General features: G+C 39.7%; 1 protein-coding gene across 1 annotated transcript; it reads left to right on the top strand.

The window, feature by feature from the left end:
• The first annotated feature begins 21,721 nt into the window (after nucleotides 1–21,721).
• On the top strand, nucleotides 21,722–66,072 carry UPP2 (uridine phosphorylase 2). The gene is made up of 7 exons (XM_060151488.1): nucleotides 21,722–21,789; nucleotides 26,672–26,789; nucleotides 40,899–41,057; nucleotides 47,954–48,068; nucleotides 51,237–51,446; nucleotides 53,792–53,938; nucleotides 65,921–66,072. Exons 1-7 carry the CDS (start codon nucleotides 21,728–21,730, stop codon nucleotides 66,070–66,072), a joined length of 963 nt encoding a protein of 320 aa, XP_060007471.1. The 5' UTR covers nucleotides 21,722–21,727.
• Nucleotides 66,073–72,089: the final 6,017 nt, after the last annotated feature.

Genomic DNA, 72,089 nt, shown 5'->3' with positions numbered 1-72,089 from the left:
TCTCTAGTTGTGGTGAGCAGGAGCTACTCTTTGTTGTCGTGAGTGTGCTTCTCATTGTGGTGGCTTCTCTTGTTGTGGCACACGGGCCCTAGAGCAAGCAGGCTTTGGTAGTTGTGGTGCGTGGGCTCAGTAGTTGTGGCGCACGGGCTTAGTTGCTCCACGGCATGTGGGATCTTCCCGGACCAGGGATTGAACCCGTGTCCCCTGCATTGGCAGGTGGATTCTTAACCGCTGCACCATCAGGGAAGTCCCTACCCCCTCGTTCTTTGCCTAGTCAATACACATTCTTCAATTCTCAGCTCAGATTTTACACCCTCAAAGCTGTCTTCCTTGACTTCTGTGACTAAGTGATATCCCTCTAAAAATGCTCTAATAAACTATGAATTTCTCTTTTATAGAACCTACAAAAGCTGTGATTTTAAGTTAAAATGGGTATTTAATGACCATATATCTATTAAGTCAAAGGAGATCCATGAGTTCAGGCATAACCAACTCCTGAGGGTCTAATAATGTCCCGGGACCTCTCCTCTGCTGTCCCCTATGTTGGTTTCTTTCTCTGGCAAGCTCCCTGCCCATGTCAAAGTTTACATTGTCCTCACAGTTAATGATCCCAGTTTAAAAGCTCACAGGGCAATGTGACGTTTATTTGTGTGATTATGTTTGTGGTATCTGTCTTCTTCCCTGGATGGCAAGGGCACCCTATGTTCCTGGCACATGTCCTGGCACAGAATGAAGGGGTGGATGGATAACTAGACCTCAAATGGGGATGGGGAGAGAAGAAGAAGGAGATAAGACTAACTCAGGAGCATGATGCCTTTTTTTTTTTTTTGTGGTACGCGGGCCTTTCACTGTTGCGGCCTCTCCTGTTGCAGAGCATAGGCCCCGGACGCGCAGGCTCAGCAGCCATGGCTCACGGGCCCAGCCACTCCGCGGCATGTGGGATCTTCCCAGACCGGGGCACGAACCTGCATCCCCTGCATCAGCAGGCGGACTCCCAACCACTACGCCACCAGGGAAGCCCCATGATGCCTTTAAGATAGCTTTCTGTGGGGCCATCTCTGATTCTTTAAAATTAGAAAGCAGTTGATACAAACAACATAGAAGCAGATGATTTCAAAACCAAAGCTTGGAGGAATTAAGAGGACTTATTTCAACAATTGCTGAAATATGAAAAGGATTTTTTAAAGTTATACTTTATTTTTAGAGTTTTACACTGCCATTATATGACATTATTCAACATTTTCCATTGTTGAATAATTGAGAAGATAGTACAGAGAATCCATAAATCCACAATCAGTTTCTCCTTCTTATGACAGTATGGTATATTTGTTAGAATTAATGAACCAATATCAATACATTAACTAATAATTAACAGTTTATTCAGACTTAGTTTTTAACCTACTGTCCTTTTTTTTTTTCTGTTCCAGGATACTGTATTAGTTCCACAAGGCTGCCATGAGAAAATTCCACAAACTGGGTGGCTTGAAATAGCAGAAATTTATTGTCTCACAGTTCTGGAGGCTAGAAGTCTGAAATCAAGATGTCAGCAGGGCCATGCTCCCTCTAAAACCTGAAGAGGAATTCTTCCCTGCCTCTTCCTAGCTTCTAGTGGTTTTCTGGCAATTTTGATGTTCCTTGACTTGCAGCTGCATACTCCAACCCTTGCCTTTGTCATCAAGTAGCTTTCTCCTGTGTCTCTCTCTTCATATGGCCGTCTTCTTATATGGATGCCAGTAGTATTGGATTAGGGACATACCCTACTCCAGTATGTGCTCATCTTAACTAATTACATTGCAATGACCCTATTTCCAAATATAGTCACATTCTAAGATACTGGGGATTAGGACTTCAACATATCTTTTCTGGGGGGGGGGACACAATTCAACCTATAACAGATTTCATCCAAGATACCACATTATGTTTAGTCATTGAGTCTCCTTAGGCTCCTCTTGGCCGTGACAGTTTCTTCAACTTTCCTTGGTTTCAATGACCTTGAGAGTTTTGATGAATACTGGTCAGGCATTTTGTAAGATGCCTCACTGTTGAAATGTGTCTGATGTTTTTTTTTTTTTTTTTTTTTTTTCGGTACTTGGGCCTCTCACTGTTGTGGCCTCTCCCGTTGTGGAGCACAGGCTCCGGACGCGCAGGCATAGCGGCCATGGCTCACGGGCCCAGCCGCTCCGCGGCATGTGGGATCTTCCCGGACCAGGGCACGAACCCGTGTCCCCTGCATCGGCAGGCGGACTCTCAACCACTGCGCCACCAGGGAAGCCCACTGCGCCACCAGGGAAGCCCGTGTCTGATGTTTTGCTCATGATAAGACCAGAATAATGTGTTACTCATAGTAGAAAATCCACAGAGGTAAAGAGATACTGTCATCGCGTAATATCCAGGGTGCATACTATCAGCACGATTTATCACTGTTGACGTTCACCTTGATCACCTGGCTGAGGTCGTGTTTAGCATGTTTCCCCACTGGAAAGTTGCTCTTTCTTCCCCTTTCCATACTGTACATTTTGGAAGGAAGTCACTAAGCACAGCCGCTAAGGAGTGGGGAGTTATGCTCCTGCTCCTTTAGTGTGGAGTATATACATAAATTATTTGAAGTTTATCTGCATGGGAGATTTGTCTCTTCTTGCCATTTATTAATTTATTCAATCATTTATTTATATCAGTATTAACTCATGGATATTTATTTTCTAATTTGTATCATAATTCAATACTACTTTATTTTGTTTCTCAAATTGCTTCAGCTTTGCCATTGGGAACTCTTTTAGTTGACTCCTGTGTCCCTTTGACATAATCCAATCAAAAATTTTTAAGCACTCCCTTATTTTCTGGCACTACAAGATAAGATGTGCCAGGCTCATTTTGTATATTTCTCCCCCAGGATCAGTCAATTCTCCAAGGAGCTCTGGTTCCTTTTATTGGAGAATGGTATTAGAAACCAATATTTGGGCAACGAAAAGGGTTTTGGATAAGGGGAGTGAATGAAAGCTGAGAGGGAGAAGAGAGTTGTAGGCACAAAACCCATGAAAAGGGGAGGAAGGGAATTGCCCAGGCTAAGCAAAGAGTTCCTGATTAGAGTTTAGAATGGTTAAGGAGGAGAGAGATGAGTAGAGGGACATAAGTGAAGAGGACAAGGACTGAGGGTCCCAAAGTCAACCAAGAGGCATCACAGTAAATGACCTTGTTATTAGCTGAGCTGCTGATTATCAGTCATGGAGGAGATCTTCCATAATTGATTAAAGATAGCAATGTTCCATTCCTGTCCCACCCCAAAAAACAACTATCCACCTGGTTGTAAATTCAGGGTCTTGTAAGATCTTAGACCCCTTCAAAAAGCCAAGCAAGATGGGAAAACACATGGTAAGGAATCTCTGCACTTACAGACTTTGTTTCCTACCTCTAGCCATTTAGTGAACTTGACCATCAGCAAGTCCAGCTGGTACTCTCAGCCACCTTCATATTGGACATGAATGCCTACCAGCCTTTTGCTTATGAGGCTATTTGAAATGATGGTTAGGATAACTGGCTATTTATCCATTGTCACTGAACTGGACCACTGAACTTTTTGAGCCTCTCCTGAGTGTTGCCCCATGTGAAGTCACATTTTAACATAAGCCATATATCGCATCTGGATGGCAAGGCAAGACCAACCTTCAGCATTTTGATGGCACAAAGACAGGTTTTAGTGGCTGATGTTGGCTATGTTGGGCCAAAGGGCAGAAGTAAATGAACCATGTCCTAGGAAGGCTGTACACAGAGAACAGATTTTTTTAGTTCAAAGTTTGTCTATTTACCAGGTATGTAACTTTAGGTGTGTTTTTAATATCCCCAGGATTCAACAGCTACAAAATGGAAGTAGTAAAATCTACTTCCAAAGATTATTGTGGGGATAAATTAGAGAATACATTTGTAATGTCCTGAGAACAGTGTCTGGCACACAGAACTCTGGAGAGTGAGCACCCAGCTTTCTATACTCTCCTCCTCATTATGGTCTCCTTTTTCTCTCCCACCCTTTTCCTCTCTTCAAGCACTTAAGTCTTTGTCTCATACCCTAGTAGTTCATGGCTCCTAAATTCAGCCTTCTTTCCAGGCCTCTCATCCCTCAATTGCCCCAAACCATAATAGCTTCTTTCTCTTCACCACTCATCAAAACTCCCATATCCTGAAATTCTGATCTTAGCCAGATGTTAAGAAAAAGCATTTTGCTGAGTTGACTAAAGTCCATCATAAAGTATAAATAGCTTATAGGCATTAATATGTTAATTTGTTCAAGCACATCTGTGGGGGGTGTGTGTGTGTGTATGTGGACTCTCCCCATAATCTGTGTCCAGCCTGAGGCTGTAGAGCACGGTGATTAGGAGGACAGGCTCTGGAACTCGTCTGTGGGGTTTCATATCCAGACTCAGTCTCATATTAGCTATGGGACCTTATTTAAGTTCCTTAGGCTTTCCACATATTAGTGTCTTCATCTCTACGTAGGTCTAATAAGGTTGCTGTAGGGTGAAATGAGATGGTTCATATAATACACTTTGAAGAGTGCTTCGTGGAAATAAGCTACCCAGTAAATATTAGCTATCACGATAGCTGATAACCAAGGCAGTCATTTCCATATCCTACCTCTGCTTTGAACCTCAGAAAAGGTGAGACTCAATTTGATACTTCTTCCTCAAAAGTTTCCTACTGATGAGAAGAGCATCTCCTTTGGTTTTGTACATAACCAGAGAGCAAAATTCCAAGAACTCAGCATCCAAGCATAAAGTAATTTCAAGGTTTGTGCTATGGAGTGAATTGAGTCCCTCTGCCAAGTTCATATGTTGAAGCTATAATCTCCAGTGTGATGGTGTTTGGACATGGAGCCTTTGGAGGTAATTAGGTTTAGATGAGGTTATAAGCATGGGCCCTCATGATGTAAGTGCCCTTATAAGGGGAGACACCAGAGAGCTCTCTTTCTCTCTGTGTATTTCTCTCTGCCATGTGAGGACACAGCAAGAAGGTGGCCATCTGCAACCAGGAAGAGGGTCCTCATCAGGAACTGACCATGCTGGTACCCTGATCTCAGACTTCTAGCCTCCAGAACTGTGAGGAAATAAATATCTGTTGTTTAAGCCACCTGGCGTTTGGTATTTTGTTATGGCCACTCAAGCAGACTAATACAGTTTGAATGATAAGAAGATCCCACAACCAACCAAATATAAAATATCACAACTTTTCAGTGAACTGAAAACTTACTAATAAAGCTAAGACTTTACTCATTAACACGTGATCTTGTTCACCATGTTAATTATAATCACAGGCTACAACCCCAGCCAAATGTCTTTTAGATGAATCATAAATTGTTATCTGAGCTGGATAAGAACTTAGGAATCATTTGATTCACATTCCTGTGTGGCAGATGAGGTCACTGAGGCCTAGAATGGTTAAGAGGTTCAGCAGAAGCTGCACAGCTGGAGCCCAGGTTCTCTCTCTCCGAGGCCCGTGTTCTCTTCACACAATGCCTCAGTGCAGATCATCAGTCACAGAGAGGCCCTGGAGGGGCTGTAGAGGTGAATTAGCTCAAACCAGAGCTCCTAGAAAGAGTGCAAAGATTTTCTTTCCTAAGTTTCATGTGCGTGTGAGAAAATATTGTGTAGCAGTATTAACCTTTTATTTACTCTAACTCAGAGATGCAAAGAAATTATGGCTTATTTGTTTTCTAGAATTGATCTAAAGTTCCTCCTGAGTTTCACCCTATTCCTTCAGTGTAGACTGAGGTGGTGGGTTTGGGACAGTGGGTGATGACATTTACATTTGCCAACAAATGGCATCACTGTCTGTTCCACTTAAACAGTCTCTTTTACATCATTTGGCTTATTTGAGGTTGGTCTTGTGGGTTTCTTCCCTCTTTCCCTGCTCCTTCTCAAGATGGCCTTGACTCTGTGTGTGCAAGTTTGTGTGCTGTTCTTCAATGCTAAGTCTGGTCCTTGGTAGGTTGGGTCTGCTAATTTGCACCTGGACCTGCATTGTTTTGGGTGCAAAATCAGGTAATTTGGTCCTATCCTGGGACTCCACTAGTCCAAATCTTTCAGTGGCTCCTGTCCCTACACTGAAGCATGTGGGAACTTTCAGACCTTCTAGGCCAGAAGATCCAGCCCTTAGGCAAAAGTCTGTTTTTTGTAAATAAAGTTTTATTGGAACATGGCCATGCCTGCTTATTTACACATGGACTATGGCTGCTTTCATGCTACAAATACAGTACTGAGTAGTTGTGAAGGGAACTGGTCCTCAACTCCAAAAATATTTACTATCTGGCTCTTTAGAGAAAAAGTTTGTTGCTCACTGCTCCAGACCACTGCTGTCCAATAGAACTTTCTGCTATGATGGAAGTGTTTCTTATTTGCCTTTCAATACAGTAGCCATCAGTCACATACTGTTATTGAGCACTGGAAATGTGGCTAATGTGACTAAGGAACCAAATTTAAATTTCATTTAATGTGAATAACTTTAAAATTTATTACACATTTATAACAACAACATCATACTCAACAGTAAAAAGCTGAAAGCATTCCCTCTAAGATCAGGAAAAAGACAAGAATACCCACTCTCACCAATTTTATTCAGCATAGTTTTGGAAGTCCTAGCGATAGCAATCAGAGAAGAAAAACAAATAAAAGCAATCCAAATAGGAAAGGAAGAAGTAAAACTCTCATTGTTTGTAGATGACATGATACTCTACATAGAAAATCCCAAAGACACCACCAGAAAACTATTAGAGCTCATCAATGAATTTGGTAAAGTTGTAGTATAAAAAATTAATATGGAGAAATGTGTTGCATTACTGTACACTAACAGTGAAATAGCAGAAAGAGAAATCAGGGAAACAATCTCATTTACCATTGCATCAAAAAGAATAAAATACCTAGGAATAAACCTACTTAAGGAGGCAAAAGTCCTATACTCCAAAAACTATAAGATGCTGATGAAAGTAATTGAAGATGACACAAACAGATGGAAAGATATACTGTGTTCTTGGATTGGAAGAATAAATATTGTTAAAATGGCCATACTACCCAGGGCAATCTACAGATTCAATTCAACCTCTATCAAATTACCAATAGCATTTTTCACAGGACGGGAAAAAATGTTTTTAAATGTGTATGGAAACACAAAGGCCCCAAATAGCCAAAACAATCTTGAGAATGAAGAACAGAGCTGGAAAAATCATTCTCCCTGACTTCAGACTATACTACAAAGCTACAGTAATCAAAACAGTATAGTACCTGCACAAAAAACAGACACATAGACCAATGGAACAGGATAGAAAGCCCAGAAATAAACCCACATACTTATGGTCAATTAATCTGTGACAAAGGAGGAAAGAATATACAGTGGAGAAAAGCAATTTCTTCACTAAGTGGTGCTGGGAAAACTAGACAACAATATGTGAAAGAATGAAATTAGAACATTCTCTAACACCATGCACAAAAATAAACTCCAAATGGATTAAAGACCTAAATGTAAGACCAGATACTGTAAAACTCCTAGAGGAAAACTTAGGCAGAACACTCTTTGACATAAATCGCAGGAAATTTTTTTTGGATCTCTCTCCCAGAGTAATGGAAACATAAGCAAAATTAAACAAGTGGGACCTAATTAAACTTAAAAGCCTTTGCACAGCAAGGGAAACAATAAACAAAATGAAAAGACAACCTACAGAATGGAGAAAATATTTGCAAACTATGGGCAGAAGGGACTTCCCTGGTTGCACAGTGGTTAAGGATCCGCCTGCCAATGCAGGGGACATGGGTTCTAGCCCTGGTCCGGGAAGATCCCACATGCTGCAGAGCAACTAAGCCTGTGTGCCACAACTACTGAGCCTGAGTTCTAGAGCCCATGAGCCACAGCTGAAGCCCATGTACTCTAGGGCCCATGCTCCACAATAAGAGAAGCCACCGCAATGAGAAGCCCGCGCACTGCAACAAAGAGTAACTCCTGCTCGCCGCAACTAGAGAAAGCCTGCGTGCAGCAATGAAGACCCAACACAGCCAAAAATAAATAAGTAAATAAATTTATAAAAAAAAATTGGGCAGAAGATCTAAATAGACACTTCTCCAATGAAGACATAGATGGCCAAAAAGCACATGAAAAGATGCTCAACATTGCTAATTATTAGAGAAATGCAAATCAAAACTACAATGAGGTATCACCTCACACCAGTCAAAATGGCCATCATCAAAATGTCTACAAATAATAAATGCTGGAGTGGGTGTGGAGAAAAAGGAACCCTCCTGCACTGTTGGTAGGAATGCAAACTGGTGCAGCGACTGTGGTAAAAAGTATAGAGATTCCTTGAAAAACTAAAAATAGAGCTACCATATGATCCAGCAATCCCATTCCTGGGTACATATCCAGAAACAATTAAAACTCTAATTTGAAAAGATACATGCACCCTAGTTTCATAGCAGCATTATTTACAATAGCCAAGACATGGAAACAACCCAAGTGCCTATCAACAAACAATTTGCTTAAAAAGATGTGGTATACACACACACACACACACACACACACACACACACACACACACAATGGAACATTACTCAGCCATAAAAAAGAATGAAATAATGCCATTTGCAGGTACATGGATGGACCTAGAAATTATCCTACTGAGTAAAGTAAGTCAGACAGAGAAAGACAAATATCATATGATATGACTTATATGTGGAATCCAAAAAATGATACAAATGAACTTATTTACAAAACAGTAGTAGACTCAGACATAGAAAACAAATTTATGGTTACCAAGGGGGAAGGAGGGGAAAGGATAAATTGGAAATTTGGGATTAACAGATATACAGATATACACTCATATATATAAAATATACTTGTCCCCCACTCCCTTCCTTCACCCTAAGAAAGGAGAAAGATCAGGCTCTGCCTAAAAGAGAGGGGAGATGCCCAGTAACCCAGGTTATTTGTTAGAAAACCACACATTATGGCATTTAAAAAGTATTCATTTAAAGGCATTTAAAATTTTTTTTCAAATAAAATTTACTATTAAAAATGTGGTGTGCCATGCCTCTGTCCTATTCTAAAGGTTGATTTGCTGTGTTGTTACAACTCAAATGAGTTAGAGAATAGGAATCAAGTGTTACTAGGAAAAAAAAGGAATAGACATATTCTCATAAAGCAAATCACAGAATATAACAGAGTTATGAGAGATGCTTGGAAAAACATTATCATAAGTCCAAAACCTGCTTATGTCAATTCTTTAGTACTTAAAAGAGATAGAGGCTATTTTGAGTGCTTAACAAAAATAAAGCCTATTTTTTAAAAAAAACCAAAAAACAACTTTTGTCCTGAGCCATATTCTGTGGGGTTTTTTTGAATATTTGAATTTTCTTTATTTTTTTATACAGCAGGTTCTTATTAGTTACCTATTTTATACAAATTAGTGTATATATGTCAATCCCAATCTCCCAGTGCATCACACTGCCGCCCCGCCCCCCACTTGCCCCCCTCGGTGTCCGTATGTTTGCTCTCTACATCTGTGTCTCTATTTCTGCCCTGCAAACCAGTTCATCTGTACCATTTTTCTAGGTTCCACATATATGCATTAATATACGATATTTATTTTTCTCTTTCTGACTTACTTCATTCTGTATGACAGTCTCTAGATCCAGCCACGTCTCTACAAATGACCCAATTTCATTCCTTTTTATGGCTGAGTAATATTCCATTGTATATACCTGCCACATCTTCTTTACCCATTCATCCGATGATGGACACTTAGGTTGCTTCCATGACCTGGCTATTGTAAAGAGTGCTGCAATGAACATCTTGGTACATGACTCTTTTTGAATTATGATTTTCTCAGGGTATATGCCCAGTAGTGGGATTGCTGGGTCGTATGGTAGTTCCATTTTTAGTTTTTTAAGGAACCTCCATACTGTTCTCCATAGTGGCTGTATCAATTTACATTCCCACCAACAGTGCAAGAGGGTTCCCTTTTCTCCACACCCTCTCCAGCATTTATTGTTTGCAGATTTTCTGATGATGGCCATTCTGACCAGTGTGAGGTGATACCTCAATGTAGTTTTGATTTGCATTTCTCTGATGATTAGTGATGTTGAGCATCCTTTCATGTGTTTGTTGGCAATCTGTATATCTTCTTTGGAGAAATGTCTATTTAGGTCTTCTGCCCATTTTTGGATTGGGTTGTTTGTTTTTTTGTTATTGAGCTGCATGAGCTGCTTATAAATCTTGGAGATTAATCCTTTGTCAGTTGCTTCATTTGCAAATATTTTCTCCCATTCTGAGGGTTGTCTTTTCGTCTTGTTTATGGTTTCCTTTGCTGTGCAAAAGCTTTGAAGTTTCATTAGGTCCCATTTGTTTATTTTTATTTCCATTTCTCTAGGAGGTGGGTCAAAAAGGATCTTGCTGCGATTTATGTCATAAAGTGTTCTGGCTATGTTTTCCTCTAAGAGTTTGAAAGTGTCTGGCCTTACATTTAGGTCTTTAATCCATTTTGAGTTTATTTTTGTGTATGGTGTTAGGGAGTGTTCTAATTTCATACTTTTACATGTAGCTGTCCAGTTTTCCCAGCACCACTTATTGAAGAGACTGTCTTTTCTCCACTGTATATCCTTGCCTCCTTTGTCATAGATTAGTTGACCACAGGTGCGTGGGTTTATCTCTGGGCTTTCTATCCTGTTCCATTGATCTATGTTTCTGTTTTTGTGCCAGTACCATATTGTCTTGATTACTGAAGCTTTGTAGTATAGTCTGAAGTCAGGGAGTCTGACTCCTCCAGCTCCATTTTTTTCCCTCAGGACTGCCTTGGCTATTCGGGGTGTTTTGTGCCTTCATACAAATTTTAAGATTTTTTGTTCTAGTTCCGTAAAAAGTGCCACTGGTAGTTTGATAGGGATTGCATTGAATCTCTAGGCTGCTTTGGGTAGTACAGCCATTTTCACAATATTGATTCTTCCGATCCAAGAACATGGTATAGCTCTCCATCTGTTTGTATCGTCTTTAATTTCTTTCATCACTGTCTTATAGTTTTCTTCATACAGGTCTTTTGTTTCCCTAGGTAGGTTTATTCCTAGGTATTCTATTCGTTTGGTTTCCATGGTAAATGGGAGTGTTTCCTTAATTTCTCTTTCAGATTTTTCATCATTAGTGTATAGGAATGCAAGAGGTTTTTGTGCATTAATTTTGTATCCTGCAACTTTACCACATTCATTGATTAGCTCTAGTAGTTTTCTAGTGGCATCTTTAGGACTCTCTATGTATAGTATCATGGCATCTGCAAACAGTGACAGTTTTACTTCTTCTTTTACAATTTGTATTCCTTTTATTTCTTTTTCTTCTCTGATAGCCCTGGCTAGGACTTCCAAACCTATGTTGAATAATAGTGGTGAGTGTGGACATCCTTGTCTTCTTCCTGATCTTAGAGTAAATGCTTTCAGTTTTTCACCATTGAGAATGATGTTTGCTGTGGGTTTGTCGTACATGGCCTTTATTATGTTGATGTAGGTTCCCTCTATGCCCACTTTCTGGAGAGTTTTTATCATAAATGGGTGTTGAATTTTGTCAAAAACTTTTTCTGCATCTATTGAGATGATCATATGGTTTTTAATTCTTCAATTTGTTAACTGAGCCATATTCTTTGTTATGAACCATGTTTTTCTTTTGCCTGAGGACTGGGTCAGTTCAAAAATATTCTCTGTCTAATTTTTACAAGCAATTGTCTGTGCTTACTAAACAAAGCATGTGCAAGCAACATGGAAAACTGAGCAACATGGACATTTCTCCTAAAGTAAATAAAAAGGAATACTGTGTAAAAGTCAATATTGGGTGAACTTTAAGGAACAAAGCTAATCCTGAATTTCAGAAATGAAGAGTGTCAGCTCACAAGCTGATGTCATCGTGGCCCAGTGAAGATCTACCTTGGAGTAGACCCTCATGCCAAGGTGCTGGGGTTTTATGGGACACACACACATATGGTCCTGACCCATAGGAGGTGGAATTTGGACCTGAAACTCTTGCATTAGGCTGGGACCTTGGCAATTCTGTACCTTCAGTGAAAGAGGATTAAAGGTTCAGATGACCAGTCTTGAAATGTAAAGGAAGTTTGTCTCTGTCAGCAGATATGAATAGAAAAAGTTTCCAGTGAGAAACTGAAACAAAGTATGATGTGTGGTCATAGAATAACAATTTATGCTAGCCACCTGGTGCTGAAATCCTCAGGACATGAAATTAATGTAAATCTGGTCCTGGACTGGGGATACCCTTGGAGCTCCCAGCAGAAGCAAATACAAGACCACTGCCTTGGAACACTTTCCTAAATCTATCTATACTGAACACACATAGAAAAAACAAATATGGGCTCAAAAGTTAAAATTATACATAAAATGAGGAAACAATCTCTTATGAGAGAAGTCAGTGGACACAACAAACAGAAAGATGAGCACCCCAAGAACTTGAGATAATTTAACAGTCTGAAAGAAGTTATAAAATGGTTATGTTTAAAATGATTAAGTAGACAAAAGACAGAATAGAAACATATAGAAACAATAGGAATTACAAAGAATAGGCAAATTTGAAAAAGTAACAATTAGAATATCTACAAGTGAAAAACATTCATTGAAAAGAACCCCAGCGGGTGGTGTATCAGTTGTCTATTGCCAGAGTAATGCTATTGCCCTGGACTTGAGAGCTGTGCAACAACAGGCATTTGTTCCTTACATTCCTAGCACCAGCTGGGGCTAGGTGACTCTGCTGCCCTTGGCTGGGCTTGCTCACTTATGGGGGCGTGGTCAGCTGGCTATTGGCTGATCCAAGCTGTCTTCAGTTGGGGTGACAGGGGTGACCGGGCTCCGTTTTACATGTTTCTCATCCTCCAGCAGACTAGTGAGCATGTTCTTATGACAATGATAGGGCGAGGGCACAAACAACTGACATGCTGTCACTTCTGCCTCGTTTTCTTGATCAAAACAGTGAAATGATTAAGCCCCGAGTCAAGAGTGGGGCTCTTCATGGTGAGAGGACATTGCATTGCATAGGTACGTGGAATAGGGTATGGATACAGGGAGATGTGAAAAATTTAAGATGTTACTGCAACAGATTGCAGATGAATGAAACAGCAGGTTAAACACACCTAAAAAGAGAATGAGTGAAGAAGAAAAGCTTGAGAAAATTTCTCAGTTTGTAGCAGAGAAGCAAAGAAATAGGATAATATGAAAAAGTTAAGACATTAGGAGGACGGACTGACATGGCCTGGCATATATCTAACCGGAGTGCCAGAGAAGACAATATATCCAAGGAAGAAATAGTGGGAATTTTCCTGAGTTTATAACAGACCTATTTTCTCATAATTTGGAAGCACGACGAGCCCTGAGAAGAATTTTATTTTTTTAAAACTCACACCTAAATGCAAACTTGAGAATATGAAGAGAAAATTTCAAAGCCACAAGGAAGAACAGAGAGATTACTTACTCTAATAAATAAGTAAATGAAAGCAAACTCTTCATCAGCAACAACAGGTACCATAAGACAATGAACTAATATCCTGTGGGGACTGAGGGAAAATAACCATCAATCTGGAATTCTATACCATACTAAAAAATCACTGCAAAATGAGGGCAAAATAAAGGCATTTTTCAGACAAAAGCCCATGCTGAAGAACTATTACATAATGTGCTTTAGAAAGAAAGAAATTAAACACAGAAGGAAGGAGTAAGATATGAGAAGCAACAATGATCAAAGACATTGGCGGATGTGGATAATGGAAATTATTATTAACTGAAAATACCACAATAGCCATAATAATGACTAATGGGGGTGGGGGGACCTGAAAACAGGGTAGATTAAGCTGCTTCACATGGAAAACATGAAGTAATAGCTAGAGTTAAAGAATTCCAAGTTTCTTGTGTTATTCGGGAGAAGAGTCAAGGCATTAATTAACCAAAAATTTTGTTAAGTCAAGCATGCTTGTTAAAATGTAAGGGTAACTATTAGAAGAACAGAAATAGTATATATAACTTCAAAATCAACAGAGGGACATGGAGTCTACAGAGAACCTAATCATTCTATAGAAGGCAGGAAAGAAGTGAAAAGAAGTGCTCTCTATATCTCTCTATATAATTAGAAACACAAAATAAGATAGAAGAAATGAATAAAAATACATCAGTAGTCAAAATATTTGTAAATGTATTTAACTCAAAAAATGCTTGACCTTCCTAATAATCAGGGAAATGTAAAATGAAGCAAAGAGATACCATTTTATGACCATCACGTTGTCAAAAGAATTAAACAGCTAATAACACCAGATTTATTGCCAAGGATATGGGAAAATAAGGCATATTATACACTGTTAGCATACGTATAACTTGGTACCTTGTAAGGCAGTGTAATAATACCTAGTAAAATTGAATACGTGCAAATATATGTCCAGACGTTAGAGAAACTCTCATTGCATACACAAGGAGATATATATATATAAGGATGCTCACTGGGAAAAACTGGAAGCAACCTAAAAATGTAAGGTATAAGGCAACCTATAAAAAGGAAACTGCAAAGAATATGTATGGTATTCTCCTGTCTCTCTCTCTCTCGCCATATATATATATATATATATATATATATATATATGTATATATATACCTTAAAGTATGTATTTATAAGTACATTATAACTACATGAGTAGCTTTTATGTATATACCTTAAATCTGCCCGTGCTGTGCATGTATAGCATATATATATATATATATATATATATATACACACACATATATACATATATACACTTACAAGTAGAAGTTACGAAACATGCCCTAGGAAGATATCCATCAATCTCAGAGTAGTGGTTACCTCTGGGGAGAAAGCAAAAGTAATCCAAGGAGAAAGAAGGTGGAGAGGGTTTTAATGAATTCATTAAAAAAAATTTTTTTTTTGTATTAAATATGGCAAAATGTTAGAAATTGTAAAATGTGTGTGGCAACTTCACAGTCATTTGTTACAACTGCACATTTTTATATGTTTGAAATATTTCATAATTTAAAATGTAAAGATACTAACATAAAATATTCAGAGAAGCACCAACAATCATCACAGCAGAGAATGAAATGCAAAGCTAAGGTGAAGTGTTCAAAGGAATCACACTTTTGGAAAGTCATGACATTCCTAAGGTGAGGCATTAACAGAAATTTAACTGTAATCATGATTATGTACTCAAGACTTCCTACTTCTTCAGCAAAATAATTAATGTTTAACTCAATGTATTGCACCTAGTAGTGTTAGCAGAGCACCATAAAACATGCCGTTCTCTGTGCCTCAGCTAAACCCAAATTAGAATCAGGCAGCTTTGACATTTCATGACTTTCTGGGCCTAGAATTCACCACCTCCATGAAGTATTAGCATTATTTTCCCATCTGAGCCCTTTTGAACTGCAGCAGTAATAACCTTGGTTTTTTGTGAGAGGTTAGAACTGAACCTTCCTTTTGTTCCAAGGAAAATAGCCCCCCTCTCATGTTGTGAGGTTTGTCAAACTCACAGAGCTTCCTTCCAAGTGCGAGTCTGATTTAAAATATTCTTCACCTTCCACTTGGGGCACTTTCATATCTGGTGCTGAGAAACAAACATGGGTTTTAATCTCCAAGGTCCAAAGTCATCGGAATGATTAGGAGTCTCTCAGCTCTGTGCCTTTTAATTCCCTTTTCAGGGACAGCTCAGGAGCAAGACAGAACTTGCTGCAGGCAGGGTGTTGAACTGGACTCAGCTTTGGGGGTAAAACCATGGGAAGTAGTAAGCCTGAGATGAGCTAAACTGTAAGTTAAGGTGTGTTTGAGGCACATTTTAAAGGTCAACTTAAATTTTGGCAGTGAGATGATTTTTAAAATCTGCGTTAGGACTGGGCTACCATTTTACTGGGGCCATTTCACTTCAGCGTTTTCCACAGAGCTCACACCAGCTATGGCTTAGCTATGCCTTCCTTTCCCGGAAATGCATGAAATCAACAACCCTTCAGACCAGCACGTTAAGGTATTGCAGAGATGCTCTTCACATCCCAGTCCTACACCACCTTTAAGATGCACATCAAATTCCCTTCTCTTGTTGATGCCATACTCCTTGGACGCTTGTCTTCTTTAAAGGACACCAAAATTTAAAAACAGTGGTGAAATAGAAAGAGTTCTCACACCTCTGTAGTTGGGCAGACGTAGGTGTGAATTCCAGTCTCAGGTTACTTATTGTAGGATCTTAGGCACCTCATTTAACCTCTTTGGGCTTCAACTGCCTCATCTGAAAATTGGGAAAATAATAAGACCCATTTCAGAGGCTTGTTGTGAGGACTGAAAGAGATAGTCCAGAATCTGGCCTGGCATAATGCTTAATTAATCACTATTGTTACAGACATTCTGCTTCTTATTCTTTGCATTATTTTTCCTTGTCCTCAGATTTCCATTCTGAGTCAAGAGTGATTATTTTGAACTTAGAGAAAGCATTTTAATTTTATTCCTGTCTGCTATTGATTCAAACTATCATGCTTCATTTCCAATAAAAGAGCTTTTCTAGAATTTTCTTTGGTATTCTGTCTCACGTTTCCTTTTCTCTAACATCATTAAGAACAGAAACATTCTAAAAATTGAAGTCAAGTATATTCAGAAGTCAAGTGGTTTCAGTCTTAAGCGCCTCTGTTGATCAAGCCACTCGGGGTGTACTGCTGACCTTTGCTGGCTTCTCAGAGTGGCTATTAAATCACTGAGGCACTGGCGTTGGTTTTAAGATCAGCCATTGGGGAACAGGAAATGTAAGCTTTCATCACACTGTGGGAGTTGTATTCCCAGTAAGAAAGGCCACCAAAGCAGGCAGGGCAGTTGTAAGTTAAGTCCTTTCCATTTGAAGGACTTGCCTGCCGATGCAGGGGACACGGGTTCGTGCTCCGGTCCGGGAAGATCCCACATGCTGCGGAGCGGCTAGGCCCGTGAGCCATGGCCGCTGAGCCTGCGCGTCCGGAGCCTGTGCTCCGCGACGGGAGAGGCCACAACAGTGAGAGGCCCGCGTACCGAAAAAAAAAAAAAGAAAGTAAACACTTAAGGAAAGAGCCAAAGATTCAGTAAGTTTTAGTTATTAGGTCTAAAGAATAGAATGATGCAGATACACTTAATACATGTGTTACAGACTATAGAAAGGTAGTATGAGATGGGTGATAACCTGCATCTCCTCTATTCATGGAGTGTCAATCTGTTTGTGGAAGAAATCACAGAAGCCAGAACTATCCTACTCACGCCGTTATCACCAGCACTTCCTAGACTTCTTGGAGCATAGTGTATACTCAGTAAATATTTGCTGAATGAATAAAAGAAAAAAAAACTGCTTAGCATCTGAATGGATAACAAGTCATTTTTGAGCTCTTTCAAGCCATCGATGGTGCTATATGGGTCAAATGGTGGAGCTGGGGGTCTGCTGTGGCAGAGGTAGGGACTCTTTGTTACCCCATCCCCACCCTGAGAGACCTGCACAGAAAGAGGGAAAAAAGAAGGGAGTGCATGTGGGGACTTTGCTGTGCATTCTCACCCCTATCTCCACCAGGCTGTGAGGTTGGTGCTGGGGTGTGTGTGTGTGTGTGTGTGTGTGTGTGTGTGTGTGTGTGAGATTGTTTCTTGGGCGAGGGTGCTTGCTTCAGCCTCAGATGGATGGATGTGACCTTCAATGGGTACCTCATGGAGAGTCTCCCTAAGAGCAGAGATTCTGGGCCACGGCAGAAGGGATCGTCTGGGAGGAAGGAACAGGGCACCACAGCATGGCCTCTGGGAGGCAGGCCCAGCCCCGTGGGTCCAGGGGGGCCTTCGGTCTAAAATTAGACTTTATATGCATATACCCATAATTCACTGATTACACTGAAAGAAAGGGAAGAACATAAGGTACTCTTAAACTGTGTTCCATTAAACTTATAGTGTGCGATGAATTAAGAAATGTTTTAATAGCCCTGCAATATCTTGTGAATAGCACAACTTGACTATCATTTATTAAAAGAGTTAAGATGCCAGTTCATTCAATGTCAACATTTAAAATATATTACAATTACTGTAAGTCTGTTTTGGCCTTTCTCTATTTTTCAAAATACCAGAATCTCAAAAACTGAAAGCCACCAAAGGCCCTGTCTGAGATGTTCTGGTGCAAATACACAGAAGTAAAGCCACATAGTGTTACTAATAGTTCTCTCAATGTGATGCTTTTTCTGTCACTTCTGTGCATTTTGCACACTGTTCCATGGGCAGGGAGCACAGGCTTCTCATATTCACCCCACCTCCACCTTCAGCAATATTTTTGGGGACCTCATCTTTCTTCAGAACTCAGCCTAGGCATCACATCCTCCTAGAAACGCCCCACCCCCCCTTCCTCCAGCCTGGATTCAGGACCTCTCCTTTGAGTTCTCAAAGCACCCATCATATTTACCACCCATCTCTCTTCCCCACTAGAGTGTAAATTCCTTTAGGGAAGACACCCATCCATTTCATCCTCTTTGTGTTCTCAGAATTTGGCTCAGTGGGGACTTCCCTGGTGGCACAGTGGTTAAGAATCTGCCTGCCAATGCAGGGGACATGGGTTAGAGCCCTGGTCTGGGAAGATCCCACATGCCGCGGAGCAACTAAGTCCCTGCACCACAACTACTGAGCCTGAGCTCTAGAGCCTGCGAGCCACAACTACTGAAGCCCACGCGCCTAGAGCCCGTGCTCCGCAACAAGAAGCCACCGCAATGAGAAGCCCACACCCTGCAACAAAGAGTAGCCCCCGCTCGCAGCAACAAAGACCTGACACAACCAAAAATAAATGAATGAATGAATAAATAAATAAATAAATAATCTATTAAAAAAAAGAAAAAAAGAATTTGGCTCAGTGTCTGATACTCGGTAGATACCCAGGCTTTACAGCAAGGTTCTAAGAGCCCCAAATTCCTAGTTATGTCCCTCCCCAGCGTGATAGGAGCACTGTTTTAGGGGGAGAGTATGGTCCTAAGTCTACATGAGTAAACAGCACAGATTCAGCAGAAAATGTGTCAACTGGGGAGAGAGCCAAATGCTACCCAGTTGCACGCCAGGACTCTGATTTCTTTTCTCCAACATTAGAGGTTCAGGGGCAAAATTAAAGCACAGAGAAAATTTTCATGAGAGCGAGAATAAGAAATTGCTGGCACAATGGAGGACGACAGTGGGAAGAGAAATGTTTTGCCCCAGGCCAGACACTGTGGAGCATGGATCTGGTGGAACTGATACAGCCTCTGCTAATCTCAAAGCTGTGCTGCTTAGTCATGGGCTCTTCCTGGCACGTGGCCTTTGTTCACAAAACGCCCAGTGATGGCGTGAGTTTGCCTTGTGCATGCTTTCTAAAAATGAAAACTTTTCCCATTCTGTTCAGGTGACTAGCCTTTTGCAATATGGATAATTAAAAAAAATTATCGAGGAACAATCTATCATAAGAGTAGGATTGAGTCTTAAAAAGACTGAAAACTAGGAAAAAGAAGACTACTCAGAAAACATGAATTAATACTCTGCTTTCATAGATTGTACAAGACTATTCTGCATTTCACCCAGATGATGACCACTTACATAATGTCCCGGGGAGCTGTTATATGGGGTCCATAAATCTTTGCTGGCATTACCTGGCACTGTCAGTGATGAAGATCATTGGCTGACAGACACAGAAAACAAACTTACGGTTATCCCAGCAGAAAGGGGGTGGGAAAGGATAAATTAGGAGTTTGGGATTAGCGGATACAAACTACTGTATATAAAATAGATAGACAACAAAGTCCTACTGTACAGCACAAGGAACCTTGTAATAAACCATAACCCAAGAGAATATGAGAAAGAATATAAATATATACATATATATGTGTAACTGAATCGCTTTACTGTACACCAGAAACTAACACAACATTGTAAATCAACTATACTTCAATTAAAAAAAAAAAGATCATTGGCTGACAGAATCTGTATTGGAAACCAACACGTTAATTAGTCTAATTAATTTGCTGGAGTAATTAATCATCTAGCACTTATCTAATTAGCTAATATTTTCACCTGTCAGAGCCAGAGGTAAATGCCAGACTGGAATTGGGTGGGGTTCGTCCTCATTATACCCAACAATAAATTGAGAGATAGAGCATGGAATACCAAATACAAGTGGGAAGGCCCCAGCAGTGGTAAGTGGGCATGCTGAGTCTGAAAACTCTCAGTGGGCGTTGGGAAAGAGCAGCAGGTACACCGCTCTGAGGTGGGTCATGAGGTCAGAGAAAATATGTATTATTATAAACTACAAACAGGAACTACCATCCCAAGTTACAAGCAACACACATGGGCAGGCTTATTTTGCCTCAAAGTTGTCATTACCTTCATCAAGATCAGTTTCCTTGGCGATTTTTGGATGCCTAGGGCAAAGTGACAAATGTCCATTTGGTGGTGGCAGTGGCAAGATTTAGGCTGCTACACTGGTTCCCTACTTATTCTCTTTCCTTCTCAATCTGTAAACTTTGCTAGCTGACCAAGATGGACCAAAGGAGGCCAGCATGGAATTCGAGGGGTCTGTCTACAACGACTATCACCAGGAAGAGGAGTATTTCTTAAGATGGAGCTCCCTAGTAAGATGTGGGCATTTGATTCTTCACTGTTACACACATTCTTACAGAGAAATCCATGCACGTTATGAAATGCCTTGTATCTGCTGCTGTTTGGGCATTTATGGACATTTTAAGCTCTGATGTGCTTGAAAGTCATGAGACTAATATTCCTAATGCTCTCACCATCATAGAACTTCAGCTGATTGCCATCAGAGCGGAGCCAAAGGGAAACAGGATAAAGTTCCTCTAAAGTCTTTTAGATTTTCTGTCCCCAGAAGTATAAAGTGAGAAGCAGCAGCAAATATAGTAAATTCATGGATTTCTTAACAGAGGTACCCTGTTTTCTGAAAATACTAGTCTGTATTTTGTTATTCTACCTGTGTTGACTTCGGACAGCTGCTTCATTGGATTTTACAGGCAACCTCAGGTTTAGCTAAATAAAGAGGTCCTGGGAAACAGGCTTTGTTTACTTATCAGAACTTCTGTGTGAATTTGAATGGGCAAAGTTCAGATGAAGGGGTGTTCTGAGGTCCTGACTTTGTGTGTTTTTCTCACTTGTGATCACAAAGAATGAAAACAAGTTGATGAGAGGTAGGATGAGGTGAGAAAATGAAATGTTTGGGAACTGAAAGTTCTCATGTGTACTGGACACATTCTGAGACAACCTGGTGGATTTGTTACGGAAATCAATGGAGGACTTGCAACCATATACAGTTGTCTAAAAGTAAATAAGTCTGTGTGTTACCCCAGACCCATGCTGGACCAAGGCCAGATGTAAGGGAAAGGTGTGTTGGTCAACAGTTAACAAGCTAACAAACCTAACCTATTAAAGAGGTAGGATGCCACACCTTCAAAGGGAACCTATCTTCTTGGGGAAGTGTTGCTCTGAGAGCTGGGCTGTAGTTTAAAAGGCCATGTCAGGGAGAATATTTTTGAATTAATGAGGGAGTTTAGAATGCTAAGTGAAAAGTTCCATTAGCAATTTCGGAAGAAAACAAGTTTTAAGGGAGAGTGGCATTCTAAATTGTCATTCTACCATAATTTGATCTATAATTTAATAGTAAATCACAATATTTTTCTTTCCTGATATCAACTTAAGAGTGATTATCCTCATAATACAAAGTATGACTTCGAGTTTTCCTGCTTCCAATACATCCAAGAGATCTGAGAGGAATACATATGTTGGGTGAGTAATTTTGATCTTTTATTGGTTTTGATGAGATGGGAGGTTCTTTGGATTTTATATTAAATATTCAGAAGATGGATTTCTACAGTTATGTAAGTTTCTTAAGTTTAGAGATCATATAGTTGGAACACAGTTCAGAATACATAACGAAATAAAAACAATGCCAATTTTCTTCTCAATGGCATTTTCATTTCTCAGTTCTTAGAAGGGGTTAGCTCATCTAAGAAAGTGAGGCAGGGCTTCCCTGGTGGCGCAGTGGTTGAGAGTCCACCTGCCGATACAGGGGACACGGGTTCGTGCCCCCGTCCGAGAAGATCCCACATGCCGCGGAGTGGCTGGGCCCGTGAGCCATGGCCGCTGAGCCTGCGCGTCTGGAGCCTATGCTCCGCAACGGGAGAGGCCACAACAGTGAGAGGCCTGAGTACCGCAAAAAAAAAAAAAAAAGTGGGGCAATATGTCAATCACATCTCAATTAAAGAAAAATGAAAGTGGGGCAAAACAAGTCACACAAAACATGCATGAATGAACGAATTCACAGTTCAGCCTGGAATTCAGCCTGGAGTTCAGTCTTTAATCCCAGGACCGTGGGCTGTATCTGAGAAATAATTAAAGGGGCCTCCCAGTGTCTAAGGGAGATGTAACTGTGTTGCAGCTTATTATGAAGTGATTTCACGTGCTTTGTGGTGGACTTTACATAGAATGCACTTCTAAAATACCGTGTAGGTTATTCATCTCAGGGGTAGACATAAATCTGCCAAAGCTGTCTGCAAATTTAGCTCCAATTCCTGCCCCAGGTTCACAGAACATAATAGAGCATTAATCTTCATGAGGCTTAAGGAATTTTTGTAAGTTCCTTCTAAATGTCTGGCTTAAAGGCTCCATCAGGACAGCATTTCACAAAATGCTCCACGTACCCATTCCAAACAGAGGTAGCCTCCCACTGTGTTCATTTCTTCAGGGAAGCCAAGGAGAAGGAAAGGGAAACATTATGAAAATGAAGGTAATGGTAAAATGGAAAGACTGCTCACCCAGCACTTTACTTTGGTTACCAATATTTAATACTGACCATGCTATATAGCATGTCATAGTTTGCTAAAAGACTTTATTCCCAACTGCATCTTTGGCTTACGTTTTTGGGAAAAACTGAAAAAGAAGATAGAGGAGAAAACAGTAAATGCAAGTCTATTTAATAAAAATTATGTATCTTGGAAAGACTGAAGTATTGCAATTGTCTGATTCATACTGGGTTAAATTTGGCATGATACCCCAAATTGGTCCTTCCTTTGGCCACTGATAGAGTGAACATCTTAGAAGTGCTTCTTAATGAGCCTAATGGAATAAAAATCTTCTATAGATGTCTCCCTGTCCCAATTTTTGGACCAAGAGATCATTAGACATTGGGACAGACATCAAAGAAAACTAAAGAATGAATTAAGAGGAGTATTATAATTAACACAAGAGAATATAATGAATGGTTATCCCAGTCTGAGAATTTCTTCTTGAAGATAGGAGAGGTGGAGTAGATCAGTGATTTAAAAAATACAAAGTCCCAGAACTCCTCGACCAACTCAATCAGAATTTCTAGGAGTTGGGCCCAGGTATCAGTACTAAGCACCACGGGTGACTCTGATATGTAGTTAAGAGCTTGACTCACTGGAGTAGATGAATGACACTCTTTCATAGAGTGATGATTCATAGATTCAGCTGGGAATCCAAAGGAAAAATCTCCAGATAGTGAAAGCAGTTTTGGGAGAGTAAAACCGAAAGCATAATAGAAACTGGAAGATAAAGTGTATGGCAGTGTTTCTCAAACTTTAATGTGCATGGGAATCACGTAAGAGTTAGTCAAAATTCAGATTGTAATTCAGTATGTCTAGGGTAGGGACTGAGATTTTGCATTTCTAACACGCTGTCCAGGCGATGCTGCTGACGCTCCTGGTTCATTGACCACACTTTGTCTAGCAAGGGACAGTGGGTAAATATCTTCCTGCCCCTCAGCAAGAGAAGAAAGAAGGTGTCCTTCTGCTTTGAGGCTTTGATGCTTTTTCTGATGTAGGAAAGTGCATCATGGAATGCTTTCTGTTTGAAACCAGCTATCCACTAACTAATTAAGAATCTGTTGTCCTAAATGTTTTTGAAATTAATAGTATTGCTGTTCTACTTCCTGAACAGTTAATTTAACAAATAAAATTTTTAAATATTTAGGAATTTAAAAAGATACATGAGACAGCTTGCATGAGGGAATTCAAAATCTTTCTGGGAAGGCAGAAAATTAACACATGAAATGCCAAATAAATGCTTTAGGAGCACAGTGGGGGGGAATTCATACTGACCAGAGAGGAAAGATACTTGGAAAAGCCTTCACAGAGGAGGTGATATTTGAATTTGACCTTGAAGAATGAGTAGGATACTAATAGGTGAAAAACTGAGGGCAAGGAGAAGGATGTTTCAGGAACAAAGGTCTAAAGCAGGGGTTCTTAACTTTGGCTGCACATCAGATCATCCAGGAAGATTTAAAAAATAATTTCAGAGTCTAAATTAATTGGGGCCTGAGCAACAGTATTTTCTTCAAAACCCCCTGGTGATCTTAATGCACAGTCAGGTTGAGGACCATTGGAGATACAGAAACATACAAGGTTTTTGTTAAGATGTTTTAAGGTATTTGGAGGGAAATGGGAGGACCGTAGAGCAGAGAAGTTCCAGATGGTTCTTGGTAAAGATGGCTGGATCCACTGTGGTGTGAGGCAGTGTTCATGCAGTAGGGGAAAGGGCAGGAAGGCTGGCAGCCACGGCATCACCAGAATGGCTGATATGGCCAGGGTGGTGCTGGGATGTCACACCCAAGATGAGTGGGAGCGAACGGATAACCACTGAACTGCACTGGGTAATGGAGTGATGGGCTGACATCAAGAATGGCTTTAAGACAAATACCATATGATACCACTTATATGTGGAATCTAAAATATGACACAAATGAACTTATCTACGAAAAAGAAACAGACTCACAGACATAAAGAACAGATTTGTGGTTGCCAATGGGGAGAGGGGATGGGGGAGGGATGGATTATGAGTTTGGGATTAGCAGATGCAAACTAGTTTATATAGAATGGATAAACAACAAGGTCCTACTGTACAGCACAGGGAACTATATTCAGGATCCCGGGATAAACCATAATGGAAAAGAATATGAAAAAGAATGTATGTATATGTATAAATGAATTACCTTGCTGTACAGCAGAAATTAACACAACACTGTAAATCAACTATACTACAACAAAATGAATTTTTTAAAAAAGAATGGCTTTAAGGCCTTCTAGTTGTAGTCCTTTCTTTCTGGTAAGCTTGTCTTTCCATTGGCTTCTTAGTAATATCTCCACATTCTCTTCTGGGCATCTGGTGGAAGGAGGCTGCTGGAAAATAGAGTTTCTACTTTGAAGTGTCCTCTTTCTTACCTTACCTTCTGTTTTTAAGTCTTACTTTCCTTATTACAATAATTTTGTACTCTTATGGTTTTGCATGATTACTAAAATTAGGTCTTGCACTTGATCACTTCCCCTTTCTCCAAGCTCTTTAGTCTCACTTCTTTTCCTTCATGCTTTTTCTTGAGCATTTCTTTTTTATAAGCTCTAAATCCTGTTGCTTTAGAACTCTGTGCCTGTTTAGTCTTCCTTTTTCTGTTATACCTACATTCAGTCTCTGCAGGATCCTATTCAGCTTTCTGTTTTGACCCCATCATCCTGCTTCACTTACTTCTCATTTAGATCTTCTAATGAAAAAAGATCATTTCATAGTATGTTAACAAAGAACCTCTTATTGGTCAGCAGGCTAATGCTGCTTAAAATGTCAGTGGCTTCTTGCTCAATCCAAAACAGGCTGATGGAGTAAAGGACTGGTGTCTACTCTGCACATCCACTGAGAGAGAGAGGAAGAGAAACAAATTTGAGGGAGATACTAGTTTTTTGGGAGCCAGGCCTAGAGGTAGACACATCACTTCCACCCACATTCCAATGGCCAGAACTCAGTCATATGACCTCACTTTACCGCAAGAGAAGCTGGGAATGTGGTCTAGCAATGTGCCCAGGAGGAAAAAGAATTGGGGTTTGATGAACACATTGCATTCTTTGCCACACCCTACTTTTTCATGTCAGTCTTTCTAAAGCTAGTACCTGTCAGGTCCTCCATGTTGGGAAGTATAAGAATGAGAGTTAGTTATTCTATGTTCACTGTACGTCAGCTGTGTTACAAACATTATCTCATTCAGGCCTTAGGCAATCTTGCAAAGCAGTTATTATTTTCACTATACCAATCTTACAGATGAGGAAGCCAAACAACAAAGATAAAATAATATACCCAAGGTTGCACAATTAGTATATATATGGTTGAACTGGCAGGGGAATCCAGGCAGTCTGATTCCAGAGCCCAGTAGCTTATGTTACACAGCCTCTCTTTCGAAGATAGAAAATAGCCACCAGGGCTGGACAGAATTGGGTAGAAATGACTGTTCTGTAATCTATTGGTTGTATAATCTTGCACAAGTTTCTCAACTTCTGTAAGGCTTGGCTTCTTATGAATTATTAGTATTACTTACCTAATAGAATGGTCATGGGATTAAACGAGGTAATGTGTTTATTATATGCAGTTTTCATGACATTGTAAAATTTTCATGCTTAATGCTATGCCTGGTACATAGTAAGTGCACAACAAATATTAGCCATTTTTATTCATTATTATACCACATTGCTTCCTTACAAATCAATTAATCCTAAATGAAGGTTTTTGCCCAATATTTGGGCTAGTGGTTATCATAGGTGTAGACTGATATTTCCCTTTTGTGTGGTATCCCTCCAAATTCCTTTACACCTTCTTTTATTATTTTTTTCAGAAAAGGTTTTGTTCATGTTAAAAATCCTTACCTGGACTCTATGGATGAAGATGTTCTCTATCACTTGGATTTAGGAACAAAAACACACAACCTACCAGAAATGTTTGGGGATGTAAAGGTAAAAGTATTTCTAACTTTAGGAAAAACAATTGAGTTTCCTCTGGTGATATTTCTCCTTATTTTCCTAATATAAACTTTACACCTTTGGCTAGAGAAATGTCAGAGGTCCCAATAAGAACAAAAGCTGTGCTCGTTCTCTGAAACAATTTAGAATGTGTACATCATGAACAGTCATTTCCACCTTAACAAGATATAAAGGTTCCCAAACTAAATCTAATGCAAACATGGTTATTTGACTCTTCTGGTCCCTAAAGATAAATACAATTTTACTGACAATACTGCTGGGTGTTCAGAATTCATTACGATTCAGTTCACTATTTAACATCTTCAATTATAGATGAACCTCACTAATTCTCATTTTATCAAATCATGAAATAACTCAACAAAACTAAAAATACTATCTTATACCACTTCTTGAAAACAACCATTATTCAATATTTCATATTATTAAGATTTTTGTTATTTCATAAAAAATATTATGAAATAATTGTTTCTGGAATGCTACTAGGAAAATTTTATGTCAGTATTATTTATCTTAATATATATGTTAATTATTAAAATGACTCATGTTCATTATTTAAAATTGGGAAAATATAAATAAGAACAAAGATTTTTATTTTTTAAATTAAATTTAATACAGCAGGTTCTTATTAGTTACCTATTTTATATATATTAGTGTATATATGTCAATCTCAATCTCCCAATTCATCCCACCACCACCACTCCCCCCCTGACCCCAGCTGTCCCCCCTTGGTGTCCATACGTTTGTTCTCTACATCTGTGTCTCTATTTCTGCCTTGCAAACTGGTTCATCTGTACCATTTTTCTAGATTCCACATATATGTGTTAATATACGATATTTGTTTTTCTCTTTCTGACTTACTTCACTCTGTATGACAGTCTCTAGATCCATCCATGTCTCTACAAATGACCCAATTTTGTTCCTTTTTATGGCTGAGTAACATTCCCTTGTACATATGTACCACATCTTCTTTATCCATTCGTCTGTCAATGGGCATTTAGGTTGCTTCCATGACATGACTATTGTAAATAGTGCTGCAATGAACATTGGGGTGCATGTGTCTTTTTTTTTTTTTTTTTTTTTTTTTTACATCTTTATTGGAGTAAAATTGCTTTACAATGGTGTGTTAGTTTCTGCTTTATAACAAAGTGAATCAGTCATACATAAACATATGTTCCCATATGTCTTCCCTGTTGCGTCTTCATGTGTCTTTTTGAATTATGGCTTTCTCTGGATATATGCCCAGTAGTGGGATTGCTGGGTCATATGATAATTCTAGTTTTTAGTTTTTTAAGGAACCTCCACACTGTTCTCCATAGTGGCTGTATCAATTTACATTCCCACCGACAGGGCAAGAGGGTTCCCTTCTCTCCACACCCTCTCCAGCATTTGCTGTTTGTAGATTTTCTGATGATGCCCATTCTAACTGGTGTGAGCTGATACCTCATTGTAGTTTTGATTTGCATTTCTCTAATAATTAGTGATGTTGAGCAGCTTTTTATGTGCCTCTTGGCCATCTGTATGTCTTCTTTGGAGAAATGTCTCTTTAGGTCTTCTGCCCATTTGTGGATTGGGTTGTTTGTTTTTTTTAATATTGAGCTACATGAGCTCTTTATATATTTTGGAGATTAATCCTTTGTCCATTGATTTGTCGGCAAATATTTTCTACCATTCTGAGGATTGTCTTTTCATCTTGTTTATGGTTTCCTTTGCTGTGCAAAAGCTTTTAAGTTTCATTACATCCCATTTGTTTATTTCTGTTTTTATTTCCATTTCTCTAGGAGGTGGGTCAAAACATGTACTGCTGTGATTTATGTCAAAGAGTGTTCTTCCCATGTTTTCCTCTAAGAGTTTTATAGTGTCCAGTCTTACATTTAGGTCTTTAATTCATTTTGAGTTTATTTTTGTGTATGGTGTTAGAGAGTGTTCTAATTTCATTCTTTTACATGAAGCTGTCCCGTTTTCCCAGCACCACTTATTGAAGAGACTGTCTTTTCTCCATTGTATATCCTTGCCTCCTTTGTCATTGATTAGTTGACCATAGGTGCGTGGGTTTTATTTTTATTTTTATTTTTTTTTTAAACATCTTTATTGGAGTATAATTGCTTTACAATGGTATGTTAGTTTCAGCTTCACAACAAAATGAATCAGTTATATATACACATATGTTCCCATATCTCTTCCCGCTTGCATCTCCCTCCCTCCCACCCTCCCTATCCCACCCCTCTAGGTGGACACAAAGCACCGAGCTGATCTCCCTGTGCTATGCGGCTGCTTCCCACTAGCTATCTACCTTACGTTTGGTAGTGTATATATGTCCATGCCTCTTTATCGCTTTGTCACCGTTTACCCTTCCCCCTCCCCATAACCTCAAGTCCATTCTCTAGTAAGTCTGTGTCTTTATTCCTGTTTCACCCCTAGGTTTTTCATGACATTTTTTTTCCTTAAATTCCATATATATGTGTTAGCATACGGTATTTGTCTCTCTCTTTCTGACTTACATCACTCTGTATGACAGACTCTAGGTCTATCCACCTCATTACAAATAGCTCAATTTCATTTCTTTTTATGGCTGAGTAATATTCCATTGTATATATGTGCCACATCTTCTTTATCCATTCATCCGATGATGGACACTTAGGTTGTTTCCATCTCTGGGCTATTGTAAATAGAGCTGCAATGAACATTTTGGTACATGACTCTTTTTGAATTATGGTTTTCTCAGGGTATATGCCCAGTAGTGGGATTGCTGGGTCATATGGTAGTTCTATTTGTAGCTTTTTAAGGAACCTCCATACTGTTCTCCACAGTGGCTGTATCAATTTACATTCCCACCAACAGTGTAAGAGGGTTCCCTTTTCTCCACACCCTCTCCAGCATTTACTGTTTCTAGATTTTTTGATGATGGCCATTCTGACTGGTGTGAGATGATATCTCATTGTCGTTTTGATTTGCATTTCTTTAATGATTAATGATGTTGAGCATTCTTTCATGTGTTTGTTGGCCGTCTGTATATCTTCTTTGGAGAAATGTCTATTTAGGTCTTCTGCCCATTTTTGGATTGGGTTGTTTGTTTTTTTGTTATTAAGCTGCATGAGCTGCTTGTAAATTTTGGAAATTAATCCTCTGTCAGTTGCTTCATTTGCAAATATTTTCTCCCATTCTGAGGGTTGTCTTTTGGTCTTGTTTATGGTTTCCTTTGCTGTGCAAAAGCTTTTAAGTTTCATTAGGTCCCATTTGTTTACTTTTGTATTTATTTCCATTTCTCTAGGAGGTGGGTCAAAAAGGACCTTGCTGTGATTTATGTCATAGAGTGTTCTGCCTATGTTTTCCTCTAAGAGTTTGAAAGTGTCTGGCCTTACATTTAGGTCTTTAATCCATTTTGAGCTTATTTTTGTGTATGGTGTTAGGGAGTGATCTAATCTCATACTTTTACATGTAGCTGTCCAGTTTTCCCAGCACCACTTATTGAATAGGCTGTCCTTTCTCCACTGTACATTTCTGCCTCCTTTGTCAAAGATAAGGTGACCATATGTGCGTGGGTTTATCTCTGGGCTTTCTATCCTGTTCCATTGATCTATATTTCTGTTTTTGTGCCAGTACCATATTGTCTTGATTACTGAAGCTTTGTAGTATAGTCTGAAATCAGGGAGTCTGATTCCTCCAGCTCCGTTTTTTTCCCTCAAGATTACTTTGGCTATTGGGGTCTTTGTGTCTCCACACAGATTTTAAGATTTTTTTTTCTAGTTCTGTAAAAAATGCCATTGGTAATTTGATAGGGATTGCACTGAATCTGTAGATTGCTTTGGGTAGTAGAGTCATTTTCACAATATTGATTCTTCCAATCCAAGAACATGGTAAATCTCTCTATCTGTTTGTATCATCTTTAATTTCTTTCATTAGTGTCTTATAGTTTCCTGCATACAGGTCTTTTGTTTCCCTGGGTATTTTATTCTTTTTGTTGCAATGGTGAATGGAATTGTTTCCTTAATTTCTCTGTCTGATCCTTCGTTGTTAGTGTATAGGAATGCAAGAGATTTCTGTGCATTAATTTTTATTTATTTATTTATTTATTTGGCTGCAATGGGGTCTTCGTTGCTTTGCATGGGGTTTCTCTAGCTGTGGTGAGTGGGGGCTACTCTTTGCTGAGGGGCGTGGGCTTCTCATTGTGGTGGCTTCTCTTGTTGCAGAGCACGGGCTCGAGGCATGTGGGCTTCACTAGTTGTGGCATGCGGGCTCAGTAGTTGTGGCTTGCAGGCTCTAGAGCGCATGCTCAGTATTTGTGGTACACGGGTTTAATTGCTCTGCGGCATGTGGGATCTTCCTGGACCAGGGCTTGAACCCATGTCCCCTGCATTGGCAGGCAGATTCTTAACCACTGCGCCACCAGGGAAGTCCCTCTGTGCATTAATTTTGTATCCTGCAACTTTACCAAGTTCATTGATTAGCTCTAGTAGTTTTCTGGTGGCATCCTTAGGATTATCTATGTACAGTATCATGTCATCTGCAAACAGTGACAGTTTTACTTCTTTTCCAATTTGTATTCCTTTTCTTTTTCTTCTCTGATTGCCATGGCTAGGACTTCCAAACCTATGCTGAATAACAGTGGCAAGAGTGGACATCCTTGTCTTCTTCCTGATCATAGAGGAAATGCTTTCAGATTTTCACCATTGAGAATGATGTTTGCTGTGGGTTTGTCGTATATGGCCTTTATTGTGTTGAGGTAGGTTCCCTCTATGCCCTCTTTCTGGAGAGTTTTTATCATAAATGGGTGTTGAATGTTGTCAAAAGCTTTTTCTGCGTCTACTGAGATGATCATGTGGTTTTTAATTCTCCAATTTGTTAATATGGTGTATCACACTGATTGATTTTTTGTATATTGAAGAATCCTTGCATCCGTGGTATAAATCTCACTTGATCATGCTGCATGATCCTTTTAGTGTGTTATTGGATTCCGTTTGCTCGCATTTTGTTGAGGATTTTTGCATCTATATTCATCAGTGATATTGGTCTGTAACTTTCTTTTTTTGTAGTATCTTTGTCTGGTTTTGGAATCAGGGTGATGGTGGCCTCACAGAATGAGTTTGGGAGTGTTCCTTCCTCTGCAATTTTTTGGAAGAGTTTGAGAAAGATGGGTGTTAGCTCTTTTCTAAATGTTTGATAGAATTCACCTGTGAAGTCATCTGGTCCTGGACTTTTGTTTGTTGGAAGATTTTTCATCACAGTTTCAATTTGATTACTTGTGATTGGTTTGTTCCTATTTTCTGTTTCTTCCTGGTTCAGTCTTGGAAGGTTATACCTTCCTAAGAATTTGTCCATTTCTTCCAGGTTGTCCATTTTATTGGCATAGAGTTGCTTGTAGTAGTCTTTTATGATGCTTTGTATTTCTGCGGTGTCCGTTGTAACTTCTTTTTCATTGCTAACTTTATTGATTTAAGTCTTCCTATTTTTCTTGATGAGTCTAGCTAAAGGTTTATCAATTTTGTTTATCTTCTCAAAGAACCACCTTTTAGTTTTATTGATCTTTGCTATTGTTTTCTTTGTTTCTATTTCATTTATTTCTGCTTTGACCTTTATGATTTCTTTCCATCTACTAACTTTGGGTTTTGTTTGTTCTTCTTTCTCTAGTTCCTTTAGATGTTAGGTTAGATTATTTATTTGCAATTTTTCTTGTTTCTTGAGGTAGGATTGTATTGCCATAAACTTCTTAGGACTGCTTTTGCTGCACCCCATAGGTTTTGGGTCGCCGTGTTTGCATTGTCACTTGTCTCTAGGTATTTTTTGATTTCCTCTTTGATTTCTTCAGTGATCTCTTGGTTATTTAGTAACGTATTGTTTAGCTTCCATGTGCTTGTGTTTTTTACGTTTCTTTCCCTTAATTTATTTCTAATCTCATAGTGTTGTGATCGGAAAAGATGTTTGATATGATTTCAGTTTTCTTAAACTTCCCGAGGCTTGATTTGTGACCCAAGATGTGATCTATCCTGGAGAATGTTACCAGTGCACTTGAGAAGAAAGTGTAATCTGCTCCTTTGGGATGGAATGTCTGATAATTATCAATTAAATCAACCTGGTCTTTTGTGTCTTTTAAAGCCTCTGTTCCCTTATTTTCTTTTTTTTTAACATCTTTATTGGAGTATAATTGCCTCACAATGTTGTGTTAGTTTCTGCTGTATAACAAAGTGAATCAGCTATACGTACACATATATCCCCATATCCTCTCCCTCTTGCGTCTCCCTCCCACCCTCCCTATCCCACCCCTCTAGGGGGTCACAAAGCACTGAGCTGATCTCCTGTGCTATGTGGCTGCTTCCCACTAGCTATCTATTTTACATTTGGTGGTGTATATATGTCAATGCCCCTCTCTCACTTCGTCCCAGCTTACCCTTCCCCCTCCCCGTGTCCTCAAGTCCATGCTTATTAATCTTCTGTCTGCATGATATGTCCATTGGTGTAAGTGAGGTGTTAAAGTGCCCCACTATTATTGTGTTACTGTTGATTTCCTCTTTTACAGCTGTTAGCATTTGCCTTATGTATTGAGGTGCTCCTATGTTGGGTGCATATATATTTATAAATGTTATATCTTCTTCTTGGATTGATCCCTTGATCATTATGTAGTGTCCTTCCTTGTCTCTTGCAACATTCTTTATTTTAAAGTCTACTGTATCTGATATGAGTATGGCTACTCCAGCTTTCTTTTTTTTTTTTTTTGCGGTACGCAGGCCTCTCACTGTTGTGGTCTCTCCTGTTGCAGAGCACAGGCTCCGGACACACAGGCCCAGCATCCATGGCTCACGGGCCTAGCCGCTCCGTGGCACGTGGGATCCTCCCAGACCGGGGCACGAACCCGCATCCCCTGCATCGTCAGGCGGACTCTCAACCACTGCGCCACCACGGAAGCCCCAGCTTTCTTTTGATTTCCATTTGCATGGAATATCTTTTTCCATCCCCTCACTTTCAGTCTGTATGTGTCCTTAGGTCTGAAGTGGTTGTCTGTAGACAGCATATATATGGGTCTTGTTTTTGTATCCATTCAGCGAGCCTGTGTCTTTTGGTTGGAGCATTTAATCCAGTGACATTTAAGTTAATTATCGATATGTATGTTCCTATTACCATTTTATTAATTGTTTTGGGTTTGTTTTTGTAGGTCCTTTTCTTCTCTTGTGTTTCCCACTTAGAGAAGTTCCTTTAGCATTTGTTGTAGAGCTGGTTCAGTGGTGCTGAATTCTCTTAGCTTTTGCTTGTCTGTAAAGCTTTTGATTTCTCCGTCAAATCTGAATGAGATCCTTGCTGGGTAGAGTAATCCTGGTTGTATTTTCTCTCCTTTCATCACTTTAAATATATTGTGCCACTCCCTTCTGGCTTGTAGAATTTCTGCTGAGAAATCAGCTGTTAATTTTATGGGAGTTCCTTTATATGTTGTCATTTTTCCCTTGTTGCTTTTAATAATTTTTCTTTGTCTTTAATTTTTGTCAATTTGATTACTATGTGTCTTGGCATGTTTCTCCTTGGGTTTATCCTGCCTGGGACTCTCTGCACTTCCTGGACTTGGGTGGCTATTTCCTTTCCCATGGTAGGGAAGTTTTCGACTATAATCTCTTCAAACATTTTCTTGGGTCCCTTCTCTCTCTCTTCTCCTTCTGGGACCCCTATAATGTGAATGTTGGTGTGTTTAATGTTGTCCCAGAGGTCTCTTAGGCTGTCTTCATTTCTTTTCATTCTTTTTTCTTTATTCTGTTCTGCAGCAGTGAATTCCACCACTCTGTCTTCCAGGTCACTTCTCGGTTATTCTGCTATTGATTCCTTCTAGTGTATTTTTCATTTAAGTTATTGTGTTATTCATCTCTGTTTGTTTGTTCTTTAATTCTTCTAGGTCTTTGTTAAACATTTCTTGCATCTTCTCGATCTTTACCTCCATTCTTTTTCCAAGGTCCTGGATCATCTTCACTATCATTATTCTGAATTCTTTTTCTGGAAGGTTGCCTATCTCCACTTCATTTAGTTGTTTTTCTGGGGTTTTACCATTTTCCTTCATCTGATACATAGTCCTCTGCCTTTTCATTTTGTCTATCATTCTGTGAATGTGGTTTTCGTTCCACAGGCTGCAGGATTGTATTTCTTCTTCCTTCTGCTGTCTGTCCTCTGGTGGATGAGGCTATCTAAGAGACCTGTGCAAGCTTCCTGATGGGAGGCACTGGTGGTGGGCAGAGCTGGGTGTTGCTCTGGTGGGCAGTGTTCAGTACAACTTTAATCTGCTTGTCTGCTGATGGGTGGGGCTGAGTTCCCTCCCTGTTGGTTGTTTGGCCTGAAGCAGCCCAGCACTGGAGGCTATAGGCTGTTTGGTGGGGGTAATGGTGGACTCCGGGAGGGCTCATGCCAAGAAGTGCTTCCCAGAACTTCTGCTTCCAGTGTCCTTGTCCCCACAGTGAGCCAGAGTCACCCCCCACCTCTGCAGGAGACCCTCTACACTAGGAGGTAGGTCTGGTTCAGTCTCCTATGGGGTCACTGTTCCTTCCCTCTGGGTCTTGATGTGCACACTACTTTGTGTGTACCTTCTAAGAGTGGAGTCTCTGTTTCCCCCAGTCCTGTCAAAGTCCTACAGTCAAATCCCACTAGCCTTCAAAGTCTGATTCTCTGGTAATTCCTCCTCCCATTGCTGGACCCCCAGGTTGGGAAGCCTGATGTGGGGCTCAGAACCTTCACTCCAGTGAGTGGACTTCTGTGGTATAATTGTTCTCTAGTTTGTGAGTCACCCACCTAGTGGTTATGATTTTATTGTGATTGCACCCCTACTGCCATCTCACTGAGGCTTCTCCTTTGTCTCTGGGTGTGGGGTATCTCTTTTGGTGAGTTCCAGTGTCTTCCTGTCAATGATTGTTCAGCAGTTAGTTGTGATTCCAGTGCTCCTGCAAGAGGGAGTGAGTGCATGTCCTTCTACTCTGTCATCTTGAACCAATCTAGAACAATGATTTTTAAAAACACGTCTAAAAAAACCCCTACCAGCTAAACAACGATGCCATCAACCTATTTTCTTTTCTTTCAGTTCTTTTTAACAAATAGATTTTTTTTTTTTTTTTTTTTTTTGCCCGCGCCATGTGGCATGTGGGATGTGGGATCTTAGTTCCCTGACCAGGGATCAAACCCGTGTCCCCTGCATTGGGAGCATGGAGCCTTGTCCGCTGGACCACCAGGGAAGTCCCAACAAATAGATTTTTAAATAGTTGGAATTACATAACTTTACAGTCTGTGTTTTTCACTTAACTTTATGTCATTAACATTTCCCCATATTATAATGTTCTCTTTGAAACACATGGTTTATGGATGCCAAGCGCCTGTGCCATACATTACATAGTCTACTATTGACTTTAATGTTGAAGTATTTTCTATCATAAACACACTCAAATGGATATTTTTGTACCTATAATTTTTTTTACATTTAAGTCTATTAAGATTTACAGAAATGGTCAAAGGGAATGAACTTAAAAATTTTTTTTGTTTTCTAAAAGGCCTACACCTAATCACAGTCCCACCGCTAGAGAATTGTGCAGTTTTCATCTGACTTTTATTCACTCCTTTAGCAATTACAAGAACAAAAATAAAAGCTCTCAGACCCACTACCTCAAATCTTCACATTCCCTCTTTTAGGTCGGTGTAGCAGATATTCATTTCCTCCATAAAACAAGGAAATTGAATTCAGAGTGGTCAAAGGTGGTTAACAAATTACACCATATAGTGGCAGAGCTAGGACTTGGACCAAATTCTTCTAAGTCCAATTTCCAGGGTTCTTGCCCACTGCACTAGCTGGGCTTTTTGAGTCATCATAACTGAGAATAGTCCATTAATTGACAGGGGGCATTGAAGAAAGGGGAGGAAGAGGAGGAGGCGGTTAGCTAGAGGAGGAGGAGGAGGAGAAGGAAGGAAGGGTGGCGGGGTGGGGAGAAGAAATAAACCTATGATATTCATTAACAGTAGGGGCTACATTGCTCCCTCCCCCTCCCGTCTTTCCTAGGGCACAGGTGTGATGGTGTGGGTTGATCTGATGTGACCCGCCCATTTCCCTACTCCTCTGCAGTCAGCGGCTCTTTGCTCTTTCATGGCCTCCCTCAATCTTTTGCTTCATCTTTTCATCTTTTCCTACTGCTGTTTATGATGTTTATGCTCCAAGAGTAAATTGATCAAGGCTGTCTTTGATACTCATTAATTGGACTTTACCTGAATTCAAATGTTAGGTTTGAGGTTCATGCTTCACAATGACTTTTCCAGGACCCTTACATAAGGATAATTCTGATTAATTAAATCATCTATCATAATTAATAAACTAACATGAACATCTAATTAATAACTAAATAGACTGATGTTTTTGAGATAGAAAGTGATCTGTTACTTACATATCTAGGTATCTGTATCTCCTCTACCTGCCTAGATTTTTATCAGCACTTATTCTCATACTTCATCATAACCACTATCCAACCTTATAAGCTCATAATCCACCTGGCTGTGGACCATTTCAATAGATTCTCTTTTGGATAAAAAGACATGCTCCGGTTTAGAACCCATTTTTTTCTACTAGAGAACAACTCTATTGATTGGGCCATTTTGATGGATAGGAGGCAAAAGTGTGTGTGTGTCGGGGGGGTGTAGATTGGGGAGCAGGTAACGTAGAAACAAATGATCAGAATTGGCTGTTTAACCTATTTTTTAGAGGCAACAGGTAAAGCCTGACTTATATTTATAGATGCTCTTCTCAGAAACTTGCCTCCTTCCAGTTACGTTCTTATCTTTGAATAAGAACATGCTAGGTTCAATTTCTCAACTCCCTTAAATCCCAGGGTAGCAATTCTAGCTAATAAGAGAGGACATAATCCATCAGTACCTGAAAACTCAGCCTTGTCTTCGCAGAGATGATAATCATTATTAATAGCACTATCTTCAAAGAAAAGGAGAACTCTGGGTGTGTAAAATTTTAAATTTTAAAGATTCTGACAACTATTCCTATTTTATTCATTTTCTTACTTACTGTACTTAAAAGGTTTTGTTAGTTGCTACTTCAAAATATCAGTGGCTTAACACAATGTAAGTTTGTTTCTCACTCACACTGAGTACCAAATGGGTGCTCCTGGTCAATCAGTGGCTCTCTTCCAACTGGTGATTAGGGACCCAGGCTCCTTCTATCTTGTTGCTCTGTCATCTTCAAGGAGTGCCTTGCAAAGTTTCACTGGGTGTCAGCACCCATTCAGCAGACAAACAGAAGACAATCTATAGGATCACCAATGGGAGATTTCTATGTGTTAGAACTGGAAGTGACACCATTTCTGTTCACATTCTAGTAGCTGGAACTCAGGCATATGGTCTCATCTACCTGAAGAGGAGGCTGGGAAGTTGAGTTTAGTAGTGTGCCCAGAAAGAAGGGGGAAGAGTTTTGGTAAACAGCTAATGTCTTTTGTCATATAGACTTGAATCAATCAATCAGTTGAAAAATATAGTGGAGTATCTTTAGAAGTTATCTACTCAAATTCAACCTCCAAATATATCTTTTATAAGATCACTAACTGGTACCCTCCAATCTCTCCCTAGAAATTTCAAGTAACATGGAAAAGCATTATCTTACAATACTATGTAATATGTATTTTAAGTCTCTATACTCCTTTATTAACAGACAAAATACATATACTGCAGTAGGACCAGATAAATACAACACGGCAAAGCTAAGTCTTTCAAGACACTAGGCATATTTGAAAGTGAGTTCATTCTGGCAGTCTTTAGGCAAAGTCCTTAACATAGTTTTGTAATGCTTCAGACTCCTTCCCAAGACATTTCTATCTTCTTTGATAAAACCAGGACAAATGATAATTTTTTGGGGGGGGACATAAATCACAGAAAGTGTCACTTAAAGTCATTGTTGGTTGGTGGTCTTCAGCCATATTTTACTCCTCGTTAAAGCAGCCAGACTGAAAATTGTGTCAATAGGTGATATTTAGTAAGTCTGATTTAGAAGTAAGTCTTCAAGAACAAAAACGCTTTTGTCTACACTTATCATCTTTATGTCTCCAGAAACATTCAGAAATTCCTGTTGATTACAGCAATATCTAAGTTCAAAGAAGAATTCAAACCACAAGCTATTCCAACATCTGTTTTGGTTTTATGGTCAATCTGAACAGTTGTAATTTACATTTACTGGCACCACACACTGAGGTTATTTTCAAACTACTGTATTTTGTAAAAAGGAAACAACAACAAAAATGACCTCCTTGTACTTGGATCTTGAGCCAAGTCTTAACTATCCATACGAACAGAGGGGAATATTTCACAAATAATCAATGCTAATTTAAAAACTTACCTTAGACCATGGTCTTATCCTCTTTGCTACTCAGCCTTGATGGCTAACTTTCATTGCAGTTCATTACCAACTTTAGGCCCCAACAGAGAAACTCATAAGAAGACACAGAAAAGATAATAATGAGGGTAGAAGAGAGGCAGAGGGCCTGGATAAAAGGATAATTACATCCCACAATCGAGAATGAGGGTGGCATAGGAATTATTGCTAAATGGAAACAAAATGCATCATTTAATGAGACCACCCAATACTCACAGTAAATTGTGAATCGGGCACCTAATTCTACAACCTCAGTTAGTTATTTCCTTGGGCAGATACTCTTTATCCTTGTGAGGGGCCTCACTGGCAATCCTTCTGAAGCTCTGCCTAATGCTGCCCACATCAGTCAGGCACTACCAGCTGCCTTTTCCTTACTGGATTTGAACTAGTTTCATTTGCACTAAATTCCAAAAATACAGAAACAAATAAGCAAGCTCAAAAGCAGGGCCAGGAAATTGCTCTATGATATGAAAAACGGAAGTTGCCATTTGTTGACCACTCAGAAAGTGCCTGGCTTTGTCCCCTATCATGTTCAATTTCATCTTATCCTCACAAAAACCCTCTGAAGGATACTACGGTTTTTTTTTTTTTTGGTTTGTTTGTTTCTATTTTGGAGGTGATAATCTGAGGTACGTAGAGATTACATGTATAACACTGGACAAACTACTTAATCAGATACAGGGTTGGGGTGCAAAGCCAGGCTTCTCTAACCTCAAAGGTTAGTCCTTAAACCATTGTGTTGCCTTATCTCTCTGACTTGGAGCCTCTTCAGACTCTGTGCACCTCACTGCTCAGCTCAGATTCCAGAATGACTTTGCACCTAGCACCTTTCTGTGGGCTGTGCTTCCTTGGGTCTCTGACATCTGCTGCCACTCCTCCTCCCCACTGCTGAGCCCTGGTCCCCACCAGTCTGGCTGCTCATCCACGCTGCTCTTAGGCCATGTCCATCCTCTCTCTGACATCCACCTCTCCCATCCCTGGGACTGATGTACCCCTAAGAGGCTATTGCACAAGCAACCACCAGACAATTTTATTACCATATTTTATTAGATTTGACACCCTTGACTACAATCCATATTGTAATTTCAGAGATGTTAAAATGTGAATAAGACAAAAATAAAACCAAATTGTTGGAAATGAAGAAATACTGTAGTGAGATTTCTAGTCTACAATGATAAGGCTTGTTCCATGAAAATGTCTTCTGAATGAGAAGTTGGAAAGTCTTGATGTGTTTTCTTTAAAGCTTTAAATTAACATAGTATATTTTATAATAAAAACGTATGATTGGGAATGTGGAATCAGAAAACACATCTAAACTTATAGTTCTCATGTTATGTATTTCCATGTCCTCGGAATTGACACATTAAGCCTATAGCCCGCTAATGCCCAACAATAAGCTGCCTATGTCCACTTAAGATGCTTCTTGATGTTCACCATGACAAAAACACCAGGAAACACCCACCTGAACAAAATCAACACTTATTTTGATTTTGTGATTATCTTTTTCATTACTAATTATGTACATAAACTATGTTTCTGGTTGCCTTATTTACCGGTTAATGATGCCAATTAGTTAACTCATGAACATAACCCATAACATCTACATATACCCTTAAGAATATAATTGAAAAACAAAAACATTAAAGTTGAAAGCTGACCCTTGCTTTTTATCCCAGTTACTAAGGCAGGTTATTGTTTATTTTTATTAACAGTTTGTCTGCGTTGGTGGAAGCCCTAACAGAATGAAAGCATTTGCACTGTTTATGCACAAGGAGCTCAGATTGGAAGACAGTGAAGAAGACGTCAAGGACATCTGCGCCGGGACTGACAGATATTGTATGTACAAAATTGGTCCCGTGCTCTCTATCAGTGTAAGTACTCAATGGCTGCACGTCACGTAGTCATCACAAGCTAGCAAAAGAAAGTGGGAACTTCCAAATACAGGAGTTCTTTTTCCCCTCCTGCTTTGCATTTTCACACAATAAATTAAGTGTCCAGGTGTGACATTCATAGTTGGAAAAAGTCCTAGGGGCAGAAAATAACATTCAGTGCTACTTTGGTTTGCTTTATTAGTTACCACTTAGCTATGCAAGTTAGGAGAAAAAACCCCCAAAGCACACTTCCTCTCTTTAGTTTGTAACTGATTAATAAGCCACCAGCAATTTTTTCTCCTCTACCCTTTATCCAGCTTTGGGAATGTTGGGCTTTTAGTACACAGGGGCCAATTTTCAGGATTACCCAAGTTGTGCCATTTAACACTGTAATAAGCTCACTGAAAAGCTGCTAATACATTTCCATGGAGCTCTTGCAAACTGCTCTCCTGTATTTAGAATATGTTAACAGCTCTGGACACACAGTGTCCTGAGACAATATGAAAGTGGAATGACTTGCAATTTTAGGGAACACAGAGACCGTTTCCCTCTTGGACTCGGGATAGCATACACTTAGCGGAATGTACATGCGTGTGCACCCAGCTTGCCTTCCAAGTGGGTCTCTCTGCCACAGGGCTGTATTCTGAAACAATAGCTCTGAGTCTGTACATATCTGTACACTGCAGCCCTCATAAGGGGCACAGCTAAGCATGCCAGGTGACAAGGGAAGAATCCACTGCAGAGATGTGATAATTCTAAGGAGCTGGATTATATGTGACTCCTGCACCGGGGAATAACTATCTATCAATTGCTCTATAGTACGTGGAGATGGAAGGATGGATGATCATGGCTGGAAGCCTAGACTGAAGAAGGGAAAATTATGCAACACTGGTGGGACAGCCAAGTTGGTCTCCCCTCTGGGACAAAATACATGAAACCTGCTTTGGGCTCACATGGGAGAATCCATTCGTTCATTTGTTCATTCAACAATTACAGAAAGCTACATTAGAAAGAAACTGAGTATCCCCAGATCTTGGCACATTTTGTCTTGCTAACTTTTGCTTGACTTTTAGACTACAACTCTTTGTTCTTTTTTTTGCACAATAAATGGGTAAGGACAGAAAAGTAAAATTTATAAAAATGTGAAACTATCATAAACAAGTAGTAAAACTTCAGAGTAAGATATAAAAACGGCAGTAGACTGATCCTGCTGTCCATCAGGGAAAAAGAACTGAAATATGCATCATGTCCAGAGGGGTCAGACAATTAGAAATGAGTCTCACTAGGCAGAAAGAGGATTTCCAGTTGAGACCACTTCTTTGAAAATTCTTCCTCTCCAGCAGCTGCTGAGGAGTGTGTGTGTGTGTGTGTGTGTGTGTGTGTGTGTGTGTGTGAGAGAGAGAGCGAGACAGAGAAAGAGAGAGAGTCTAGCAGAAACATACAAGCCCATTTGTCATTTTATCACCGTGCCACATATTAAGTGATAATCATAAACCTATCAAATATCTGATTTAGGAGGAACCTAATAGATTAAATAATGGTTCATTTTCTTAATATACAATTGAGGAAATGAGATTTAGAGAGTTTACTCATTAGTGGTAGAGTCCAGTCTTGTTAATCTTGGATATACATTTTTTTTGATTAAGTAATGTTTTTAATTTTGATCAACTTAAAAAATACAGAAAAATGCAAATAAGGAACTGTAGCCATATTCAGAATTACTGATATACATGTTTCCATCTTTTGTGTATGTATCTACCCATCTATCTGATTTCTTTCTTTCTCTCTTCCTTTCTTCCTTCCTTCCTTTTTCTTTCTTTCTTTCTTTTCTTTCTTTCTCTCTCTTTTTTCCTTCTTTCTTTATCCTTCCATCTATCATCTATACTTGTATGCATGTATGTGTGTGTGTATGTATGTAACTCTCTAAAGTTTCCTTCAAATTTTCTCTATTCTTCAAATAGTCTGCTATAACAGCTGTTTTGTGTGTATTTCATGTATCAATTCAGATCATTTTTTCTAATGTTTTGGTATTATTTTGTCAATGGGTGATAGAATATAAGTTTTATTTGTTTCTCTTTGTTGATATTGTAGTTGCTTTTATTTAACTGATTAATTGCTATCTTTATTAGGGAGGTTTATCATTTTTACTTATTTTTTTTCCTTTAGCATTGTTCATTATTTTTTTGAATTTTATTTTATTTTTTTAAACAGCAGGTTCTTATTAGTTATCTATTTTATGCATATTAGTGTATATATGTCAATCCCAATCTCCCAATTCATCCCACCACCACCTCCACCCCCGGCCGCTTTCCCCCCTTGGTGTCCATACGTTTGTTCTCTACATCTGTGTCTCTATTTCTGCCTTGCAAACCGGTTCATCTGTACCATTTTTCTAGATTCCACATAAATGCATTAATATACAATAGTTGTTTTTCTCTTTCTGACATAGTTCACTCTGTATGACAGTCTCTAGATCCATCCACGTCTCTACAAATGACCCAATTTCATTCCTTTTAATGGCTGAGTAATATCCCATTGTATATACGTACCACATCTTTATCCATTCATCTGTCAATGGGCATTTAGGTTGCTTCTATGACCTGGCTATAGTAAATAGTGCTGCAATGAACATATTGGTACATGACTCTTTTCGAATTATGGTTTTCTCTGGGTATATGCCCAGTAGTGGGATTGGTGGGTCATATGGTAATTCTATTTTTAGTTTTTTAAGGAACCTCCAACCTATTCTCCATAGTGGCTGCATCAATTTACATTCCCACTAACAGTGCAAGAGGGTTCCCTTTTCTCCACACCCTCTCCAGAATTTGTTGTTTGTAGATTTTCTGATGATGGCCATTCTGACCGGTATGAGGTGATACCTCACTGTAGTTTTGATTTGCATTTCACTAATAATTAGTGATGTTGAGCAGATTTTCATGTGCCTCTTGGCCCTCTGCATGTCTTCTTTGGAGAAATGTCTCTTTAGATCTTCTGCCCATTTTTGGATTGGGTTTGTTTTTTTAATATTGAGCTGCATGAGCTGTTTATATATTTTGGAGATTAATCCTTTGTCCATTGATTCATTTGCAAATATTTTCCCCCATTCTGAGGGTGGTCTTTTTGTCTTGTTTATAGTTTCCTTTGCTTTGCAAAAGCTTTTAAGTTTCATTAGGGCCCATTTGTTTATTTTTATTTCCATTACTCTAGGTGGTGGGTCAAAAAAGATCTTGCTGTGGTTTATGTCAAAGAGTGTTCTTCCTATGTTTTTCACTAAGAGGTTTATGGTGTCTGGTCTTATATTTAGGTCTTTAATCCATTTGGAGTTTATTTTTGTGTATGGTGTTAGGGAGTGTTCTAATTTCATTCTTTTACATGTAGCTGTCCAGTTTTTCCAGCACCACTTATTGAAGAGACTGTCTTTTCTCCATTGTATATCCTTGCCTCCTTTGTCACTGATTAGTTGACCATATGTGTGTGGGTTTATCTCTGGGCTTTCTATCCTGTTCCATTGATCTATATTTCTGTTTTTGTGCCAGTACCATACTGTCTTGATTACTGAAGCTTTGTAGTATAGTCTGAAGTCAGGGAGTCTGATTCCTCCAGCACCATTTTTTTCCCCTCAAGATTGCTTTGGCTATTCGGGGTCTTTTGTGTCTCCATATAAATTTTAAGATTTTTTGTTCTAGTTCTGTAAAAAGTGCCATTGGTAGTTTGATAGGGATTGCATTGAATCTGTAGATTGCTTTGGGTAGTAGAGTCATTTTCACAATATTGATTCTTCCAATCCAGGAACATGGTATATCTCTCCATCTGTTTGTGTCATCTTTGATTTCTTTCATCAGTGTCTTACAGTTTTCTGAGTACAGGTGTTTTGTCTCCTTAGGTAGGTTTATTCCTAGGTATTTTATTCTTTTTGTTGCAATGGTAAATGGGAGTGCTTCCTTAATTTCTCTTTCAGGTTTTTCATCATTAGTGTATAGGAATGCAAGAGATTTCTGTGCATTAATTTTGTATCCTGCTACTTTACCAAATTCATTGATTAGCTCTAGTAGTTTTCTGGTAGCATCTTTAGGATTCTCTATGTATAGTATCATGTCATCTGCAAACAGTGACAGTTTTACTTCTTCTTTTCCAATTTGTATTCCTGTTATTTCTGTTTCTTCTCTGATTGCCATGGCTAGAACTTCCAAAACTATGTTGAATAATAGTGGCAAGAGTGGACATCCTTGTCTTGTTCCTGATCTTAGAGGAAATGGTTTCCGTTTTTCACCATTGAGAATGATGTTTGCTGTGGGTTTGTCATATATGACCTTTATTATGTTGAGGTAGGTTCCCTCTATGCCCACTTTCTGGAGAGTTTTTATCATAAATGGGTGTTGAATGTTGTCAAAAGCTTTTTCTGCATCTACTGATATGATCATATGGTTTTTATTCTTCAATTTGTTAATATGGTGTATCACATTGATTGATTTTTTGTATATTGAAGAATCCTTGCATCCCTGGGATAAATTCCGCTTGATCATGATGTATGATCCTTTTAATGTGTTGTTGGATTCTGTTTGCTAGTATTTTGTTGAGGATTTTTGCATCTATATTCATCAGTGATATTGGTCTGTAACTTTCTTTTTTTGTAGTATCTTTGTCTGGTTTTGGAATCAGGGTAATGGTGGCCTCGTAGAGTGAGTTTGGGAGTGTTCCTTCCTCTGCAATTTCTTGGAAGAGTTTGAGAAAGATGGGTGTTAGCTCTTTTCTAAATGTTTGATAGAATTCACCTGTGAAGTCATCTGGTCCTGGACTTTTGTTTGTTGGAAGATTTTTCATCACAGTTTCAATTTGATTACTTGTGATTGGTTTGTTCCTATTTTCTGTTTCTTCCTGGTTCAGTCTTGGAAGGTTATACCTTCCTAAGAATTTGTCCATTTCTTCCAGGTTGTCCATTTTATTGGCATAGAGTTGCTTGTAGTAGTCTCTTATGATGCTTTGTATTTCTGTGTCCATCCTAACTTCTCCTTTTTCATTGCTAACTTTATTGATTTAAGTCATCTCCCTATTTTTCTTGATGAGTCTAGCTAAAGGTTTATCAATTTTGTTTGTCTTCTCAAAGACTTAGCTTTTAGTTTTATTGATCTTTGCTATTGTTTTCTTTGTTTCTATTTCATTTATTTCTGCTCTGACCTTTATGATTTCTTTCCCTCTGCTAACTTTGGGTTTTATTTTTTTCTTTCTCTAGTTCTTTCAGGTGTAAGGTTAGATTATTTATTTGTGATTTTTCTTGGCTCTTGAGGTCGGATTGTATTGCTATAAACTTCCCTCTTAGGGTTGCTTTTACTGCACCCCATAGGTTTTGGGCTGTCGTGTTTGCATTGTCACTTGTCTCTAGGTATTTTTTGATTTCCTCTTTGATTTCTTCAGTGATCTCTTGGTTATTTAGTAACGTATTGTTTAGCTTCCATGTGTTTGTGTTTTTTGCATTTCTTTCCCTGTAATTTATTTCTAATCTCATAGTGTTGTGGTCGGAAAAGATGCTTGATATTATCTCAGTTTTCTTAAATTTCCCGAGGCTTGATTTGTGACCCAAGATGTGATCTATCCTGGAGAATGTTACCAGTGCACTTGAGAAGATAGTGTAATCTGCTGTTTTCAGATGAAATGTCCTAGAAATATCAATTAAATCTATCTGGTCTATTGTGTCATTTAAATCTGTGTTGCCTTATTAATTTTCTGTCTGGATGATATGTCGATTGGTATAAGTGAGGTGTTAAAGTTCCGCAGTATTATTGTGTTACTGAATCTTGGACATACAACTAATACCGGTTTGATTGATAGCCTCTAGGAGACTTACAATGCATTTGGAAGTCAGAACATGTTCCATGGCAACCAAAAATGGGAAACCCAGACGTTCAAAGTTTCCATAGTTTAATATTCTTGATGGTGAGAAGTAGGGAACTCAGGTGAAAATATTGTGGTCATGGCTGTAATAGTTTTCTAGATTTGTTAATGAAGAATTAGTGTCAGCCATCACCTAACTGCCAAGATGCCCCTGGTGCTTTTCTGCACACAAAGTCTTTGTGCCCAATAGTAGAATACTGAAGACCACATTTGACTCTCTCGTGTTATATTAAGAATGAAATAGACACCCATTCTAAACTTAGCTCCAGCTACTACAGATTCCAGCATGGAGGACCTTTCTGGAGTGTTATTAGAACATATTGTAACCACCAGGAGCGGCCAAATCCTCTAACCCGTGTTGACCCTTATTCTGTGACATTGATTCTACTCTTCCAAATGCTGAGGAAGGCTAGAGTTGCAGTCATGATCTATATACTGAATGTGTATCCATTATATACTCCAAATTGTTAGGTGTAGATGTAACCCACATCTCTACCCTTGTGCCTTTCAGAGCTCAACAGAATTATCAACAAATGAACAAGGACACATGAGAGTAATGAGATGGATTTACTCTTTCATTTCGTATAGTGGAAAAGGACTAAATACATGGTAGCCAAATCTATATTTCCTCAAAATCAAGTAAATCTTGCAAAGAGCTCTTTTTCAAAATTCACTGTGAAGAGCCCAGTGGGGAACTGAGAAATGGCACTGCCCTGACACACCAGTACACCACGCCACCCCCACCTTCTGCTCTTGACAATGAGGGCTGAACTCAGTTTAACTGACAGGGAGATGTCTCTCTTTCATTGTCACAGATGGACCCATCTATCAGCATGTCATGTGGGCATCGGTTAGAGCTGACTTATGTTTTCCTCAGCTATGGCAAAGTCATAATGATTACGTAAATTTACCTGAGGGCTGTTAACTTGTAATGAAGGAAGTAAATATGTCCTGTGTGTGTTATCATTCTGCAAGATGTATAATGACTTTCCCTTTTCTCTCCACAGCATGGCATGGGCATCCCCTCCATTTCTATTATGCTTCATGAACTCATTAAATTACTGTACCATGCCCGGTGCTGTGACGTTACCATTATCAGAATTGGTACATCAGGGGGAATAGGTGAGATGGATTGATTTATATACTATTAAATCCAAGTGGTTGTTCCATACAGGGTAAGCTATTGGTGTGGTAACACACCAACGTACTCAGAGCCCAGAAGAAACCCAGATGGGCTAAAAAGTGTCAAGGGGCTGGGCTTGAGGCAATTGAGAAATTTAAATTTAAAGAAAATTTTAAAAATTTAAGGAAATGCATGTGTATATAATCTTTCTCTTTTTCCCTGCATGGAAACCTGGAGTGAGACATCCCACAGCCCACTGCCCAGATGGACTTAGGTGTTCTTAAGGGGAGGAGTGGAAACTTGCTAGGAAATATGTTTTGAGGATAAGAGTAAGTTTTGAGGGTTCGAATAGATTTTGAAGCTTAGGAATTTTATAAGTGCTTTCAAGTAAAAGAAATAAATCACTAAGATTTGCCTTGTTTATCAGCTAAGTAAGCAGACATCAATAGCTCTTAGGAAAACATTGCTTTTAGCTAATGTCAGTGACTACCCTTTTCTTGGCTGGGTCTTTTCCTCACCAACACAGCAGAAGAGATCAGGCCAGGCTTTTAGGGAAGAGTTGGGTGATGCTTCCTAAGGTTTTCTCAGAGCCTCCTCTCCTCCCTTCTTCCTTGGCTGGTCAGGCAGCTAGTCAGGAGCCTTGTTTATACATCTACCCTGGGCTGAGGTAAAGTTCTGTGGAGACCTTCTTCTTTTTCAACCTCTTCTTCAGGAGCAGATCTTGTGAGGGGATGATTCTACTATGTCACCAAATGCAAATACAGACAGGGCATTGTAACTGGAAATGTTTGGTTGACAGAGTGACAGGACTGAATGGGAATTATAAAAAAAAAAAAGGCTGACATTTTGGTCTTAGAATTACACAGGTGGCTAAGTCATGCTTCACTAGAAACAAACATGTTCAAAAATATCATGCCCTTTCCACAGCTGTGGTACAGGAATAAAGTCCAGCCAAGGCCCTCACAGATGGATTAAAGAAGGACATCTATGGATGTCCATCCAGAAAGAGAAGGAGAATGTTAGCAATCATTATCAGATCAGGCATCCTTCTGGACTGTTGTTTATCCAATATCATCCCAAATAAGCAATAGTAGGGAATGATGCATTTGGGGATGAAATGGATAACACTGTTATTAAGATTGCTCATAATTCTTGAGTTGTGGGATACAAGGATCCGTCTGCATAGCCCATGCCCATGCAATGTACCACCCTGACTGCTGTAGTTGCCCCTTGATATTAACAAGTGTCCAGCGTGGGCAAAGCAACCTGCTGACCATCCAGCTCATGGTCATGGATTCTAGGTCTTTTGTTTGATGGTAACATGATACATATAGCCCATGTAGCACAATGAAGGTCTATGAATTGTGGGAAATTAAAAGCAATGTGCTGTTGTGGATTATCCATCATTTTGAAGTTCTCTTCTCATTAAGAACTCTTAGCTTATCAATAAGATGTGTTTGTTTTGTCTTAAAAACTTTGATTTGGAGGTGAAGGAGGTGTAGCTTGTTGGGTTTTTGTTTTTGTTTTTTTTGCTGATGTTACCACTCTTTAGATGAGCCAACAAAATTTCATGATGATGAGGTACTCAAATAAACAGTGTCTTGGCCTTTAAGAGACTTTAACTGGGATATAAATGCTCTAATACATCTAAATATTAGGATGTCATGTGAATAACTTCATTTTTGATTTCCACATTTTCAACTTCCTTCTCAGTCACTTTCCTGTTTTTAGGACACTGTGAATAATTCAAGAAGATACTTGTTTGATTTCTTTAAAAAGTATCTGACTCACTGAGGCTCTATCATCAGAGCCTACCTTGGGGCTCTAGCTGGATCTTATAAATTAACCCCATGTTGATCCACATTGGAATTTATTAAGAACCCAGAAGGATATGGCTATGCGCTATGGTAGGGGTTGGTAAATTTTTTCTATACAAGGTCAGACAGTAAATATTTTAGGCTTTGCAGGCCATATGGTTTCTGTTGCAACTTCTCAACTCTGCCATTAGAGTGTGGAAGCAATCATAGAAAATATGCAAATGAATGAATGTGGCTGTGTTCCAATAAAGCTCTATTTACAAGGATGGGCTGGATCTGGCCCATGGATTGTAGTTTGCAGACCTCTGTCTATGGCATCTCTATGGAAACATTCACTCATTCAACAAATTTTTATTGAATACCTATAATGTGATAGGCACAATGCTACTGGGGAGACAACAGTGGACAGACACTGCTCTTGCCTTCATAGAGCCTATGTTTTATCAGGGCAAAAGACAAACAAATGAGTAATTACAAAAAATATGATGAATATTAGGACAGAGAGAGAGTCTAGGGCCCTATCAATATATATCCCCTCATCCAGGCTCTAAACAGGAATCAGAACGGGTCAAAAACTAGGTCAAAAGCTGGACCTGGGAAAATTGAATGTAATGTATCTCTGTTGCCTTTTAATTTTTTCCCCCTCTGTGGATTCAGATCTTTTGAAGGAAGTGACTTAAGCTGACAACAGAAGAATGAGTTGAAGTTGGTCTGATGAAAGTGTGTGTGGGAGGATGAGGGAACACACCAGGCCAGGGGAATAACAGTTGGCAGAAAATCGTTTCTCAAGTCCCTGAGACTTGAGTTCCTGAGTCCCAGGAGCAAGCCAGACTTTGTAGAAATGGAAGGTCAGCCAAGAGGCCTAATTTACATGGGATGGGAGAGGGGAGGAGGGAATGGATGTAATGAGAATCAAAAGGAAGAGAGGACAGAGATACAAAGAAATTATAGTAATCAAGGAGTTGCAGAGAAGATTAAATATCAAGTAGTCACATCACTTTATGAAAACTACTTTCTGGCAGGCTCATTTAGTTTATTCCTGACCTACTTTATTCAAATTTGAACCTGAAGGCCAGTACTAATTTGCATGTCCAAGAGTCATGTTTGTCTTGAAATTTAAACCCAATCACATTGTAAATGTGAATCTGGAAAGAAAGCAAATGTAAATGCCTGTTCGGAATGTTATTATTTAATTGCATTTGGAAAAGAAAATAATTTTAAAGATGAAAATGGGGAGAATCATTAGCAACTAGCATTAATTAATGTTGGCAGAAGAGATTACATACTATGTGTCAAAAGTAAACCTAAGTGACATTCTTCTGTAACCACCTATTTATTCCCACACTGCAGGGATTGCACCAGGGTCTGTTGTAATAACAGATAGAGCCGTAGACTCCTTTTTTAAGCCCCGGTTTGAACAGGTAATCTTGGACAATGTTGTCACCAGAAGTACTGAACTTGACAAAGAACTGGCTGAGGAACTATTCAACTGTAGCAAAGAAATTCCTGACTTCCCAACCCTCATTGGACATACGATGTGTACCTATGATTTTTATGAAGGTGAGAAGAATTTATAAACTGTGAAAGCAGCAGAAAATTGCCAGCAATACTTTGTTATTCAAACCCACAATTTATATTAAAAACTCCACTTTAGAAATTCATAGTTGGGGATTAAAAAAGGAACTGAAACAGCCTTTTCAACTTACTAAAGCATAGGAACGTAAGGACATAATAAGCGGTGGAGACACACACATAATGAATTTATTTTGAGAGTAGGTTTAATCCTCCTAGAACAAATTGGATACTCAAATGCAATTTGTGATGTTAGCAAAATCTTATCTCTGTTGATGCCTTTAACTTAAATCGGAAAAGGGGGATATGCTTCTATGTTTCTTCCATTTTGAGGTACAGTCACCTGTACCTTGGAAGGGATCTGGCACCCAGGAAAGAGTGGGAACCAGGAAATGGGAAGAGATATTTGGGGGAGGAAATCCCAAAGGGATGGGGTAGTCTCACAGCAGTTCTTTTTTCTCTTGGCCATGAGTAAAATGTCCCCAAATCAAGTTTAGGAACAAAATTGATGGTGACTCCCAAGTAGCAGCTCTTGCCACAAGCGGGGAGGGGCCAGGAGAAAACACCCTCCAGGACAGACCTTGCTCAATCCACAAGAAAGAATCTAACCAGGGTTGGTACCATTCCTTGGAGGGCATTCTAGAAATCTTACAGTGTAGCTGCATTTGAGTATGTTCATCAAACTACATATTACCCCATTTTTAATTATTTTTCTTTTCTTTTCCCTTTGGATCAAACTTAGACTATTACATTGAATTCTAAACAGTTATATATGGAGATATATTATCTATAAACATTACTTCAGGTTAGTAAAGGTGTTGTCACCACATATGTGTTATAAAATAGGGGCCACTTTGGGTGTGATAGGGTTGAGACTTTGTCTCAGGCCACTGGCCCTTTCTTGAGGAGGGTCACTGATGGGTTTAAGCCAGAACTTGCAAATGGTACCCATTGGAGTCAATGTTTTCTTTGGGCTGCACAGTATTTTTTAGAATATGAATTATTTTGCCAACATTTATAATTTCTGGAGATTTCATATGAAAATCCAGATTTTTGGCTTCTTGAAATAACATAACATTAAAAATATAAAATAATTTATTCATGGCAGCCCTGGCAAGCCTCGGCCCACATCTGGGGCTACATTCACTGAAGGTGAGGTGAGGCTGCTCCCTTCCAACAGGCAGACCTCGTTGACATTACCTGCTTAACTTGTGGGACATCTGAGTCTGAATCGGCTAAAATAGCACTGCATTAGAGGTGTTGGCAGGCAGCCTAAGAAGGAGGGCACAAGCAGAAGCAGACAGCAAGGATGGAAATAGCATGAAAGATACAGGAAAGGGAAAAAAGAGGGGCTTCCCTGGTCGCGCAGTGGTTGAGAGTCCGCCTGCCAATGCAGGGGGCACGGGTTCGTGCCCCGGTCCAGGAAGATCCCACATGCCGCGGAGTGGCTGGGCCCGTGAGCCATGGCTGCTGAGCCTGCGCGTCCGGGGCCTGTGCTCCGCAACGGGAGAGGCCACAACAGTGAGAGGCCCACGTACCGCAAAAAAATAAAAAAGAGGATTTTGCAATATAGATGGTGACAGAGTCTACTGGCCTCCCTACTTCAAGAGGACGCCCTTGGGGGTGGGATGCGGTGAAGCCTGTCCCCAGCGCAGCCACGGTGGAGGAGGAGTAACAGCATCAGGCTTTTCTCCACCTCCTTCTGGCCCCACTGGTTGGTACAGATAGAATTCAAGTGCTAAGTAAACACTGAGAGCAGCCTAGAAGGGAAAATGTGATCGCAAAAGAATGGCGTGCAGCCTGAGGTGTGTGGCAGGGAAAAGGTGGACAAATCGACCATCTGTGTATGGTTACCATGGTCATGATGCACAGATGGAGCTGCAATGTCCAAACCACCACCCTGATCCTCAAGTAGCTTAGGATCATCACTGGGGCTTGGAGCCTTTTCTTCTTCCCCAGCACCGGTCCCTGGGCCAGCCGCCAGTCGCAGGTGCAACCTGAGATTTTCCTCAAAGGGCAGATCTTCCAGAGACCCTCCAGGTCCTACTGTCTCTGGGCACAGTGCTGGCTGCTGCGGCCATTCAATGGTCACTTGTCCCAGAGCTGGGGGAGCTCAGTGCCATGGAGATTCCTGTGTGAGACTCTTGAGCTGCGCACAGCCTTGCCCCAGGTCCGTTGATAGGATGATTCAGATGGCCAGATTTATCCTACCTGGGGTGCAGGCCCATGAGTTAGAGTCAGCCACAGAGCACTTGGGCTGACAGCAAGCCTCTTAGTGATGCCACAGCCACCGTGGGACATCAAGTCGCTAAACATTCTCCTTTCTCTTTCAGGCCAGGGTCGACTAGATGGAGCGCTGTGCTCCTTTTCCAGAGAAAAGGGGTTAGATTACTTGAAAAGAGCATATAATGCCGGCATCAGGAATATCGAAATGGAATCTACGGTGTTTGCGGCCATGTGTAGACTTTGTGGTCTAAAAGGTAAGACTTTCATGAATGCCTAAGGGTCAAATTCTCCTCTTGCATGAAGTTATTTTCACTCTCCAGGAGAAGAAAAAGGAATCCAGCTATAGATTACTTTGGGTTGAATGCACGGTTATCTCATAATATCTTGTGAGTGGGCAGGACATTATTTGTTATGCAAATGAGGAAACCAAGCCTCAAGGGTCAAAAGTTAAGTTGCCCAAGGTCACCAGCTAGTGGGTTACATAGCCAAGACTTCATAGATTGTTCTGCTTTCTTCATCCTGGTAGTGGAAGCTGTTTTCTACTACAACTGAATTTACTGAGACATGACACAAATAAAATATTCCTAAAATAGTCCATCAAAGGACAAAACAGCAGTGGAGTAGTGTGTTTTTAGAGTTAATTTACATGCACTTTTGCTTTTCCCAACTTTTTTATTTTGAAAAAAAAAATCAATAATACAGAAAAATTGAAAGAATACTGTGTATGTGTGTGTGTATATATATATACATACATATATATACACACATGTACACAAACACACCTATTTGCTTTTTTCTCCTGAATCATTGTATATAAATTATAAATATTATGTCACTTAACTCTTGTAACTTAGCATCATTTCCTAAGAATAAGGATGTCCTCCTAATGACCACAATACAATTATCAAACCAAAAAAAAAATAAAGAAAAGTAAAAATCATTTCATAACATCATTTAACATCCATTCCATTTTTAAATTTTCTGATTTTCCTAAAAATATCTTTAAAGATTATTTTAATCTAATATTGAAATAACTTTATACACTGTATTGCTTAGTTATTGTATCTCTATACTTTTACATCTAGAATAGTTTCCCTACTTTTCTTTTTTCCCCAGGACAGAGGAATTTTTGAAAAGTTCAGGCAGTTATCTTGTAGAACATCCATGTTCTAGATTTGTCTGTACTTGTCATCGTGGGATTTCACTTTATTTCCTGTAAAGCAGAAGTAAAGTCTAGTGGCTTGATTAGATTCAGCTATGTGGTAAGAACACTTCATAGTAATGTAAACTTTCCATTGCACCACATCAGGGAAAGGTAATGTGAAGATATTCCACTGTTAGTAATTTCAAGTTGGATCACTTGGCTCAAGGGGTAACTGCCCATCTCCCTCCTCTGAAAAATTAATGTTTTCTCTCTGAAAGTAGCAAGTAACTTCTGGGATGATAATCTGGCACTGTGTGAACGAATATCCTGTAACCCAATCATCTTTTCCCAGTGATTTTAGCATGGAATACAAATGATGCTTTTCTAATTCCATCATTCCTCCTACGTTTGTTAGCTAGCATTCTTTTAAGAAGAGCCTTTCTTTCTCACGCTCTTCTCTCTCTTTTTTCTTTTTGGTGGCAGGGAGTCGTTATTGTTTGGTGGATTTTGTTCAAAGCAGTGTGTTATAAGCAGTTTCTGTCATTATTCTTTTTGATACTCAAATTATCCCAAATGTGGCCAGGAAGAGCCCCTTCTAGTGCACTCTTCTGTCCTTCTGACATAATTCTCTTAACTCTTGAGAATTTTCTTGCTTTCAGGCACAACGGGATTCTTAGGTACCACTTACACTTTCCTTGCCTCAGGTCTGGGATCAGCCATTTCTCCAAGAATCTCTGCTTCCTTTGGGTGGAGAGTGGCATTAAGAAACCAAATATGTGTGTGGCATGCATTTTTATTTTTGGTGAAATTATTCCAATAGAACCACTAATCTCTGACCAACACCAAGAAAACCTACTGAAGTAAAACATAATTTTCACAAGGACTAATCAATATAACTATTCTTTGTGATTTTAAATTATTTTCATAGTCATCCTCTAGATTAAAAAATCTACAAACAATAAATGCTGGAGAGGGTGTGGAGAAAAGGGAATCCTCTTGCACTGTTGGTGGGAATGTAAATTGATACAGCCACTATGGAGAACAGAATGGAGGTTCCTTAAAAAACTACAAATAGAACTACCATATGACCCAGCAATCCCAGTACTGGGCATATACCCTGAGAAAACCATAATTCAACAAGAGTCATGTACCAAAATGTTCATTGCAGCTCTATTTACAATAGCCAGGAGACAGAAGCAACCTAAGTGTCCATTATCAGATGAATGGATAAAGAAGATGTGGCACATATATACAATGGAATATTACTCGGCCATAAAAAGAAACGAAATTGAGCTATTTGTAGTGAGGTGGATGGACCTAAAGTCTGTCATACAGAGTGAAGTAAGTCAGAAAGAGAAAGACAAATACCGTATGCTAACACATATATATGGAATCTGAGAAAAAAAAATGTCATGAAGAACCTAGGGGTAAGACGGGAATAAAGACACAGACCTATTAGAGAATGGACTTGAGGATATGGGGAGGGGGAAGGGTAAGCTGTGACAAAGTGAGAGAGTGGCATGGACATATATACACTACCAAACGTAAAATAGATAGCTAGTGGGAAGCAGCCGCATAGCACAGGGAGATCAGCTCGGTGCTTTGTGACCACCTAGAGGGGTGGGATAGGGAGGGTGGGAGGGAGGGAGACTCAAGAGGGAAGAGATATGGGAACATATGTATATGTATAACTGATTCACTTTGTTATAAAGCAGAAACTAACAGACCATTGTAAAGCAATTATACTCCAATAAAGATGTTAAAAAAAAATTCAAGTTTTATGGATGGAAGAGGTAAACCTGAAAAGTTAATAAAATATTCTTTATTAAATTGGCTATGAAAGCCTCAGACCTAAAGCAAAATAGCACCATCTAAAATATTATTTTTGAGTGGGAAGCAGTCCCCAAATATGAACAATGATGTCTAAGAAAATGTTGGAGCAACTTTTTTTAGAATTCATAGTTTTTTTTTTCAGAAAAGAGCCCATAGAATATGTCACCTATCAAACGTGTTTTATAGTGTACCTACTGAGTGCATAGCACAATACAAGAAGCTTGATTTTTAAATCAAATCTTTGGCTGATAAGATTTGTCTCAATTATTATCTTCCTAAAGAAAGAAGGACTTCTGTGCATCAACCAGTGGCCTGAGCACCCAAGCAGTAGGGACACAGCAGAGGATGACACAGACAGAATCTCTGCCCTTGCGGAGTCTAGGGGGGAGACAAACAACAACAGAGAGCAATCTATAATAATATGGTAATATGTTAGATGCTGAGGAGCATGATGGTGAGAAATAAGGCAGGGAAGGGGCACAGGGACAGCCAAGGTAGGGAGGGAAACCATACATTAAAATAGGGAAGGGTACACAGAAAAGGTGCCATTTAGGAAAATGCCACGTGGGTGTCTGGGCAAAAGGAGTCCAGGAAATGCAAATCTAAGGTTACCAGGCAGGAGCATTCAGAGTGTGACAGAGAAACAGGGAGACCAGTGTGACTGGAGGGGAGTGACAGCAGTGGAGAGGGTAGGAGATGGAGGGAGTATGGACTGTGTGGTCCCTATGACAACTGTGACTTTCACTCTGAGAGATATGAGAAGTCATTGCTTTGAATAGAGAGGTGACGGGATCTGGCTTGCGTTTGAACAGGAGCACACTGGCTGCTGATCTGGGAAGATCCTACTGGGGTTAAGGGCAGAAGCAGGGAGAGAAGTAAGAGGGCTGATATAGTAGTCTAGGGAGAGATGATAGACCAGTACAACAACAGTGGAGGAGGTGAGAAGTAGTCATATGCTAGATACATCTTGAAGGCAAATCCAACAGGATTTGTTGACAATTTGATGGGAATTTGGAGCGAAATGCTAGTGAAAAATGATTTCCAGGTTTTTGGCCTGAACAGCTGGAAGGATGGAGTTATCACAGTTGGGATAGAAAAAATTGGGTGAGGATTTGGCGGTACTGTAGTAGACATCAAATGGAGGCTAAGTGAGCAGGTGGATTTATGAATCTGGAGTTTAGGTGAGAAATTTGGACTGGGGAAATAAAATTGGAAGTTGACAGCATATAGATGGCATTTAAAGCCATGTAACAAATGAGATGACAAAGTGTCTGAGTGTAGAAACAGATGAAAAAGTCAGGGAGGTGAGGGAGATCCAGCAGAAACTAAGGAAGAGTCGTCAGTGCAATTGGCAGTATACCTGGAGAGTCTAGTGTCCCAGCCCCAAAGAAATCTTCAAAGAAGTAAAGAATTACAGCTGAATAATGCCTTATTTGATCACAAGTGGAACTTTAATTCTAATACTTGTCCTTATTGTCAATCAATTTTAATATACAAAACTACAAACAAAATGTATGCGGTAACATTTTAGGCAGGAGTTATAGGTCACAAGAAGAGATTAATTGTAGAACCACTACTCTCATCTCAGAATGAACGTACACACAAATCCTTGTAACATATGAGTAAAGGATGCAAGTGCATCCTTGTCCTCTTTAGAAGGCCATCATTAATACCTCCTTTCAGGGAAACAATAGCATCTGCTTTTCTCTCCACAAGTTAGTGGGAGTGGGAGCCCCAGCGGCGGGCAGCTTGCCCTTTCCTGAGCCGCAGCCTAACCAGCACATGACCTGCAGGAACACCTGGATTCAGATATTTCTGCTCCAGGAAATGCTTCCTCACATTTCTTTCTTATGGAAACAGCAAGCGGTCACTTGAGTCATGGCTCCACCTGATACGCAGATGGAGGAAAATTTGGTAACCAGTTTAGTCAAACATAAAATGCCACGTCACGAACTGCTGCCCTGATGTAAGTTTAGTGATGAGCATCAGTTCTTTCTTAAGAGGCAGCCAGAGAGTTCTAGGCTTGTGAATCCCGGACCCTAGTCTTTCTCTCTTTGAGGGTGTTGCCAAAGCTTCGGCGACGTTATTCTGTTATGAGGGATTTTTTTGTCCTTGCCACGAATCCTTGTGACCTTGCTTTCTCTGCCAGCTGCAGGTACCTTCCCGGACTCTGTCCTCTCTAGCTTGCCCCATGCTGCGCTTTCCTTTTTCTGCTGCTATTGGAGCTGTTGGTAGCTGATTTCAGCCTGCCAATAGCTCTCTTCCAGGCCACTGCTGCAGCCTTTCCATTGAGCAGACCCTTTCTGGGCTGCCAACATGCACACTAAAGGTTGTATCTGTAATTCTGCAGTTCTTGGGAGTATTTCTGTCCAAATTTCTTCATGGTGACAGGGACTCTTTATCTACCTCAGACACCACCGTTTCCAAAGGTGCACTCCTGGTACAGGAAGATCAACACCTGGAAGATCAACCACCAAGGAAACAGACCAAAACCCCATGCATATGATGCTACCATGTTCCTATCTTTCATCCCCACTTCATTGTATCCTTCCGCAAAAGCAGTGAAGCTTGGAAAAGCTCTGTATGAGGTAGAAAAGCTTGCTTTGGGGAAGGGCTGAGAGAGAATTCACAAGCAGCTGTTTTAACATACTTATTAGGGAGGTTATATACCAATGCTAAGCGACACTGGAAAATGTGTTTCATCTGGCACCGAACGCTCAGGGCTCCCAGGCCTAGTGCCCCTCGCCCTCAATCCCTCTCCCACTGTCAGCAATGGCCCTTTCCACCCAGTCTCTCCAGACAGCCTTCTCTAATGGTCTTTTTATGTCCCTTTAATACTACCAGATGACTGGATAACCAATCTGACTTCATAGTAAGGCAATGATGGCTAATAAATAACAACTTTTTATTTAAACAAGAGTCTTCTAGAGGCTCACTGTCCTAACTCAGAGGAGTCAGTCATTGACTTTGGACCGGTGCAAAAACAGATCTTTCTGCATTCACCTGGGACCACATGGATTACCACTTCTTATCTTTATGATTAATATAAGATCTTACCTTAAGTCTCACTTCATCAGAGAAGTTTTGCATGACTACCAAAACTAAACTTACCCACATTCATTCTACTTACTCACTCATTCACTCATTCCACTTCATTTCTCTGCATCACATTTACCACTATACCAGACTACATTTCTGTTTTCTTTATATATTAACTTACATATTATTTTACATGTATTAATGCATGGAGGTATGTATTTAGCATCTTTCTCCATTACAGTATAAGTAGCATGAGAACAGGGACCTTGTTTGTCATTTTTTTTGCTATATCTCTAGCACTTAGAATAATATCTGCCATATGGGCATTCAATAAATATTTACTAAATGAATGAACAAATGAGTGAACAGAATGACCACTCAACCCCTACTGACCGTGGAAGACGGCTATAACAAATTCAACTGGTTCCTTCATTACCCAGCTACATTTATGGCTTGGAATTTTCTAAAGGACTTCGGAGTGTCACAAAATTGTCCAACTAGGAAGAGGCAAAGCCTTAAAGTTAAGCCTCCCTTTGCTGTAAGTTTCATACAATACTTCTGCTATAGCTGTAGCCTGTGGATCTCCTGATATTTGATAGGTGGACAAACTGCTTGAAATGGGGCCACGGACACCCCTAAGTCACTACTGTTATCCTGATCTCATTATCCTGCAAAATAATAGTGGGAATCCATTGTTGCTTTAAGAAGGACTTGGGTGAGGGAAATAGTGGCCGTCACAAAATTATTCTACCTTGAAAGGCTGAACCTTCAGAACAAGGTAAACCCACTGTACAATGCTGTATGAATGCATTCATCTATGGTTTTATAATATGCATATATCTGTCCCTCTCTTAAAGCAAAATCTACTTTAATTAAACCCCTAACATTCTGATTAAAGATGTTAATCCTTTTGCACTGTGAACTTGTGATAAGTACGTTCAATTTTTACCCATCTTTAAAAGACAGTGCCTGCTGCTTTTTGACACAAGCTTGCTTGCATGACAATATACGAAACATAATATTTATCCAAGATTAGTTTCACTTAAATCTTTGTCTTTAGTTGTTGGCAGCACTCACAGTGGATTTTCTTTAAGGGTAATGGAAGAATTCAGTGTTATTTCTTTTGACAGATACTGGGAACTTTGGGAATGTATTCAGTCTTCATAATATTACAGCTCAGTGAAAGGGAGCAGAATCTGGCTTTAATTCCATTTTATATCCTTCTGCTGGTCCCAGAAATGAAGGCTATTGGGCTCTGGGAACTGCAGGATGATCACTGATAAAGTAAAGAAGATATTACAACAAGGATTAAAGATTATACTCAGTCTGGAACTGGACTGTTTCTTAATTCAAAAATGAGGAAAATTGGGGTTTTGAAATATTATTACACAAAGGCAAAAGGCAACCCACTGCAGCTCTTCACCCTCACAGTATCTCCTGAGAGATACTGTGGCTCAGAGAGGTTAAATAACTTTCCCAAGTTCTCACAGTAAATAAGAAGTAGCTGGACTGGAATTGGAACCGAGCTCTGTCTGACTTGAGGTCCCTTTGCACCATGCCCTGCTGAGTCTTCCCAGCAGCCTCCCATGGATGCACAAGGTTCAGATCTCTATTCAGAGGAACCAAAAAAACAAACAAACAAAAAACCCTGCAGGTTTTTCTATTTTAAAAGTTAGCTGTGCTACTTTAGAAAGAAAGCAAATCCCCTAAGGGCTAACCACATACCAAGATGGTTAGTGTTGGAATCAAATAAAGCATTACATTGATACTTATTCAGTAGTATGCACAGTTATTATTTTACCAAGAAAATAAGTCAGTGTGTCTGGGAAATCAAGCATAAATGGTAAGTAATTCATTTATTACGCTTATAAAGACAGGATTTTAAAAAATTGTTTCTTCTTGCTTTGCTGGTTTTTACATATTTTAAATCAAGGTCTGTGTCTAGAGTTTTGTTTGATTCATTTTAATTCTACTCTCCTGTCCTCTATCCTACTCCTGCCTTCCTGTACCAACACACTCACATGTTAGAGAATGATTTGGGGCCACAGATTCAACTTTTTGTGTGTTGGCATTACCTGTGACCTGCCTCTCCCCACCTGTGACCTCAGTGGGGCTCCCTGGGTTCTCCCTGTTGGAGCCTCTGCCCCTAGCACAGCAGGCACATCCTCTGCCCATCCTGACACATCTCTGGTTGGAGGTCCAGCACCCAGCAGAAGCGCAAGTCCCCAAGTTTGCAGCTGGACCTCCTGGAGATGACAGCATGGTCCTCATACCAAGATAATGTGAGGCACAGAAGCTGAGCAAGACCTTTGAGGTCCAACCTGCTCCTTTCTCAGAGAATGAAATAAGACCCAGAGAGTAAAAAGTGACCTGTCTAAGGAAACACAGCCAGATCAAAACGAAGATGGACTAGCCCTGTTATCTCCTGCCTCCTCACCCCCTTTCCTGGCACTATTCCATAGGTATAAAAGAGTATCATATTTATCTATCGACAGATTACTTATACTTTCTCCTTTTTCTAAAAGGCATTAGCAGCAGCTTTCAATAAAAGATGAATGTATAAATTATTTAAGCAAAGGTAAAGAGAATAAGAGGCATGTATTTAAGGGAGTGGATGGGGAGCTCTCAATATCAAAGAGCTACCTGGTAGGGCAATACTAAATCTAAATACTTAGATTTAGTTCTGACTTTCCTAGAGGCCAAGTTGAAAATGGAAACACTTTGAGTTACACAGCTCTCATTAGCTTATAAAGAAAGCATTTAAGGTTTGTCATAAAAACGTTATCCAAATGTTAAACTTAAGTGAAATTATCATCTATATTACATCGACAGTGTCTTTAGTAACACTTTTATAAAAGATATGGGACAATTTTTGATAGAGTTAATGCTAAATCTTGGTTCTCTGGGAACCTAAAGTACTAGGGTGCAGGTATGAACATTTGCTTTAATTTAATTCAGGATAGAGTTTAAAGTCTTTAACGCAATAGCTGTCAAATATCAATGTGCAAATAATTTAACTGAGTTTCTTGTTTTAAGTACAGATTAACTGCCCTTTCTTATTCCTCACTCCTTTTTCTGTATGTCTGTGATAAAGCCTAAAAATCTGCATTATTAACAAGCTCTAGTTCTGACGCAAGTGGCCAGTGGAGCACATTTTCAGAAATGCCAGTCTAGACGAACAACTTGTTCCTATGTTCCTTAGCTTTGATCAGATCCTTTGAATATAAATTTTCTCCACTTGGTTTTTGATTAGCAGTCAACAGCCTGAGATAGACGTCTCAGAGGAGACAGAGGAAGTGCAAAGGTTCTGGGTTGTTGAGGTTTCTGTGTTTTATATACCAGGCACCTGAGGAATAAAGATGGGGTCTGCCTAAAAAGCTCAAACCTTGAGAAGTGAAGGGCTCCCTGTAAAGGGCCGGGGAGAGGTGGGAGAGGGGCAGTCCTAAGGGCCAGGCTGGACACTCCAAAGCCAACCTTTGCTGCTTTGCCATTTTCTGAGACCCAGCCCTGTTTGGTTCTGCTGTGCACAGGGAGTTTCTGCCTCACATTGCTGCCTTTGCCTACAATTCATTGGAAAACCTTCCTGGAACTCCATTCTGAATCACAGAGGTGGAGCTAAAGCAGGGATCCATGGGGGACCATAGATTTCTAATAATTCAGGGTGGGCTTCAGGAGCCCTGAAACCCGTGAAATTATATACAATATTTTGTGTGTATGTGCATATGTGTATTTTTGTGAAAAGAGGTTGCAGTTAACAACTTTCATCAGATTTGCAAAGGGACCAAAAACAATCAAAGAGTTAGAATCACTGGGAGTTCCTGGTGTGGCCGAGGGTACATTGAGCTTCACGTTAACACTGGTGTGTTCCCATCCCATTGCAGCCTGAGGTCAGTTAGCTGACAACCTCCTTGGTGACAGCTAGGTCACTGAATGCCTCTCTGCAGGAGCCATACTCCCTGCCCAACCTGAGGATTATGGTAGCAAAGCTGTCAGGCTTAACTTTGACAAATTGTTTTGGGTAAATTAGTCCCTTTTAATTGCTTGTGGAAATAGTAATTTTAGACGACAAGATTATTACAGGCTGCTTGTTAATGGGTCCTCTAGCATCAAGAAAACACCACTGAGATCGCGACGACCTGTTCTTGTCCCTCTTTGGCCTCACCCTTGAAATAGCCGGAGAAGACGTTAAGTCAAGTCAGCTCCCGCTCCTTGACAAGTACAGAGCACGTGTTTCCTTTTATCCTTCTGCCAAGTGAAGGATTAGAGAAGGACTTTCATCTTTTCCCTGCTACCACCAGCTCATGTCAGCCATCACAGACTTGCTGATCATTAACTTGAAAAGCCAAGGAAGTTTCTAGCTCTTCCATTTACTTGTTTACCTGTTGGGCCAACTTGCTTTACAACTGAATGAGTTTTGAATAAACAGGGTACTAGGTGATGAAAATACTTGACTCAGCTCAAGTTGGATATTTTCAATTGCTTTTCAGTTCACTGAACAGGAGGGTCAGTTTGACTGATCTGTCTGCCTTATGGTTTGCCATGTGCAGAGGAGGAGGGATGGGAGGTAGAGTGTCTTCTCAGCAGTTTATGAAGCTGGGAATTGACTGGTTATTTACTAGCTGTGTCCTACTGGGCCATTTTACCTCCCTGAGCCCTCATTTCATCATTTGTCCAAAGGGGATAAAAATAAGAGCTAGCTCATGGCACAGCTATGAGGTCTAAATGGTATCATAAATACCCAGCATATAGCAAGAGCTAAACCAAACAAAAAAGAAAGCATCTATTATGATTACAGTCCATTTCGCCTTCTCAAATCCAGAAGTCTGAGATAGTGCAGAAGTCAAAGAAATAAATATCACACTCAAACCCAACTTTATCTTCATGACCTCAAAGCTTGTGACTGTAGCTACATCTAATCCCAGATCCACTGAAATCCTTTTTAAAATGATGCAGATGAACATAGAGATTGTGACACTGCTATCAATTCAAAGTGGTTGTCACTGATTTCAATGTGTATAACCACATTCCTTGAAATCAAAGATTTCATGTGAAACTGATGATAAAGAATTTGCAGGGGACCCAATGTCTCTTTCTTGTTCTTGCTGGAACAAACCAAAGACGCCGCTTTTATGGTGTGTTTTCAAAAATGAGAATTTCATTTTTTTTAAAAGAAAGATGTTTGCTCTTTCCCCCTAGTTTTGTAACTATCACAAGATTTTGTCCTCATTCTTTAGAAACTAAATGCTAATAAATGTGCTCCTTCATGGAGCTGATTCTTAAGCATATCATTTATGCATATCATTTCATTTAAGCATATCATTTCATTTTTTTTTCTCAGATTTCAAAAGAGTCAGTACTCGCCTTTATTGCTATTTCCCAAGGTTAGTGGCCATATCTCTTCTCTATTTACTTCCCTCTCCAGTAGGCAAACTCAAACACTGCACCAAGGAGTAAAATGTCATCTCAGGAAAAAAATGGCTAGCTCTCTAGTTATATCCTGAAGTAAGAAAAGGCTGCTTGACGTAGAGAATGGACTTGAGGACACGGGGAGGGGGAAGGGTAAGCTGGGATGAAGTGAGTGTGTGGCATGGACATATATACACTACCAAATGTAAAATAGATAGCTAGTGGGAAGCAGCTGCATAGCACAGGGAGATCAGCTCGGTGCTTTGTGACCACCTTAGAGGGGTGGAATAGGGAGGATGGGAGGGAGACGCAGAGGGAGGGGATATGGGGATATATGTATGTGTATAGCTGATTCACTTTGTTATAAAGCAGAAACTAACACACCATTGTAAAGCAGTTATACTCCAACAAAGATGTTTAAAAAAAGAAAAAAGAAAAAGAAAAGCCTGCTCTAAGAATTGGAAATGGGATAGAAAGCTGGAGGTTTGTGTATCTTGGATGGCAAAGATCCCTCCTTGTTATTATCTTGAACACAAATCTTTTCTAAGCCTTAATGTAGCCAATTATAGGGGAAAGGAGAAGGGAGAGTGCTGAAAATTATTTCAATTAACTTATTTAGGTGGAGTGTTTGGTGGGAGTCCACAGAAATATGAATTATAATTCATATGGAAGTCTGGAAGGTTCAGTAGATTGCATTTATGGAAAAGGAAAACAACACAAAGTACATGTGCTAGGGACACGGGGGTGTCTGGTTAATGTTTCTATGCAAAAGATAAACCCATTTGTTTGGTAATGGTCTTATTTGCTCTTCTAGCTGCTGTGGTCTGTGTGACACTTCTCAACAGACTTGAATGCGACCAGATCAACTCTCCCCATGATGTTCTGGTGGAGTACCAGAAACGGCCTCAGCTCCTAATCTCCAGATTCATCAAACAGCGGCTTGGACTTCGTGACCAGACATCATAGCTGGGCAGCCCAATCCTTCCCTGCAAGTTTGTAGTTTCAGTCATAATGTTGAAGTCATATATTATTTGTGGCATTTTTATATAGTTCTCATCCACACGCTAAAATCATAACTGAATGATTTTATACAACCCTTTCTCTTAAAAAAAGAATTAATTGTAAAAGAGTTTAATAACTTACATTAAATTAAATTCAAATTTCATTTTAGAATGAGTTAGCTAAGTCAGTCTAATAATTAAAACTGTAAAACTCCTGTACTGTGACATTTGGAGTTTTATATGCAGCATTAATTAGGTTCACATCAAAATAGATCAACCACTTGTGGATACAGTTACCCGTCACTCTGTTTCTGAAACTAATCCAGAAATTCATGTTAGAACGTTGTCAGGCACTTCTAGATGTTGGACAAGTGACAGAAATTGATCATGCATATTCAAAATATTTACAGAAAAAAAGTGTCAGTGTAATGTAGGTCTATATGAAAAAGCTACACTTAGGGAAATGTGACCATACTTCTTTTTTTTCCCCTGCAGGATTTCAGTGCACCACGTAATAGGGTTAGAGCCTTAGGTTTGCCCATGTTTGTGATTTTATCACAAAAAGTAACAACTCTAGATCACACATTGATTTTCAAATGAAAACCCTTGGAAATGCAAAGAAAGATCTTAATTTTTCTTCAGAAATCACAAATGATTAAATCACCTTCTAGCAATTTTTTTTTCTTTTAAGAAAATGCATTTTGAAGAGGCTGTACTTTTTTTTTTTTTTTTTTGCGGTTTGTGGGCCTCTCACTGTTGTGGCCTCTCCCGTTGCGGAGCACAGGCTCCAGATGAGCAGGCTCAGCGGCCATGGCTCACAGGCCCAGCCGCTCCGCGGCATGTGGGATCTTCCCGGACTGGGGCACGAACCCGTGTCCCCTGCATCGGCAGGCGGACTCTCAACCACTGCGCCACCAGGGAAGCCCGAGGCTGTATTTTTAAAATTTCATTTCAATATTAACTTCATAGGCTGAGGAATTAATAACAAGTGAATTTAGACCTGCGTTTAAGATGTTAAAGTCATCCTTTCGTGTGACTTTGAAGCAGGTCTTGCCTGCACCCAACCTGTACCCCTATTCAGTTTGACCCTCTGGCAGGCATGGTGTCACTTAGAGAATACACCTTGCTCTGTATGAGTTGATGCCTCCTGGGGGGTTCTTCTAAGGCTGATACACTTAAGAGTTGGGAAGCATGGATGGCGGAAGGGTGGAGGAGAGCTTACAATCTTGAATAGCATGTAACATTGTGTACATATATTTATATTGTTGTGGCTCAAATAAAATTTAATTCCAACCATGAGAGAGACCTCTTTTGTCTCTTTGTAATCAAAGACAATAAACAATCTCCTGAGAGGAGCATCAGTTTGGGAACTTTTTTGGCAATAGATATGCTTGGAGTGCAATTTTTAAAGTATCCCAGTAATTCACCATCAAATACCAGCATCAGAACTAAAAGTAAGGTAGAATAACACTGAGGTCATTAGTGTGGTTTTCACTGTGTTTCATATATATTTTTAGACCAGGTGGAAACTACTTCAGACTGTTCTCCGTAAGCCTTCAATATGAACTTTTATTTACCTGTTCCTGGAAAATCTTATTTTCCTTTTTATTGAGAGAAGAGGAGAGGTTATGAGAGAGAGAAGAAAGAAATAATCGCAGTCAGTCCTCCCCTCAGCTCCTGTGGAAGGGTGTGTGTATGCGCACGCACCTGCCAGCAACCTGGAACACCTCTTTGACAAATCTGCCTTCCTCATTCCCACATCCAACCAATTGCCAAGTCCTATGAGTTGATTCTCCTAGATAGCTCTCCAACCTGTCCACCAGTGAACAGCCCTCCTGCTCCTCAAGCCAGCTTCCTCCCAGCCCCACCCACAGCCTCCCACAACGCCCTCTGCAGCCTCCTTAAATTACTCATCACCGCTTGCAATTATGTCATGATTTGTGTCTCTATAGAATTAATGTGCCTAGGCTATAAGGCTCATGAGGACAAAGACTGCATTTGTTTTATTTACTGCTGTACCCCAAGCACCCAAACAGTGCCTGTCTCATTCTAGGTGCTCAGTAAATGTTTGTTAAATGAAGAATGAATCCGCTTCATACATTTCCTTCATAAACTCTCACTAAAATGCCTCTAGTCTTTACGAGACTTATCCTTTCCTTATTCAGTCCCTTGTCATCTCAGCTCTCCTTGGCTGTCCCTCCCAGGACATCTCATTTTACGGGGTGGAAAGTCCTCTGTACCATCAGTGTAGAGTTGTGGTGATGTCTAGAACTTCTTGCTTTCTGCTATAGCACATGTCTTTCCCCTCTGTCAAAACCAAACCCTAGATTCACCTCCTTCAGGAAGGTCTCCAAGTTTAATTCCCCCTCAGTTCATCACATCTAGTTCCCTTAGAACTAGGGTTGCACTAGGAAGATATCAATGTGTCCTCGTTTGTAGGCTATGTGAGAACACTTGTCCTTTCTCATGAACTTGGATAATGGCTGCCCAGCTTGTCTTCATTTGGGAGGCTCATGCCTCCCTTCGACTGCCCTCCTTCTACCCTTCGACTGCCATGGAGTGCTGTCAGATGCAGGCATTCAGTCACTACTCACCTGTTCCTGCGCTAAGTCTGGGAGCCAGCTCTTCACCTCACCTCTAACCCCACCTTCTCCACTCATTCAGTCTCGCCCTCCTAGAAATCTATTCAAGAAACAGACAGGCTTGCAAAAACTCTTCTGGTGATTTCTGTGTATGGGTGTTGCATGTATTTTTGGTGTGTTTTTTCTTTGTTCATTCATTCATTATAAATCCATATCTCTCCCTCTTCCCCAAAAGAATCAGAGACAGTTTACAAGGATAAATAAAAGCACATCAAGATAGTACAAATTAGACCTAAGTGGGAAAGAAAAAGGAAAAGGGAAGGGAATGGGCATCATTGGCACAAAGCCTGAAGCTAATACCAAGATGCATCGCATACAGTCTATGCACCTGCCGACAGGAGGCGCTGAATTGGCTCTGGGCTGCCTAGCAGCTGCTTCATAAAGAGAAAAATTTTACAGCATCTCTAAGACAAAATGTGAACTAATCATCAGAAGAAGAACAACTAGCCGTGATTCCAAGAGGCCAGAGTGTAGTGTAGTGTAGTGGTGAGTGTGGGGTGTGGGGTGTGGAAGGGGTGTGTGTGTCAGTGCCTTTACTCCAGGTGGCTCTCAACACTGCTGCACGTTAGGGTCAGCAGGGAAGCCTTCAAAAACCACCATTTGGGGCCCCATCTCAGACCAGCTAAATGAGAATCTCTGGAAGTGGGACTGGGAAACCCTATTAAAAAAATTTCCCCTGGTGATGTGCAGCCTGGGTCAAAAGGCACTGATTTAAAAGAATGAAGAGTCTGGGAATCTGGCAGACACTCCTCCAGCTGAACTTCTAGAAGTCTTTCAATGGTGCCTCCATGGGACTAGTTATATAAAGGTCAAGCTCTTTTACTTGACTCTTACTCCTCAACAAGAACAGTATCTTTTTTCTCTAACTGAGGTATAGTTGACAGCTAAAATGTATACATTTTCAAGTGTACAATATGATGACTTGATAATATATACACATTGTGGAATGATTACCACAATCAAGTTAATTAACACATCCATCACCTCACATAGTTACCTTTCAGGCAATAGCCAAGCTATGGAAACAACATAAGTGTCTGTTGACTGATGAATGGATAAAGAAAATGTGTTATATATATGTGTGTGTTATATATGTGTATGTATGTGTGTATATATATATATATATATACACATACACACAATGCATTGTATCTATTTATAGATAGATAGATACACACAATGGAATATTATTTATCCATAAAAAAAAGGAAATCCTGCCATTTGTGACAACATGGATGAAACTGGAGGGCATTATACCAAGTAAAATAAACCAGACAAAGACAAATACTGTATGGTATTACTTACATGTGGAATCCAAAAAAAAAGTCAGATTCATAAAAACAGAGAGTAGAATGGTGATTACCAAGGGCTGGGCGCAGGGAATGGGGAGATGTTGGTCTAAGTGGTCAAACGGTACAAATTTCTAGTTATAAGATGATAAGTTTTGAGGATCTGATGTACAGTACGGTGACTATAGTTTAACTCTGTGCTGTACACTTGAAATTTGCTAAGAGTAGATTTTTAGCATTCTCACCAAAAAGAGGAACAATATCTTAACCATTTTATATCTCCAGCAACGTGCACAGTGCCTGACACAGTAAAAGTGAATTAATTATACATATTAATATATTTATATATATATGGATTAAATTTTTGTGTTCCCCTCACCAAATTCTTATGTTGAAGATCTAACCCTCAGTGCTGCTATATTTGGAGATAGGGGTCTATAAGGAATTAGGTTAAATGAGGTCACATGATGGGGCCCTGATCTGATAGAATTAGTGTCCTTATCAGAAGGGACACCAGAGAGCTCACTCTCTTTCTCTCTCTGTACACATGTACTGAGAAAAGTCCATGTGAGGATGCAGTGAGAAGGTTGCCATCTGCAAACCAGGAAGAGAGCTCTCAACCGATATGGAATCAGCTGGAATCTAGGTCTGGGACCTGTAGCTTCCAGAACTGTGAGAAAATAAATTTCTGTTGTTTAAGCCACTCAGTCATTGTTATTTTGTTATGGTACCCACAGCTAAGACATATATCATATATATGAATTACACACGTGTGTGTGTACATATATAAACAAAACCCAAAAAACAAACAAAACCACAATCAATCAACCAATTAAAGCAAATACATAGCTGACTACCTGTCAAGTTAATTTTGCCCAAATGTTATCCCTTGACCAACCTTTCCAAGTAACATGTGTATATTATTCAGAGTAATTTGCTACGTGTAATTTGCTACAGCCAGACCAGTTCCTCTGCTCCATGTTTCACTCCCAAACACACTAGACCATTGACACACAACACAATCTTAGTAAAACACAATCTTTGGTCCAAAATACACTCAATAACTTCTCCTGGTTCATTTTTATCCAGTTATAGAATGTTATTTAGTGCTTTGCACCCTGTAGGTACTTAACAAGGACTACAAACTATCAACTTCAGAAATACAACAAAGTGAGTTTAAATTTTATATCCTTCTTTTAAAAACATAGCTCTTAACATTTGGGATTCATTTTGGAGACTGTTGATAAAAATCTATGGACCTGCTCAGCAGAAAAATGCACATTCACATGTATACCCCTGAGTTTGCATATAATTTCATGGGTTTGCACACTTTCCTTGGGCTGAGTCATGGCAGGATACCTGTGTCCCCTACCACAGGCCACAGTCCCTCTGGATGGCCCTAGTCATACTGCTGTCCTCTAGGTTCTGGTTATTGCTCCCTTCCAGACCCCTCACATCAGGGCTGGTAACAGCTGTTCCAGCTACACCACCCTTTGTTGTTCCCTAAATCCTGCCCACCCCTTTGTGGATAGTCCTTTCAGGAAATTCTCTCAGTTCCCCAGTTTAATTGTACCATCTGGTTCCTGCTGGGATCCATTAATACAGCCTCCAAAATACATCTGGGGACCAAAAACCATTCAGAAAAATGTAAGAAGCTAAAGTCATTCTATATGCAGATCTTTCAATTATAATTCTTTTACTGCAAAACAGAAGGTAGTATTTTTCTTCTTAACTGCTAGAGCACTTTAAAAAAAGATATAACCCTCTATTCAAGAATGTATGCTTGTATTTAAAATTCTCCTGGAACTCTCCAGGACTTGCAGCTTGAAAAACATGGTGTTCAACTTACACTTTCTTGGCTGGCTGCTGGGCATCCCATGTATGATAGAATTGAAAGCTTGAGTAAAAGACAGATAAATGGCCTCTATTGCTTGCCTCCAAGCTACATGTTCCATCACCCTGTCATGGAAGGAAATTAAAATTGTCTGACATACTGAGTTTCATAAAGCCACCCTGTTCCTCTCCAGGATCCTGTGTGCCTCTAGATGTCT

The sequence above is a fragment of the Lagenorhynchus albirostris genome, chromosome 6, assembly GCF_949774975.1.
Source record: "Lagenorhynchus albirostris chromosome 6, mLagAlb1.1, whole genome shotgun sequence".
Classification (NCBI taxonomy): domain Eukaryota; kingdom Metazoa; phylum Chordata; class Mammalia; order Artiodactyla; family Delphinidae; genus Lagenorhynchus; species Lagenorhynchus albirostris.
This window is presented reverse-complemented; position numbering and strand designations above follow the sequence as displayed.

Coding starts and splice junctions, on each gene's coding strand:
- UPP2 (XM_060151488.1), top strand. CDS start 21,728: ATGACTTCGAGTTTTCCTGCTTCCAATACATCCAAGAGATCTGAGAGG. Junction 21,790..26,671: donor GAGAGGAATACATATGTTGG/GTGAGTAATTTT, acceptor TATTTTTTTCAG/AAAAGGTTTTGTTCATGTTA. Junction 26,790..40,898: donor AAATGTTTGGGGATGTAAAG/GTAAAAGTATTT, acceptor TTTTATTAACAG/TTTGTCTGCGTTGGTGGAAG.